The sequence below is a fragment of the Nicotiana sylvestris genome, chromosome 1 (genome assembly GCF_000393655.2).
Source record: "Nicotiana sylvestris chromosome 1, ASM39365v2, whole genome shotgun sequence".
Lineage (NCBI taxonomy): Eukaryota > Viridiplantae > Streptophyta > Magnoliopsida > Solanales > Solanaceae > Nicotiana > Nicotiana sylvestris.
This window is the reverse complement of record NC_091057.1, coordinates 182,273,220-182,345,308: the sequence shown is the minus strand read 5'-3', so window position 1 is coordinate 182,345,308 and position 72,089 is coordinate 182,273,220. Positions and strand designations below refer to the sequence as shown.

Genomic DNA, 72,089 nt, shown 5'->3' with positions numbered 1-72,089 from the left:
GGCCTGCGGACCCCTGCAGGTCTACTTTGGATCTCCGCGTGGACTGAAGGTAACCTCCACACTACGGTCCAAAAGCTGCTCCGGGATCTGCAAATAGTGCAGAGTGTAGTATCAGCACAATCGACCCCATGTGCTGGTAAGTGTCTAGCCTAACCTCGACGAAGTAGTGACGAGGCTAGGACCAGATTATCAAATAACATGTGCAGTTCAAATACATATACACCGGAAAGAAATACAGAACTAACCAGTCAATATGGGAGGGGAAGCATGCTGTGGGGGAGATAACAATTCCGAATAGAAAGACATCAAGTAATGAAAGAAACAATATAACTCGGATATCAACAAAGAATCAGAAATCAACAAATGCACACCATCACCCTTCGTGCTTTTACTTTCGTCCTCAACAAAGCAATCGTATAATAAAAATGTGCACGACATCACCCTTCGTGCTTTTACTCTCTTTCCTCACCATATAATCAATAAAATCAGCACGGAATGGTACATCGTGCGGCACGACATCACCATTCGTGCTTTACACTCTTTACTCACAATAATACACGACATCACCCTTCATGTTTTACACTCTTTCCTCACAAAACAAACAATTCACAACATCACCCTTTGTGCTTTAACTCTCTTCCTCACCCAAACAACAATCACAAACAACAAGGAAAGGAAATAAAGAAAATTTACAATAAGAATCCCGACAAGGGAGAAACAAGTCAATGATTAAATCCCGGCAAGGGAACAACATCAATAACATCCACATCCCGACCAGGGAGATAACAAATAAATCAACAATAGCCCGGCAAGGGTGACAACATAATGATCTCTTCTCTTTCTCACTTTTACTTCACAATTCACTTTACAACTCGAGCCAATGCGTTAGAGGTTCAATTATCACTTATGCCTTCACAATTCATTTCACAACTCGAGCCAATGCTCTAAAAGTTCAATTGTCACTTATACTTTCACAATTCGTTATACAACTTGAGCCAACGCTCCTCAATGTTCATAGGTCACAATTCTTTCACAAACTTTATACAACAATTAGAAACCATCACCAAGGCATGAAAGATACAAAAAAGTCATGATAATCATAATATAAAGACTCAGGGGCATGCTAGACACCAACGTATAGATACTCGTCACCATGCCTATACGTCGTACTCAACAATTACCACATAACAAGTAAGACTCAACTATTAATCCCTCAAGCTAAGGTTAGACCAAACACTTACCTCGATGCCACGAACACAATTCACGATTCAATTATAGCTTTACCCCTTGATTCCACCACCAATTCTCTCGTATCTAGTCACAAGTTACTTAATTACATCAATAAACGCTAAATGAATCAATTTGAATGCGTGAAAATAAATTTTCCAAAATTTACCCAAAAAGTCAAAAATCGCGCCCGGGCCCACATGGTCAAAACCCGAGGTTCGAACCAAAACCCGTTTACCCATTTCCCCACAAACTCAAATGTATAATTTGCTTTAAAATCGGACATCAAATCGAGGTCCAAATCACCAATTTTTGAAAAAAAAAACTAGGTTGTACCCAAAACACCCAATTTCCCCATGAAAATCATTGATTTTGAGTTGAAATCATGTTAAAAGATGTTAAGGAGGGAAGAACATGAGTTAGAAATCGCTTACCAACGTTTGGAGAAGAAAGGTTGTTTGAAAAATCGACTCTTATGTTTTTGGTGTTTTGAAAAATAAAAAATAATTGAAAATTCCGTCTAAATATACTTCTCTCAGACTCCCTGTGCGGATTGCACAAAATCAACTGCGGCCGCGCAGCCTCTCAGACTCATTGTGCGGACCGCCCAAAATCAATTGTGGTCGCACAGTCACCAGTGAACCTGTGCGGACCGCACAAGATCCACTGCGGCCGCACAACCACCAGTGCAGACAGCACAAAACCAGTGCAGATCGTACTAGCAGTTTCAGAGAGCTGCAGTTTTCTGAACCTCCAGTAGCCATGTTTAAGCCTAAGACACCCAGGAACCTACCCGAAACTCACCCGAGCCCTCGGGGCTCCAAACCAAATATACACACAACCTAAAAACATCCCACAGACTTATTCGTATGATCACATCATCAAAATAACATGTAAAATCATGAATTAAACTTTAAAACTCAACATTTTCATCAAGAACTCTCAAAGTTCATAACTCTCCAACCGGAAGTCCAACTCACGTCAAATAAACTCTGTTTTTTACCAAACTTTACAGTTATCTTTCCAATACTATAACAAGTTTGTACTGGGCTTTGGAACCAAAATACGGGTCTGATAACAATGGTTTCATACATTAATTCTTTTCTTTATTTCTTAGATAATTCAGTAAAATAATTTCTTTCAAAAATTAATTTCTAAGGCTTGGGACCTCGCAATTCATTTCCGGGCATACGCCCAAGTCCCATATTTTACTGCGGACCTTCTAGGATCGTCAGAACACAGATCCGTATCCATTTGCTCAAAATCAACCATAATCAAGTTTTTTTAACTTTAAAAATTTCTATTTCTCATATTTTCACATAAAAGGCTTTCCGGATATAGGTACGGACCACGCACATAAATCAAGGTGGGGTAAAATGAGATTTATTTAGGCCTCAAAATACTGAATTCACTTGCAATACAAGTAATGACCTGTTGGGTCATCACATTTATCGATATCTCTTACCCCAGAATTTGAATTCTTAATACCCTATATATACAAAAATATTGTTCTTTGAATCATTAAATGTTAAATTAGTCAATTATTATTATAAAATATTACGTATATTGTCTTAAAATTGTCAAGTAGTTTATTTTTCGACACTATACTTGGCTTAACCTTAATGCAAATTATTCAAATTGCATTCCAGTTCAAATTCGAATATCATATCAGTTTGTTATTAATAGTGATTTTTTAAAAATGACACATAATGTAAATTAAAAAATGTATTCGAAGATATCCTTATCTTATAATCTATGTATTTGAGTTGAAAAAAAATATATTTGAAATCGATGAGATTAACTTTCACAAATTTTATACTCAATAAAGATGAAACATAAGAAGAAATTTGTTGTCATCTTTTATTTCTTGTTTTTAGATCTTTCTAACATTTTTTTCAATATTTATTTTCTTTTATCTTATTTTTATGTCATTATTTCTTTTGTTACAAAAAATTAATTTATTTCTCTATAAAAGGATGAGTTTTAATAAAAATTATCTACATATGAACATTAATTATATTTTTAGTCTTTAGTTGAAATTATTTCATATTTTTCTTTTGGCTTTATCTAGTCAGCTTAAATAGGTACTCACCCGACCACTTAAATTAAAAAATTGAATAAAGTATAATTTATATATAATCCATATATAATTTGTGAATAATCGTGTGTTGTTAGTGTATCATCTATTTACATTAGCTATAAAAAGTAAACAATAAATATGATCGGATATTATGTAAATATTCCATAAGATTTCAATTTTTTGAGTTTATCCATGATATAACTTCTATTATAATAATTTTAAACCTCTCTACTAATGTTAAAAAATATCTTATCTTTTTATTATCTTTGAATTAAAAAAAGTAAAGAGTTTTTTCGAAATAATTTGTTTAATTTTAAAAAAAATATTTCACGTCATACCAATTTTTGCTTTACAAATAATCTTTGTGACACTTAAAAGTCGCTGTAGAAACTATCAATTAGAAACTAATTTATCCCTTGTTGAGTTTGACAAAAAAAATCTTTCACATAATCTAATGATTCAAAACTAATATTCTTCAACGAAAAAAATATTACACCTTGCAATATTGGCTTGACTACAGTTAAATGAAGGAGTTTCAGCTTATACCCTTCAATTCCTTGAATGTGCTAAATTGAAATTAATGATAGCAATTGTATAGCCAAAATTTTGTTATTTGCTTGATGTTCATTGATGCAAATTGACTCTTATGTTTACTTTATTATATATGCAAGTAAACTTTTATTTGGTTTTGTAAACTCTTTTTTGTTATTTAGATAAACATAGACGTGTACCCTATATATTACATTTATTTTAAAAGAATTTCGTTTTATTCAAATCTAGCTACAGTGTTTCAAAGAACTATACTTATAGGATTTTAAATGTGAAAGAGTTTTATAGTTATATGGAGTAGTTTTTTTTTTGCTAGAGGCGAAGTAGTATTTAAATAATTATAAAAAATAACAAAAGTTCCTAACATGATTGCATATGATCATTAACTGAATTAAGTACGATAACATGATAAAAAAAGATAAATTTTATTTTTAATTTAAATTCAAATTTTAGAACTTTATATTATATTATATTATATTATATTATATTATATTATATTATATTATATTATATTATATTATATTATATTATATTATATTATATTATATTATATTATATTATATTATATTATATTATATTATATTATATTATATTATATTATATTTAACTAAAATAGTCAAATATAGAATAAAATTATCATATACTATTGACATTTATTAGCTCGCCACTTGTTTTAACCATAATGTCAATTATATATGGTAACTTTCTTGCTTATATATATACCTGCGATGTTTCCAACAATGTAAAATGTAATTAGTTTTTAATGTTGAACTTATGGATTTTTACACAAATAGTCCTCATATTCATTGTTTTTTTTTTCTAGCCATATGCGTAATTTATACATTAATTATATATAATTATTCATATATAATACATAAATTATGCATATATTATACCTTCACCGACTATTTTTAATTTAGACATTTAGATGGTCGGCTATTTGGGTTAATTCTTCTAAAATTAAAATATATATTGCTTTGCTGTCATTAATATATATAAATGAATTTACAAACACATGTTTTGCTTCTTTGTATGTAATATAAATATCGAACGGAGATTAATATATTTGAGAGCGTGATGGAGACATCAAACGGTTACAACTTGTGGTTGATAAAGGTAAAGGAAATAAAAGACACCATTTCTTTCTTTCTTTTTTCACAAATAAACGACACATAATTCCCACTTTTAAATGGCCAAAATCATTGAGCTTGGACCCCATGTCTTTGATTTTTCATGACTTGATTTGCTTTAGTAATTCTCTCCTCAATATCAAAAGAATAAAAATCAGGGAAAGTATATATACTACAAATTTATTTTTGCCACTTTCTAAAATAGTTAATGGAATTAGGTAGCTCAATAATGTTATTTATTTATAAAGTTGCCATCCATGAAACTTGGATTAGGTTACATTTAAATGGCAACGACAATGTCATAGAAGCATTTGATTAGTCAAAAACTGCAGACAGTGGTGATTAAGATTAGTTATTAGTTAACGAAATAATCATGCCTAAGAAATTATACTTGGACCTTACAAAGTTTAGCTTGTAGAAGTTGTTCACAAAACTACACGGTATTTCCCTCGTTAAAGTAGAGTGGGCCAGTTCGATGAATAATTGGGCTTGAGGGCGTCTTAGAAGCCCGGATCTCTGGGCTCCATTTGCTTTTCTTTAGAATTGTTTTTCATAAAACACTATCTTTTAATGATAATTAGCTATCTATAAATACTATTTGCTATATTACGGATTGTAGATACGTTTTCTGTTGCTATAAGATGTATTATATGTATTTAAAGTTTATGTATTCATGAATACAATAGCAAATATATGCATAAATCAGGGAAGTCCAACTAATCAGTTGTTGTATTCGAGTGTATTCGACTGTATTCATGACGTGAAACATGAGATTACAGCTGAACAGATTATTGTATTCGACTGTATTCGACTGCGTAAAACAGGGGATTATACTATTTTTAAATGGAAAGTGAATCAATTAACATAATAAACTCCTAATATAACTCAACAAACTCAATTATAACACACAAATTTTGTATTTCCAATTATAAAAAAGATTCTCAACTGAAAAATACCCCAAAAACATAGCAATCTTCAGAGAAAGTATATAATACATCTGAATACATAAATTATATTAATTAAAAAAACATAGGCAAAATACATAAACGGTCCCTTTAAGTTGTCCTCAACGATCAGATGAACACCTCAATTATGTTACTGACCAGACAAACACCTCTTCTCAGCTAATGTGTGACTCGTGAATCCTTCACGATGACATGGCAAAATGTGTGCTTTTTATTCATGTCTGGGCGCATGAAACCCTCAAAATTAAGTTTTTATCTTTTTCTTTTTAAATTAAACTTATGTTAATGACCCCACTTGCCTTCGTCAGTTCGTCTTCATAGTTCTTCAAGTTTTCACCATTAATAAAAAACAAGACCAATTAAAAAGCTTCTATCAAATTACAGCAAATGGGAAAAACATAATAAGCACACAATTTTTTCCAATATATACTATCACAATTACTTATACAATCAATCACAAGCATTACCGTAATAATTAATTGGATAAATCAAATTTCTCACCATTAAAGTAGAAGAATCATATTTGAGATAGAAATTTACAATAATACTCAATAGAGTAAATTGAACCCTCTAAAACTGATGCTTTAACCAGATATTTTCCCAAATCCAATCACAAAAGAGAGCACAATTTTTTGCTAAACACTACTGCTAAACGTTATGGTTGAACTCAATTTGATTATTTTCTCTCAAATTCCCACTAACCTTATTTGGAATCACTTTTATGTGATTATTTCCTCTCAAATTTTCACACGAACCTTACATTTTGGTGTGTATTGGATTATCTCGATCGAAAGCTATGAAGTTCGGAAAAGCTTAAGCAATCAAACAGAAGAGACATAACTGGAATGGAGGGACAAGTTTTTTTCTTATAAGGCTTTGAAGAAAACGCTCAAGTTGATTGAGCCGAAGAAATCGGCGACGGCGGCTGATGAGGAATGTTAGGGTTTCTAAGAAGATGAAATTAGATGCTGGAGATTTTGACGCCTCAGGAGTTTTGCTTTGTGGGGGGGGGGGGGGGGGGGGGGGGGGTTGGTGTAGATCGAAACTAAGGGAAATGTTTTTTTTTTTTGTTAATTACACGTGTCATTCTTTAATTTCTGGCGAATTCGTCGTCGAACAATGGTAGCGGAATAAGGACTTTGTTAAAGCTTGAATCTTGTATTGAAGATGATGGAAGTTGAGAACCTCGAGTTTATCCAATATTAGGACTCTTCTTTTTCCAGAAGATGAACCTTGAGAAGATGACGTCGTCGAGCAATGGTGGCAGAATAAGGACTCTTCTTTCTCTAAATGACACCTACATTCAATCTAAGGAACACAAAAACATCCTTTTAAAACCTAACTCCCCTGTTGGAATCTCTTCAGTTCCTCTTCTATTGCTTAGTGACGACGTTCCGACACAAAAAACTTTATATAGATGTGTTTGCAGTTGCAGCAGTTCCTACGCATCCGATGACCCTAGTGCTATCTGTCCACATTGTGGAAACCATATGTCAACATATTTGACGTGGTAACATATATGCATGCTCCGATGAAATTGGAGAAATTGGGATCAGAAAGAACGTAGGTGATATGGGTGAGAAAAATTTTGAGATGGAACATCGTGTTTTCAGAGAATGGGGAAAGAGAATGACATGTATCAAAGTAGAGAGAGAAAGAAAATAGTGTAACTGAATAGTATTTAGTGGCTTAGGGTTTAGGAGGTAACCAAAATTAGATATTTTGCTATAAATATTAAAAGGTATCTATAGAATATAATTTTTTAAATGGTATTTATTTAAAATAAATAAGGTGTTAACCTTTGCTATATGAGGTAAAAATTCCTTTTCTTTACCAAAAAAATAGAAAATTGCATGGCGTGTCCTCCAATGAGTTTGGTTTTAGCTGAATGTCTTCATAATTAGCGTATTTAGCATGGCGTGTCCTCCGTTTTCTCCGTCTCTTCTTCTTCATCGAGAATACCATAATTTGGAAGCTTAAAATTCTTATCTGAAGTTAATTGTTAATTATTATGACAATCAGTATTAATTATTTGTACTTAAAGTTTTAACTTAAATATTACTTTAATAATTTGTTTTAAAATCTCAAAACTCTATTGCCGGGTAAGTGTTGAAGAAGATAAAATGGAGCTTCTTGATTTGGTGTTATTTGACTAAATTGGTGATTGAAGATCGTTTGTGTTAGTATATGGAGGCGTTGTTTCTAATTTGAGATCATTTAGAACAGATTTGGGGTGGTTTGATCGAAATTAGAATTGCAAATTAGAAGAATATTTTGTTGAGCAACACAAAAAAATTATCCCAATCAGGGAAACTTTAATGAACAATTTAACAAATAAGTCGATTGTAGATAGCACAAAGTTGCGCTAATTTGGCAAAATTTGATGAACAATTGAACAAGTATAAAATCCTGCTAACTTCTACCGATCCAGTAGAAAAATCCCTGAAGAGTTGCGCGTGTCTGGAGGTCATTTTTTAAATATATTTGAAAATCGAAACAATATTTAAAGACCAACCCCTTATAGGACCATTCATGTAAATCAACCGAAAAAAATACATTTCCTTTTTCACCAAAAGACTCCAGTTTCTTAATAATATATGTTATTTGCTTATCGTGGGATAGGCTTAAATGGTGTATTGTAGTCTGTAGTTGCACAAATATATATGTTGTTTTGGGAGTAAGTCATTTTTGAGAAAATTCCTAGTCTCAATATATGCTGTCAAAATAACAACGATTTGTGACTAGGATTAAATAGCTCATTGAAACTATACAAGCTGACTTGAAACAAATTAAAGGAACACTAATCATTTTCCTAATTTGCTACTACTTTGGATACCGACAAAAATAAAATCAATCAGGTGACTGCCCGAAGAATGAAGAGAAATGTATACTTTTAGTTCCTCCTCAAAAAGCCATTAAAATAACTATATTTTTGTATATCTGTCATGTAATATAATATTTTATATATTTTTTAGTAAAAATAATACGGTCTAGCCAGTTTTCGGACTGGTTATTCAAAAAAAGCCAGGGTTTACTAAGTCAATAAAAAATAGCCGCTATTTTGCTGTAACAAAGACTAGTCCAGCATAATATACTGGAGTTCGGTGTACCTGTGTAAAAACTTCCAGCATATTATGTTGGACCGGTATACTTTGCTGGCTCCAGTATAATATACTAGAGACTGGAGCACCGGTGCTCCAAACTCCAGTATATTATGTTGGACCGGTATACTATACTGGAACTTCAGATTTTAGACTGGAACTCCAGTATTTTGAACAATGTTTTTGTTCAGATTTATCTTTACATGAAAAGTGGCTAAATTTCGATTACTTTTGAAACTGAACTATTTTTGAACGACTACTTCTAATTCTGGCTATTTTTGAATTTCTCCCTATTTTTAAGCTAGCAAATACATTAAATTTTGATCGACGGACCAATTTTTGTATCTTGCCCAAAAATGAACAAATAGAGCCCAAATTATGCAAGTCCAAAAATCCAAATAGGTATTGGATTTCGGCTGATTTACGCAAATGTCCCATTTTTAGGCTACCATTTAGATTTGGTCACTACTTTTAAAAATTTACAAATATAACCCTTGAAAAATTATCTGTCAATACAACGTTAAACTTGAATTTAAATACTCATATATTGCTCCATCTTACGGATAATAAAATTAGACTTTCATCTGATATTTGCAATAACATTCATAATTTTAACATGTGATCTAATATTTTCTCGTAAGATTCATTTACGCAAATCCTTAAACCATAGTTGAAGAGGTCCATAAAATTACAAGACAAATAAAAATGAAGACACTTACTAAACAGCTGTCCCGAGAAGAGAAACTGGCGAAAATTTCTATGGTATTTCTTAAACCTTGTTTGCTTTGGATTTGGGATCAGCTATTATGAATATGGTGGAAGCCCTTAGTTTTTATTTTTTTAATAGTTTTTTTATATATGCACATTCAGAAGCAAATCCATCTATCTCTACTCGGTTTTTCTCTGCGCACTGTTTATTTACATAAATTAATTTGAGGTTGTATAGGTCAAAATCTGCCCCAAGCATGTTTAATGTAATACGACATTAAGGAAAGAGTCGGTCGAGATTGACCAGGAAGCAGCAAGATTCATGGTCGAGATGTCAACTATGACCGAGGTCGAGCATTGTGTAAAGAACTATAAGGGCTAATGTTGGAAATATGATATTAAGGAGAATATTCTATTCTGCACTTGTACTATTAGAGTTTGTTAGAGATATGTCTTGTATAAATAGAAAAAAAGATAAGGTGATAGGAGGGGTAATATTCATTTGATAAGAACACTTTTCAGTAGAAGATTCTTTCTTTCTTCCTAACAAAGATACAAATATTGCCTTTTCATTGACATTCTTACATATATTATTCCACACTTTTTTATTAGATCCAAGAACATTTCGAACATTCTAGGATTTGTTTGTCACGCATCATTGTCAGAAAAAATAATCATCTGGTTCATCCATTATTGGGTGATTCATTCCTTCTATTTACTTAAATGCCATTTATTATTATTTATTACTAGTTATTCCTTCATTATTGCTCATGCTTTGAGAATATTTAATGCGCAATATCATTAACTTCCCACTGAATCTACCATATATTGTCTGTATCTTATAGTTCTTCGTTGAGAAATATTATTGTTAACTAAATTTAACCCATCATTACATAAATATAAGGTTTAACAGAAAGTCTACACTTTTAGATCAAATAATTTGGTGCCGTCTGTGGGGATTTCTTAGTGAAAGTTATTAGTTTCCTCTAGATCTATAACCAACGCGAACCGCTAACGTAAAAAAAGAGAAATAAGAACAGGATCTCCTTTCTTTGTACGCACATATCTAACATGGCAGTTAACAATAAAGAAATAACAAGGATAATGGGCGATCTCACAACCAACCTCTTGAACACCGTCAATGAGATTTTGAAGCAGAGGACGAGGATAAAACGCCCAACACCTCCCCCAAGCGAGGCAGATCTCCCCCTCCCCATCGTAGCATCATAAAATATCTCAGTAAAGGAGCTTCCACGTCCGTGGTGGAAGAGACACCACCAATAGTAAAAAAATCTCCTCAAAGCTTGGCTAACTAACACGCTAACCAACATCCTCAATAAACCTGACGGTTACAGAGACCGCAAGGGCTTGCGTTGTACCACCAGCGGACGAGCAGCGCGACCAATTCCCTCCTCCAACAGCAAGTATTACTCACAACGTTGTTAACAGTGCAAGTGACGACACCCTTACAACTATCTTGAAAAGGATGGAGGAAATGGATAACGAGAATAAAGTGCTTCGGGACCAAATGAGAGAACACCAGGAAATGGTAGATAAGATACCAGGTGCCCCAAAGCTCTTGCCAAAGAGAGATGCTGGTCGGTTTGTCGAGCAGCAATACAGTGATGACGCCACCCCACATGCCATACCAAAGACCTTCAAGAAACTGCCCTACCTAAAATTATATGATGGTAGGACAGATCCCGAAGACCATGTAACTCACTATGTCACCACCGTAAAAGGCAATGATCTCACCAAGGAACAAGCATATTCCATTTTGTTGAAAAAATTCAGCGAAACCCTTAGGGGAGTGCGTTAACATGGTATTCACAACTGCCAATGCATTCTATTGAGACCTTCAAAGAGATGGCCGACAAGTTCGTAACGACCCATGTTGGGGCCGAAAAGGCCAAGAGTGAAAGACATAATTTCCATCAAACAGTCTCTTGGAGAGGGACTGAGGGACTTCCTTGCCCGTTTTAATCGAGTAAGGATGACCTTACCGAATGTATCGGAGGGGATGGCGGTTGCATCTTTCCATAACGGGTTGAGTAGAAATGGATCAAGGGAAAGTAGAAAATTATTAAGTCGGCTTATGAAGTAACCCCCCCCCCAACTGCTTGGGATGAAATACACAATGCATATTGTGCCGAGGTCCGAGCAGATGAGGACAACCTTAATAGCCCAACTCATCGATTGACCTCGGTACAAGTAGAGTCCAGAAAAGATCGAAGAAGTGATATCATGAGGTACATAGTAGCTCTACGACCCAATCGAGAATGACATGTACCGTATGTGAGAAGCGCCATTGTGCCTCCTTCCCACCACGAAGAGAGCCAGATAAAGGACAGGGACGTATCAGAACGAAAGAGGTATGTTCCCTTTGTTATCTGCTCACAATTTTTGTGTATCACCTACAGAAATAGTCTACGCCTTGGAGAATCTCGGACCTAAGGTGAAGTGGCCGCAAAAGATAAGGTCAGATCCGAATACGAGAAAATCAGATGCCCTATGCGAATTCCACCAAGAGCGAGGACACAAATACAAGGATTGCATCGCTCTAAGGCAGGAGATCGTAAACATGCTATAATAGGGACACCTCAAAGAGTTGCTAAGCGACCGAGGACGAACCAATTTCGCTAGAGGACGTGAACAACATCAAGGACCACCGAAACCGACCTTGCCAACTCACACCATCCACATGATCATTGGCGGCAGAGGCGATGCTTCTATCAACAGTATGATATTCACCATGGCCCACAAGCTCAAACGGTCAATCACCCATGATAGTACGACGAACTCGAAGAAAGTATCATCTTCGATAAGTCGGATACCAATGGTTTGGCTTTCCCTCACTATGATGCCCTTGTTATCACATCATGAATTTAGATACCGATGTGAGACGCATTATGGTAGACGATGGAAGTGGCCATGTGCATCATCCACCCTCGAGTACTTGCGCAAATGAAACTCGTAGATAAGATAATGTTGCTCTGCATCACGCTAACAGGTTTTAATAATCCAGTTGAGCGAACGTCCGGCGAGATCATGCTCCCCATCCTAGCTGAAGTGTCACTCTGGAAACCACATTCCATATCATGAACCAAGACACAACGTATAACGCCATAATAGGGCGACCATGGATACACACCATAAGAGCCATCTCCTCCAGCTTGTACCAAGTCATCAAATTGCCAACTCTATTGGGAATATTTAGTATATGGAGGGAACACTGCACATCCCAGGAATGCTACCGCATTGCTCTAGATGGTACGGTCACTCAACAAATGAGGGATAAAGAAAAGAAGGCATATCAATCAACTAGGTCGAGGTCTGACGAGGACGTCATCAAAGACCCCGATACGATCGAAGCTGCAGAATCGACCATAGAAGACCTCGACCCCGTTCAATTGGATGGTAACAGCCACAACAAGAAAGCTTACATCGGTTGCAAGCTTCAAGAACCAGATAAATTTCATCAATTCTTAACCACTAATGCAGACTTGTTTGCTTTCAGCCATGCAGATATGCCAAGTATCCGAAAGGAAATCGCCACGCACAAGCTGAACGTTGACATACTTCACCTTCGTAAGACATGTCCAGTGTAAGTTCAATTCCGCAATCAACGACGCAGTATGCGAAGAGGTCGGAAAATTATTAGAAAATGGCTCCATCAGAGAGTCAAAATAACCCCAATGGGTCGCCAATGTGGTCATGGTGAAAAAGAAAAATGGAAAGTGGCGAATGTGCATGGACTTTAACAAAGTTTGCCCCAAAGATTCATTTCCCTTGCCTTATATCAACCAGCTCATCGACGCAACAACAAGGCATGAAGAGCTGAGTTTTTTGGACGCCTACTCAGGCTATAATTAGATCCTTATGGAAGAGGAGGATTAAGAGAAAACCACTTTCATCACCCATAAAGGGACGTACTACTACAAAGTCACGCCCTTCGGACTGAAAAACATAGGAGGAACGTACCAAAGGTTAGTAATAAAGATGTTCCAAGACCAACTCGGTAAAATGATGGAAGTCTACATAGATGACACATTGGTCAAATCCAAAAGTAAAGAAGACCACATTGATCACTTGAGAGAAACCTTCGAAATACTCAGGCAATACAGAATGAAACTAAATCCTGAAAAGTGTGCATTCGATGTGGCTTCAGGAAAATTCTTGGGCTTTCTAGTGTCACAGCAAGGTATCAAGGTCAACCCCGACCAAATCAAAGCCATCTAAGGGATACCAGAGCGCTTGACCACCAAAAAATAGGTTCAGAGGTTGATTGGCCGTATCACCGCCCTTTCAAGGTTCATTTCACGATCATCTGATAGGTGCCACAAATTCTTCGGCGTACTCAAAAAGGTTAACGACATCCAATGGACCTCTAAGTGTGCCTTAGCCTTAAAGGAATTTAAAGCTTACTTGTCATCACCACTATTTCTTTCAAAACCAAAACCAGGGGAGAATCTCCTCGTCTACCTCGCCATATCCGAAGTAGATGTGAGCGCAGTCTTGGTCCGAGAAAATAAAGGTACGCAGTCTCCCATCTATTGCATTAGCAAAATACTAGTCGATGCTGAGACGGGGTACCCTCACCTCGAAAAATTGACCCTGGCCTTGGTCGTAGCTTCACAAAAGCTTAGACCCTACTTCCAATGCCACCCCATCTAGGTAGTCACAACTTTTCCCTTAAGAATTATTTTGCATAAATCCGAGCTATCAGGCAGGTTGGCCAAATGGGCCATAGAACTAAGCAAGCATAATATCACATATCAACCACAGACAGCGATAAAGTCACAAGTTCTTGCTAACTTCGTCGCCAACTTCAACACAAAAATAATGCTCGCAGTCGAAAATGAAGCCGCCCAAACTTCTCCCCTTCCCAAGTACAGGACCTCTAGGTCCTGTACACCGACGACACTTCTAATGCATCAAGATCTGGACCGGGACTCGTGCTCGAAGTTCCAACCGACAAAGTGATTCGCCAGCCCATAAGATGCCCGGACATGACTAATAGCGAGGCCGAGTATGAGGCTATATTTTCAGGGTTAAAGCTAGCACGCAAGTATGGGGCGAGACGGGTAAGACTATGCTGCGATTATCAACTCGTTGTCAACCAAGTCACAAGGACTTTCTAGATCAAAGAGAAAAGGTTACAAAAATACCAGACCAAGATCTGTAAGTTACTGCTCGAGTTTGATGAATATCAGCTCGAATAGATCCTCCGATCACAAAACGTCAAGGCGGACGACCTCGCCAAGTTAGCAGCAGCCACTAAAAACATTACAACCAGAGAAAGAAATATGGTCCACCTCCTCCACTCGTCGATAGATCAAATCAAAGTAAGAACCATAAACCTGACTTAAAACTGATGTATCCATATTGTTACATATTTGTAGGATAGCGTACTCTTAGATGATAAAAAAGAAGCCAAAAAACTTCGAATGTAAGCAGCCAGGTAAAACATCATTCATAACAACCTATACAAGAGGACGTATGGCGACCCCCTGTGAAATGCTTAGGCCCAAATCAGACATGGAACGTCCTTGAAGAAGTCCATGAAGGCCATTGCGGAGCTCATTCTGACAATCGAGCAGTGCCAAAAGTACGCCCCAATGATTCACCAAGCAGGCGAGCACCTCCACTCAGTCATTTCCCTTTGGTCGTTCATCAAATAGGGAATGGACATCGTAGGCCCCCTCTTGGGGGGGGGGGGCGAGGTAACAGGTAAGTTTTCTTTTGGTTTTAACTGGCTATTTTTCTAAATAGGTAGAAGCAAGAGTATTCGCCCAAATGCGCAAACAGGAAGTGATCTCCTTCAAATGGAAAAACATTGTATACTGTTTCGGCCTCCCCTAAGAGATTAGTTGCGACAACAGACCCCAATTTAGTGGAAAAAAGCTCGCCAATTTTTTTGAGAAACAGCATATCAAAAGAATACCCTCAACACTGTATCACCCCGCGGGTAACGAGCAAGTAGAGTCCTCCAACAAATTAATACTGAACATCATGAAGAAAAAACTCGAAGACGCCGTGGGACTATGGCTAGAATTACTACCAGAAGTACTTTGGGCCTACCGATTAACGTCGAAGACGGCCACATGAGAGATGCCTTACTCATTAGTCTATGGAACTGATACTGTAATACCAGTCGAAGTCGAAGAGCCCAGTTTTAGACACTCCCACGAGAGTGGTCCAAGGAACGATGAAAGTAGAAGGCAAGACCTCGACGAAGTCGAAGAACGAAAGGATATGGCCCACATAAGGATGACCTCCCAAAAATAACAAGCAAAACACTATTCCTTAAAAAGGCAAAATTCACACCACTCAAAGTCGGAGACTACATGCTCAAATCTAAAACACAAGCAAGCAAAGACCCACAGGAAGGTAAGCTTGGAGCAAATTGGGACGACCCATACAAAATCACGACAACAGCAAAAAAATGGTATTTCCAACTAGAAACAATGGAAGGAAAACTGCTACCAAACAACTAGAATATCACCTACCTCAAGTACTTCAGCTTTTAAGAAAAAGAATTCCTCCAAATTGTTCTCTTTTTTCCCTCACTTGAGTTTTGTCCCAATTGGGTTTTCATAAGGAGGTTTTTAACGAGGCGACGGAGGGGACACTTCAAGTTGAAATGCGAACATGAGGCATAGGAAGACCAGTTTATTGCTTGACCTCTCAATATACTTCTCCAGGTAGACCAATAAATGGACTAGATGAACTGGGACTAGAATGCCAACCAACACTAGGTAGATTGGAACTAGATTGCCAGCCCGAAAAATAGGTAAATTTCTCCAAGTGTATGAACAAAGCACCAATTCATGAAGTTTACCCATATTGTTGCCAAACATACAGCCAAAGCAATGTTGCCTCAATATCTTTTCGACCCTCGGCCATAACTAAATATAGGTTATATTCGAACACGCTCGAATTAACACCTATTTGGCTCTCGACCATAACTAAATATAGGTTATATTTGACCTCGTTCGAATTAACACCTATTCGGCCCTCGTCCATAACTAAACATAGGTTATATTCGACCTCGCTCGAATTAACACCTATTCGGCCCTCGACCATAACTAAATATAGGTTATATTCAACCTCGTTCGAATTAACACCTATTCGGGCCTGGCCATAACTAAAAATAGGTTATATTCTACCTCGTTCGAATTAACACCTATTTATAACTAAACATAGGCTATGCTCGACCTCGCTTGAATTAACACCTATTCGGCCCTCGGCCATAACTAAATACAGGTTGTATTCGACCTCATTTGAATTAACGCCTATTCGACCCTCGGCCATAAATAAACATGTAATATATTTGACCTCGTTTGAACCATCACCTACTAGCCCTCGGCCTTGATCAAACCTAGGTTTTGTTTCAACCTCGTTCAACCTACTTGAACTAAGTTTCTATGACTAAAGCAACCAAGCAACAAAAAAAAAAGAGGCATACAAACTCGAACAGAAGAAAATGAATCAGGTACAAGTAATAGAACTAGCATTTCATACATAGAATATTCTTTTTACAAAGGCTCGAAAAGACGCTCACAAAAAATATACACAAGTCTGCTTCTAAAAACAAAGGAAAAACTACTAATCACTGCCTAACCCAGATGTGCCATTAGCTTGATCGCCTAGGCCATCCCCATCTGCCTCTTCACTACCGCCATCACCATTGGGATATTCATCCTCATACCATGCGTCTTGTTCAATCTGATCCACGCCCGCATCCTCCTCCTCATCATCGACCTCCGGTGTAGCAGGATCATAGCCACAAGCAACCGGAGCTCTACATGCCTTAACACGAGCATCCTCGAATTCGGCCTCCGAAACAACTCCTTCCCCATCAGATCTCTAAATATATCCAATTGGGCCTCAGCGTGAATCCATTTCTCGTACAAATCCCGCGAAACATCAGGAAAAGCAAAAGTACGGAAAGAAGACGACTAAGCCAATAACTAAGCCTTCTTGGCCTCGAGAGCAGCAACTCGGTCACCAAGGCCTGAAGCATCTTCTTCCATCTCCCCTATCCGCTTATCAACCCGCTTAGAATGAAAAATGCGAATCATGACCTCAAAAGCCTCTACTTTCCTTGCAGCCACCAATCGGGCTAACTCTGCCTTCTCTAATTCCGTTTCCTTCTCAGCAACCTCACCACTCATAGCGTCCGCTTTGATTTGACACTCCTCGAGCTCGACACGCAACGAGACCACTTGGGCTTGAAGATCGGCACATTGGGCCTCGACCCCCTTGCTCACCTCAAGCTCTTCTTCCTTATCCCTTAACATCCCCTCAAAGACGCTGCATTTTTCGATGAACCTTTCCAACTCGCCATCCTTCTCCTTCAGTTCATCTTGGAGAGCCTGAAAATTGCCACTCGCACCGAACCGTCTGCAGATCTCGTGGTGCTTGTTGCGGTACTCACGATATTTTCGCTCCTTCTTTTGTAAAATAGCCTTGCGCCTTTCCTCTTGTCGGGCGCTCTCAATTTCCAAAATTATAGTCTACAAAAAAACAACAAAAATATAAAGTAAGAACGAATCACAAAGCATAAAACTTGAGAAGTAAAAGTCGAAAAGCTTACATTGAGGGCGAGGCCGGCTATGCTCCTTGATAGGGTAGCATCATCCAGTTTTTCAAGAGTTTTACCCTCCATGTCGGAGCAGAGGGGACCCAAGGAAGGTACCACGTTCTCCGTGTTCACCAGTAAATCTCGATCCATGAGGATCGCAATGGTCCCCGTGGACCCCTCCAATCTCACTTCAAGCCAGGTAAACCCCTTCCCCATCATCCTCATCTCGTCGGCATCAACATCGGAGCCCATTTCATAACCATACTCAACGACGCCCTTACCTTTCCCATCGGCCGATGAAGAAGGAACATTAGCCGGTCGCTAGGATGATGGCTCATCTCGGTGTAAAGTATCCGAAATTCTCACAGACAACCCTCCAGCTCTAGTCTCGGCATCATAAAGGGATACACCCTCCGTGACCTCAGTTGATGGCGAGATCTCAAATGGAAACTCAACGTCATCTTCGAGCACAACAGTCATTGTTTCTTGATCACCCCTTACTGAATGCACGGCCCGGACGGTCCCATCACCGGCGTCCACCGATCTCCTTTTGCGGGAAATCAAACCCTCGTCACTCGGCGATGACTTATTTTCTTCGTCTACTAGATGATGCATGGGAGAAGTCGGGAGCTTTGTTGCAGATGCAGTCAACGACCAAGATGACCTAGCCGCAACAAAAGAAGGAATAGATGCAGAAAACCGGGCAGGTCTGGCCGCAATCACAACACGAACAGACTCTGAAAAAGTAGCCTTACTCTTGCAAAATGCAGGAGGGGGAGCCCTCGGCCTTCTCGAAGATTCGCGACTAAAAAAGGATAATTAAAATTTGTCACTTCCTACATAAAACTATAACGAGCAGGCGACCGTGAGGTCAAAACACTGTAGATAAAGATAGATGAACTCACCGGTCACGGGAGACGCAGGCCCGAACTTCTTGAGAAAGGCCGACCATAAATCCCCATTGTGTGAGGTAGAATCTGGCTAACCCAGTCATGAATGTTCCCTACCAAAGGAAGAGGCACATTCTCGGATGCACGAAGAAGGAACAGAATGTCAAACCACGACTAAAACTAACATAACAAATGCTTGACAAAAAAGAGATACTTACGAGTGTAATTCCAAGCCTCAGGGAATCTGCTCGCGTTGGCCACCACGTCCTCAGTTTTGACGAAAAAGTAGTTGAGCCAAAACTGATGATTTGCCTTATCGTCCATCTTCACCACCAGACATTTACTTCCTCGGTGGCGAAGGTGCAACATCATCCCCTATAGAAACTAGGGGAGAAGAGATGCATCAGGTGGCTAAGTGAGACCCCAACCCCGGCCAACTTCGCATATTTCATAAATATGCGGATAAGCTTGTAGATATACAGAGAAATTTGGGCCGGGAAAATGTCGTAATAGTGGCAAAATTCCTCCGCCAATGGGAGGAGAGGAAAGAAGTAGCCAACATAGAAAGGGCATGTGTAGAACGCGCAATACCCGGGGTGGTGTATTTGTACCGCATCGCGCTCTCCGATGCAGGAATATTGAACTTTGCCCTAAGGTCAGCAAGATCGACCTTTTTCATTGTTGACTCCGAAACCTCAGGGTCGTCCTCAGGCGCCTTCAAAAAGTCGGACCTAACTTTTTCACTACAAGGGATTATTTCCTCCACCGTAGGAAAGTTCTCGTCTTCAATAGCAACAGAAATACTATAACCATGAGGAGGCATATACACCACCAAAGGGACCGGGTCAGTTGCCATACCAGAACCAGAGGGTAAGTTAACCATGTTTTTAAAGAGAAGATATTTTTAAATGCAAAACCTTCGGAAGCAACTGGAATTACCAAAATCAATGGAATAGGTCACACTAATGAAGTAAAAAGAAGACAAAAATCCAATGTTAGGAATAGAGAAGAAGACACAAAGATTCAATATTAAGAATATGCAAAGTACAAACAAATGGTCTCATGTCCCTATTTATAAGAGTTCAAGCGTCAGGACCAAAAAATAGGCCATCATTGCCCAGCGCAGGAATCGAAACAACAAAGGAACGGGAAACGATGTAAAGCATCGAGAAAATGCACCATAAGGACACATGATGTCATGACGCCATTATGAAATGGTACGACCCCAAGGGTCGCGGCTCATGAAAAGTCATGTTGTCACCTCGTTTGAAGCACCACTGCTCGACTTGCTCTCCTAATCTTGTCATCCACGATAAACAAAGTCCACTTATCAAGGCCGTCCGGGGTCGGCCTTAATAAGCGGAGGGACTAACTGTATAGGTCAAAATCAACCCCAAGGATGTTTAGCTTAATACGACATTAAGGAAAGAGTTGGTCGAGGTCGACCAGGAAGCAGCAAGATTCATAGCCGAGATGTCAACCATGACCGAGGTCGAGCATTGTGTAAAGAAGTATAACGGCTAATGTCGAAAATAGGATATTAAGGAGAATATTCTATTGCATATTCTCCGCACTTGTACTATTAGGGATATGTTTTGTATAAGTAGAAAAAGAGATAAGGTGATAGGAGGGGTAATATTCATTTGATAAGAATACTTTTCAGTAGAAAATTCTTCCTCTCTTCCAAACAAAGATACAAATATTGCCTTTTCATTGACATTCCTACATATAGTATTCCAAATTTTTTCGTCAGATCCAAGGATATTTCGAACATTCTAGGATTTGTCTGTCACGTATCATTGTCAGAAGGAACAATCATCTAGTTCATCCATTATTAGGTGATTCATTCCTTTTATTTACTTAAATGCCACTTATTGTTATTTATTACTAGTTATTTCTCCATAATTGCTCATGCTTTGAGAAATTTAATACGCAATATCATTAACTTCCCACTGAATCTATCCCATATTGTCCATATTTTATAGATCTATGTTAAGGAATATTATTGTTAACTATATTTAACCCATCATTACATAATTATAAAGTTTTACCGAAAGTCTATGCTTTTTGGTAAAACAGAGGTTTCTATCTTTTCTTCCATGACTTAATTCTCATTTTTCTCTTTCCTTTTTGCTCCTTAGAAGAGAATCACTTGATCAGGTAGATTGATGGGTAAGTAGCATCGAATTAAAAGTCCATATTCCTTGTCTAGCCCTGAAGGTATGGGAATTAATTTTAGTTAACCACTCATATATGGTTTTGGTTTCATATATGGTTTTGGATGTATTTTAACATGATCCCCGGAAACCCAATAACTAGATTTAACCTTCTATATAATGTATTCGGATTAGAAAAATTAAGTGCTAAGTAGCAGGAGTAATTTTCTTTGTTCTGATTTGCATGTCTCAAAAGTGCAATCCTTGCTGCTAAGAAATTACTTATATAAATTATTAATTTCAGACCAGAACTATAAGTAGTAACTGCGCCAAAGTCAAGAGACTAGTTGGGCGTGATGAGGAGAATAACAAGTCATGCCAACTTTCAGATGAAATTATTATTCACATAATGAGCTACTTGGCACTTTCGTCTTTGTCAAATTTAAAAGTGTTTGCAAGCTTTGGAATGCCCTATTTATGCACGCTCATCTCTCCGTATTTCATTATCGACATTTCAGTTGTTAGGTGTTTGTCCAAATTTTTTTATCATAATTGATTTTCCTATTTCTTTAAGGAAAGTGCAATATGTTTACCATAATTGGGTTTTCCTTCTTGTAGAAGTACATTATAAATTTTTCATATTTGCCTAGTCCTTTTTCTGATAGGAAAAGATTGAGACTTCTATAAATTGAGGATCCTTCTTTCTCATTCACTAGCATCCATAATGTAGCCATATGGGGTTTGAAAGTCGTATTTAGGAAGAGAACTTTACGGGGCAAGTGTTAGGTTGTTCTCTCGATATTTTGTATTCTCTTTTTATTATTATGGATTTCTCATCTCCGCTGTGGATGTAGGTCTGTTGACCGAACCACTTTAAATATTTGTGTCTCTTTTGGTATATTTCTCTTTTGTTGTTTGATTTATCATCGTTCAAGGTTTGTTTTACTAGCTTCCGCATGACACCTGATTTTTTCGGTCAGAACAAGTGGTATTAGAGCGAGGTTCAAGACAGGTTCAGTTCTAGCCGCAACATATTTGACAATAATCGTGATTTTTGTCGGAGAAGTGTGCTATGCACGTTGTCACACCCCTTTTTCTACCCCCAAAAGATATGTGTATGTGATGTATAGTTGTGGGTCGAAGAGTTTTTCCAATTAAAGTGACAATTTTAAAATAAAGATTATTTTGTTTACAGAGTCGCCACTTGGAATTGATTTTTAGGTGTTCCAAGTCACCTTTTATTTGAATCCCTATTCAAAGGAAGATTTGACTCTTTTATATCGGTCCGCAAAAATAAAGTTCGGATAAGGAATTATGTTGACCGGGGAGAAGGTGTGAGACATTCTCCGAGTCCCGTGGTTCTAGCATGGTTGCTTTATTGACTTAAAACTTGGCTTGAATTAATTTTGGACAAACTATAATTTATATGATTTTCATGTTTTACCTATCAACTTTTATTTCTTGATTATTAGAATTACTAAACAAAATAATTTAGATAATATTACGTTGTCATAACCACGCTACATAAGCGAATGCGTGATCGAATAAAAAAAGTTAATTAACTTGTCATAATTGCGCCTCGCAAGCGAATCCAAAATTATGACAATTAATTATTTGTAATACTTTTAAAAAATTACTACATTTGAGAAAATTAGCTCTTGAAAATTTATAAGTCAACTATCGCGCTACGCAAGAGAATCCGTAATTTTAGCAAAGGATTAACTAAATTAAAATTTAATTAAAAACTAATGGGTATGGTATGAGATTATTAAATTAAATTATTGAATGTTAAACATCACGCTACGCAAGCGATTTCGTGAGTTAAATCGCGCCTACTAATTGCCTAGCATTTAAATTAATTGAAAAGAATTAAGCTATCAAGAAGAAAAGAGAAAAAAAAAATATTAAAAGAGACATACACTTTTATTGGATCTATAGAAGAAACTCTGTTTTTAATTATTTGGGCTAACTCATGGTTATCTTAGGAGAAACGGGCCAACATTTTACTTATATTTTTTTTATAAAGAAGAAAGGAGGCGCCATCTAGCTTAATTTCCATTGGGCTCGGAGAAATTGAGTTTCTTGGCCCACATAGTTATTAAAAAAGATATGGGCCATGTAGCATGCTTCAGTGCTTCAGACCTAGACCTAATTTATTGGGCCCAATTACCTTATCTCTTACATGATACATCATGGCCTATTAGTTCCAAAAGACTACTACTAATTTATTTACTACTAATAGATAAATACTATAATCCAGTTAGCTTGAAAGTAACCCGGCAAGCAAATAACAGTGATAAAACTCTTAGCTTATTAGTAATACAAATACGAGTCAGGAGACGAAATGGGCGCATGAAAAAAAATAACCAATCTACCAAACTAAAACCCCTAGATCTACTTAACTTTTAGCTTACAAGAAACTTTTCTTACTTCAAAATTAATCCTTTCACCATTTATCAAAAAAGTCACAAGACACTAAAAATGTCATCTAAATTATCATCCAACTCAAAGTACATAACAAACAATTGTGATGACGGTCATCACTTGTTTTAGAAATAAATTTTATGTTCCGAAGTCTTAAAACCTCTTTCTATCTCATCTCGATTTGCGTACAGTCCGGGCGCATAGCCGGAAAGCCATTATGTGAAAAATTTATGAAAAATAATAAATTTTGTCTTTAAAATGAATTTAAGTTGACTTCGGTCAATATTTTCGGTAAACGGATCCGAACTCGTGATTTGACGGTTTTGGAGGGTCCGTAGGAAAATATGGGACTTGGGCGTATGCCCGAAATCGAATTCCGAGGTTACAAGCCCGAGAAATAAATTTTTAAGTAAAATTATTTTTTGGAATATATATGAGTTTTTGGAAATGGAAAATATTTGGAATTTGATGGTATCAGGCCCGTATTTTGGTTCTGGAGCCCGATACAGGTCTTATATATGATTTAAGTCGAGCCTGTAAAATTTGGTAAGAAACAGAGGTCATATGACATGATTCGGAACCTTAGTTGTAAAATTTGAAACTTTGAAAGTTCTTGAGACTTTCTTTGATTTTGATGGTAAATTCATAGTTATTGATGTTATTTTGATGATTTGATTACACGGGCAAGTCCATATGATATTTTTGGACATGCGTGCATGTTTGGTTTGGAGCCCCGAGGGCTCGGGTGAGTTTTGGATAGGCCACGAGGTGTTTTGAACTTAGGAAGTTTCAGATTTTCAACTGATGTGTGTTGCAGGTCTGCAGGAACCAAACATGCAATTGCGAGGCCGCATTTGCGCACCTGACTTCGCAAATGCGATATATGCACCTGTGCAAATTTTAACTTAGCCGAAAATCTCCTATTTTTCAAACCCTTTCAAAACCAAAACACTCTTGAGCGATTTTTCAAAGATAAGTACTATTCAAAATCGATTGTAAGTCATTTCTAACTCGTTTTTATTAATCTTTAACATCTTTTCTCATGATTACAACTCAAAATCAAAGGTTTTCATGGGGGAAATTGGGTGTTTTGGGTAAAACCTAAGTTTTTTAAATTTTGGGGATTTGGACCTTGATTTGAGGTCCTATTTCAAAACGAATTGTATAATTGGGTTCGTGGGGGAATGGTTAATCGAGTTTTGACCATGTGGGCCCGGGGGCAATTTTTGACTTTTTGGGAAAAACTTTAGAAAACTTATTTTCATGCATTAAAATTGATTCATTTAGCATTTATTGATATAGTTAAGTAACTTGTGGCTAGATACGAGCGAATTGATGGTTGAATCAAGAGGTGAAGCGATAGGTTGAAGCTTGAATTGTGTTCGTGGCATCGAGGTAAATATTTGGTCTAACCTTAGTTTGAGGGATTAGGAGTCGAGTCTTAATTGCTACGTGTTAACTGTGGAGTACGACGTATAGGAATGTTGATAAGTATCTATACGTCGGTGTCAAGCATGCCCGTGAGTCTTGTATTGTAATTTTATGACTCCGTTGTGGTTTATTCGTGCTTCATATGAGAATTATGTTATTGTACCCTTGCCGGATGTTGTTGTGATATTATTGTTTCCTTGCTGGGATGTTGTTGTAATATTATTGTTCCCTTGCCGGGATGTTATTGTTACATTATTGTTCTCTTGCCGGGATGTTATTGTTACATTATTGTTCCCTTGCTGAGATGTTGTTATTATACTATTATTCCCTTGCCGAGATTCTTTTATGATTGGTGTTGATAAATGAAATGGGAGCGGGTTGCACGCCTACAATGGTAAGATATGAAATGGGAGCAGGTTGCACGCCTGCAACGGTAATATATCTAATGGGAGCGGGTTGAATGCCTACAACGGTAAGATATGAAATGGGAGCGGGTTGCACGCCTGCAACGTTAATATATGAAATGGGAGCGGGTTGCACGCCAACAATGGTAACATGTGAAATGGGAGCGGGTTGCACGCCTACAACGGTAATATATGAAATGAGAGTGGGTTGCACGCCTACAATGGTACTATATGAAATGGGATCGGTTTGCACGCCTACAACGGTATTATATGTGTACTTTTTTCCCCTTATTTCCTTATCTTTTATTGGTAATTGATTTATGGCGTTCCTTACATTTTTCTACTCTTATTATGTCGTTATCTGTTACTCCCCGCAACATGTCTCCCCCGCCCAACTTTAGCTATAATTATATGCTTTTTTTCCCGTTGTATATGATTTAACTGCATAAGTTTATTTGGTAGTCTGGTCCTAGCCCCGTCACTACTTCGCCGAGATTAGGCTAGTCACGTACCAGTACATGGGATCAGTTGTGCTGATATTATACTCTGCACTATGTGCAGATACTGATACCAGGGCGTTTGGACCGCAATGAGGGTGCTGTCTTCAGTCCATTCAGGCGACTTGAGGTAGTCCTGCAGGCGTCCGCGGGCCTTGGCGTCTCCTCCTATCTTTTCTCTTTCTGTTTTTACTTATTCAGAGACAGACTTATGTATTTCATTCTGATCTTATTTGTAGTATTCTTAGATAGTCCGTGACTTGTGACACCAAATTCTGGGTAGTGTTGTACTTCAAATTATGTAGTAGTGTTTGGGTTGAATTATTAAGTTTTTATCTTCTGCATTTTTGGTTATTTAATTTATTTCGTGGTTTAATCACTTATTATTTTAAATTATTGAACATGTTTAATAAAAAGGGTAATGATTTTATAATATTCGGCTTGCCTAGCTTCCACGAGTAGAAATCATCACGACTCCCGAGGGTGAAAAATCCGGATCGTGAAAAATTGGTATCAGAGCTCTAGGTTATATAGGTCTCACAATTCACAGACAAGCTTAGTAGAGCCTGAGGGATCGATACGGAAAAGTCTGTATTTATCCCCAGAGGCTACAGAGTTAGAAAAAGTTTCACTTCTATTCTTCTCTATTATGCGATTTTGTTCTCTCACTACTAAATTGAAACCTCTACTCTTGTCCTTTCACGAATGGCGAAGTCACGTACCGCTTCTTCAGCCAAGCAGCAGCACAGGCCGGTGATAGATCAACTACGTCTTCGGAGTCTTTGTGGAGGTTGGATAGGTTTCACCAAGCTCTTCACTACCACTTACAACGGTGCATCTTCTGAGGACCCCCAGGATTTTTAAGACGGATTTCATGAGGTTCTCAGGAACATGGGGATAGTGGAGATTAATGAGGTCAACTTTGCTACTTTTTGTTTATCTGGATCCGCCAAGACTTCGTAGAGGGATTATTGTTTGGCTAGGCCAGTTGGGTCACAAGCTTTGACTTGGGATCAATTTTCTCAGCTATTTTTGGAGAAGTTTCTTCCTGTCATTCAGAGGGAGATCTTTCGGAGGCAGTTTGAGCGTCTCCAGCAGGGTTCTATGACTATTAATCAATACGAGACCAGGTTTATTGATTTGGCCTGTCATGCTCTTCTTATACTTCCCACTGAGAGGGAGAGGGAGAGAGAGAGAGAGAGAGAGAGAGAGAGTGAGGAGGTTCATTGAGGGACTCATTTAGCCTATTCGACTTCAGATGGCTAAGGAGACGAGGAGTGAGATTTCTTTTCAGGAGGCGGCCAATGTGGCCAGTGTCGCGCCCCCTTTTTACTCGCGAAATTGGGTTCATGAAATTTGGAGGGACAACTCATTCCTTTTGGGAATTGGGTTTGATTTGAAGAGTCGCCACCTAATGATTAGGGTGCATTAGGACACCAAGAGGGTTTGATTTGAGTAACCAAAGATTAGGTAAGGGCTTGGAATTATTCCAAGGGAAAGGTGTTAGGCACCCCTCAGAATCTACTAGTGTGGTTCCCAGTCAGACAATTATTGTGAGTTTAGGGTACAATTAACATGTAGACAAATAAAGCTTAAATAGGAGGGGATTTCACATATAAATGTTTGAAAATAGACAAAGTTTAAAAGGGCAATTTGAGGAAGCGGATTCTAGAATGAAAATGTTAAAGAAATAAGAATAAAGGAAAGGGGGTCCTACGTTTACTAAAAATATGGATCACCCCACACAACGTCCGGTAATCACTCCTCAATGAGGGGCTACACGTGACGTTATTGCGTGGTCATCATATCCATATCTACCTTTCCCACCCTGTTAAGGTATTTAAAGCACGGATTGGTCTCGTTTACTTATTGCATGCTATTACCCGTCTCAATCCTATCAGTCCCGGAGGCATTTAGGACTACTAATCCTAAAAGGGAGGGATATTAGGCTTGTTTGTAGTTTCAAAGGTAAAAACTCTAAGGCGACATATAAAACACGTATTGCAAGTTGGGGGAAAGCACATAACAAGTAGAGGCTCGGATATACCTCATTGAACAAAGAAGCACGTAATCAACATGACTTACACATACTGTTTAGGTCTGATTATTATAGATGAAGAAGGACGGTTACTGAGGCAGTTTTAGTTTATTACATAACTCAGATAAGAAGTCCAAATCAAGCATGTCTGCTGGTTTTAATAATTAACAGAAACAGATTCAGCTTATAATTTTACCCTAAGGCTTGCCTAAGCGTTGGACAAGGATCCTATAGGCATAATATCTACTGGATTCAGAAAAGAAAGGAAATAGTATGGTCTGAAACATACTGGTTAAACTCACTACATAAGGGTAATCAGATTGTTAAAAGAGAGGCAAGTCTTGATGAATTGGTTACAAGTTCTACAACTAATAGTACCCGTTATTACCAATTTTAGGTTTATACGTGAATGAAGCGGCTCAGATTCTATTAGGAGTTCCTATAGGCATGCTTTCTACACGTTGTTGATTTTGAACCTTGTAAACATGGTGTAAAAATGCAGGAAACCTTATTGGCATAGTTTTTAAATGCATAAGACTGGGTTTAATCCTACAAACATGGTATCTAGTTTGTAGAATTTTGCTTAAGGCCTATGCGCATGGTATCTAGGTGTAATTGAATACGCAGAATTGAACAATCCTATAGGCATGACTTCTATATGTATTTGAATATGCAGAATTCAAAATACCTATAGACATATGAGAATTGGATATGCAGAATTCAGAACGACCTATAGGCATGATGTCTATATGCATTTGAGTATGCAGAATTCAAAATACCTATAGACATGGTATCTATGTGAGAATTGGATATGCAGAATTCAGAACGACCTATAGGCATGATTTCTTTATGCATTTGAATATGCAGAATTTAAAATACCTATAGACATGGTATATACCCTTTGCATACATAGTTACCCACCCTTTTCACTAAAAATCCCCAAGAGTTTATTACAAATTATTACGGCCCGGAATAAAATAAGAATACATCATAAAAATATAAATAAAAGTACAACTAGAGGAAGCCTAATTCTGACTTCCTCACCGAGTTATGAGGAAAACCAACTCCAAGAGATCATGATCCAAAGCCTTTCTCCCATTTGAGTGTGTCAAAGTTCCCTAAGAGCCTCAATGGGACTCCAGGCAATACTCACACCCAAATGTATTTTAGAACAGGGATAAGTGCAGTATGAAAGGGCCAGCCCTCAAGTGTCCAAGTTCAAAGGGAGCTCAAAGGGTCCCAAGGCAAGGCTCACAAGAAGGGGGCAGAACTTAAAGACTAAGAAAGTGTGCAAGTGAAGAATAGAATGCTAAAAGGGGGAAAGGAGAGGGAAACAACCACAAATAAGTACCCACAAGGGGCCCAGGGGAATAGGGAAATTGTGAAGAGCTATTGCTTAGGCAAGGGCAGGCTTTAGGCATGCTCAGCAATGGGAAATGCTAGTATACCTATAAGCCTGCTAGAACACAAATTATTTGAGGCTAGGATCCCAGGTGATCAAGTTTGATTCATGGACAATAATTTGCAGTATTGCCGTGCCTCAAACCATAGCATGAACACATAGGGGTAGGGGTTTGGGATTCATAATAGAACAGGCAGAAAGAAATTTCAGCATGCTAGAGTAAGTGTTGAACTATACAGAAGCAGTAGGCAGACATGCATACAAAGGTAGTAAATAAACACATTGTTGTGGTGCTGAAAACCTTAAATCAGGACATACCAGTTTCAAAGAAGCAAATAGAGAAAAGAAGGCAGCAGGACTTGCAAACAGGCCACAGTACAAGTAACAAGAGAAAATACTTTTGAGTATGGGTATAAATTCAGAAAGACTATAAGTGTTGGTGTGTGTATCAATGAAAGAGTCAGGTATTTATAGTGTGAAAACAGGCAGAAAGAAGGTAAGAAAATAATTAAGGAACTGGGTATCAATTTAAATTAATTAGTACGAGACTTCCTTTAATTAAGGAGTTTAAACTAAAATGGTAATGAACAAAATTATTTAAGGTAAGGGATCAAGTAAGCATCTTGTGCAAAGTAGGCAATTAGGGGTAGATACATAGGAGTTTACTCAAGGGAAGAATTTTGAAATACACGATTAAATAAATAAGGTAAAAAATCAATTAGTACATAGTAAATCAAGGAGTCAGAGATTTGTAATTACTGGTCCATGAATAAACCAAGTCAGAAAGGCTGAGGAAAGTTTTCGACCAAGTAACAGGGAAATCAGCAAACAAAGAAAGAAAGAAATCAGGCTTACACAAAGGAAGTCTGAAATTAATCAAAAATTAAAAGCCATTTTAGAGGGAAGTTCAACACATATAAAGAGCACACAAGTATGTGAAACTGAATTTAGGACAAAGAAAATCGTCATGCAATTGCAAAATCAGTAAGTAGTAGACTATAGGAACATGGTAGTCACATAGGTCAGTCTTAGTAACTCAGCAATGTAGAAGAGAGAGAGTATCAAATAACATACAAAGGGTCCGGTAGAAAGACCTTAGAAGAGTTTAACAGGGAATCAAAACCATATAAAGAAACAAAGGTCGAAACAAAGCTTTGGAAGCCTAATCGATTAGTAGATGAGATAACTTTAGAAACTCGAAATAGGTTCAAAGAAGTTAGGGCTTTTTTTATTTTGAAATCAAACAAGTTCAGAGATGAAAAACAAACAAATCACATAGCCAATGGTCTCAAAACTCTTATGAATCCCCAAATTCTAGGGTTCTTGCCATCAATCGAGTGTAGAGATGAAAGGACAAGTAATCAAGGAAAAGATACTAACGAAACAAGTTTAGATATTTCAGAAAGGAACTGAGACCTTTAACATGCATCTTTCAGTAGAAGAAACTCATGAGAAACATAGTAAAAGAGCAATATGCGAAACACAGTAGAAGAACTCATAAGAACATAATAGAAGAAACACATAGGAAGACACAGTAGAAGAACTCGTAAGAACACACTAGGAGAGACACATAAAAATCACAGTAGAAGAAACTAATAAGAAACATCGTAGAAGAAACACACAAGAAAAAAAGAAAATCAGAGAAGCATCTAAATAACTTAACAACAACCCTAAATCGGAAAGATAAAGGTTTTGAAAGCATAGTTTGTTAAAACAAATCTCGAGAAACCGTTTAAAAGTTTAGCGAAAACACGAATCTAGAATAGATCTAAAGAAATCAGAAGAACCTCAAAAGTTAGGGTTTCAGAAGAAACCAGATGGTGAGAAAGGCTTGGAGAGTCGTTGATCTGAGTAGGAGAAGTCAAGATTAGGCTCGAATAGCCATGGCTTGCCGGAGCAAGGCCGGAGGTGGCCATAAAACTCGAATCAAACAAGCTCTAGGCCAAGCTTCTTCGTGGTCAGGCCTTGAAACTTCAGTAACCAAATGTGTAGGAGTTATATGAGGCCGGTATAGGACTTCCTTGGCCTTGGAAGCCATGGATTCTGGTGGTTTTAGGGTGGAAGTAGAGGGAGACGGCTAGGGTTTCTGAGAGAGAATTTGGGAGAGGGAGAATCCAAGGGCGGTTACCGGTGAGAAATGATTAGGGTTTTGGGGGTTATTGGGAAATTAAAAAGGAAAAGGTGAGTATGAGCCGTTGATCTAAATGATCAACGACTAGGATTGAAAGGGGGATTCGGGCGGGTTATTAAGAGGGTCGTGGGTTGGGTAAATTTAGGATTTGGGTCGGTTAATGGGACCTGAAATTGGGTTCAATTAGGGGTGCCCAATCTAGCCAAAATTGAAATACAAATGGGCTAACATTTAAATAGCTATTTTCCCTTATTTATTTTATAAAAATTAGTAAAATATTTTTTGGAAATAATTTAAAGGTAATAAAATGATTAATAATATATAACTATAAAAATTAAAATAATGGAGTCAATTTTATAATTATAAATAAAATTAAATCTTAAAATAGGCTAATAATGCAATTGTATGCAATTTAGCTTTTAAAAATACTAAATAAATTTGTAAAATTATGCAAAAATTATTTTAGCTATATTTTAGTATGAATATGAGAATCTAATAAGTGAATTTCCAAAATGACAATTTTAGGAATAATTATTGGGGTTTTCTTGATAAAATAGGGCAATAAATTGATCTAAAAATCTTTAAAAATTAATGAAAAATAAGAAAATCCTTGGACATACTTATATATGCATACATATGCTACTTGAAAGGTAATTTTCATATAAAAAATATATAGGGAAAAATTGGGTATCAATAGCTGCCCCTCTTTACCCGCGAAGGATGAAAGAGTTGGGGTAAAGATATGATTGCCAATTTTGACCGAATGAAATGGTTTGAAGAGATTTGGTCGTCCTATGGCTTCTGAGCTACCTACATATCCCTGGTTTTATAGGAATCCAGCCAGATGTAGTTCAGGATCCGTCGACGGAGCATGCCGATGGGGGCTTTCGAGAACGAACACGGTATTTAGGTCGGGGTGAATGGTTAAAGTCTGATAGGGCTACGGGAACTGGAGCGGGATCACTCCTACTGAGATGGCTGTTGCTCGTTGGTTTACCTGCAAATGAGCAATACGAGCATATATTGTGCGTAAATTTAAACATGATGCAAGTTCCCGTCGGACCATGAATGCTGTCTTTGGACGGTTAGGATGACGTCCTCTGACCATGATGTCCTGGGCCATGAAGCGTATAATAAAAGATTCGCAGGCCATGAATTTATGCTCTCAGGCTATGAGAATGATGCCTCCGAACTATGATGCCTTTGAATAATGATATGCAAAAGATTAAAAGGGGTCCTCAGGCCATGACATGGCGTTCTCGGGCTATGAAAATGGTGCCTCCGAACAGTGACGCCTTTGGACAATTTGGCGATCTTTCAGCCCATGAGATGCAGTGTTTAGCAATCTTTCAGCCTATGCAAATGCAGGAGGTGGCGATCTTTCAGCCGTGCTAATGTAAATAAGGTGGCGATCTTTTAGCCGTGCAAATGAGGTGGCGATCTTTCAGCCATGCAAGTGTAAATAAAGCGGCGGTCTTTCAACCATGCAAGTGGAAATAAAGCGGCGATCTTTCAGCCATGCAAGTGTAAATGAGGCGGCGATCTTTCAGCCACGCAAGGGAAAATAAAGCGGCGATCTTTCATCCATGTAAGTGGAAATAAAGCGGCAATCTTTCAGCCATGCCAGTGGAAATAAAGCGGCGATCTTTCAGCCATGCAAGTGTAAATGAGGTGGCGATCTTTCAGCCATGCAAGTGGAAATAAAGCGGCGATCTTTCAGCCATGCCAGTGTAAATGAGGTGGCGATCTTTCAGCCATGCAAGTTGAGGTAGAGCTTAACCTCGGAAGGCAGAATAGTAGCCTTATGCAATGCAGAAAAACGCAGATGGAGGTAGAGCTTAACCTCGGAAGGCAGAATAGTAGCCTTATGCAATGCAGAAAAATGCAGATGGAGGTAGAGCTTAACCTCGGAAGGCAGAATAGTAGCCTTATGTAATGCAGAAAAATGCAAATGGAGGTAGAGCTTAACCTCGGAAGGCAGAACGGTAGCCTTATGCAAGAAATAAAAGGCAGGTGGTAGTAGAGTTTTCTTAGCTGATAGCTGATTGAGATATTGTGGCTGCTGGGGACATTGTGCCTACTGGGGACACTGCGTGCGGATAGCAACTGTGAGTAGGTGCAACGGTTTGGAAAGTTGTATTTCTGAATAATGTGAGTCTCGTGAGTGTATAGCATATTTGATAATTTTGCAACTCAAGTGCCTGCATCCAAAGAAAAATCGTGAGTTTTGTAGAGGGGAAGGTTAGTTCATAACCCCGCTGGCTTTGCTCGATCTGCTCGATTCTGATCCGGTGATACTGCATGTATCATTGGGGTAGCGTTGCTAAACAAAACGACTTCAGAAATAGACATGCATGATTTAGTAAAATATAATATAAATACATGATTAACAGTATTTTCTTTAGATGAACCGACGACTGCGACGTGGTTCAGGACATTGCAACCCTTCTTGCTATGGAATTTGAGGGTCCTCCTCAAAATTCTGCTCCAGTTTACTATGTTGATGCTTTTGACTGTTGTTTGCGACGATTGGCTGAAATTACTTCGGAATTTTGAGGGTCCTTCTCAAAATTCTGCCCCAGTTTCCAAGGAGGGAAATGAAATTTTTATTGCATTGTGACCGAACACATAGGGCTACCTACGTATCCCCTCTTAAACAGGAATCAGGTCAGCCATAGTTCAAATTACATCATATAGGAAAGCATAAAGATTACACATAGTAACGCTTGACTGCATCTAAATTAATTAGCTTTGGCCAGACTTCTCCGTCCATTTCTGCAAGTATGAGGGCTCCTCCTGTCAGAACCCGGTGAACTATGTATGGACCCTGCCAGTTGAGAGAGAATTTCCCTTTGGCTTTATTTTGATGTGGAAAGATTTTCTTTAACACCAGCTGTCCCGGTGTGAACTGTCTTGGCTTGACTTTTTTGTTGAAGGCTCTGGACATTCTGTTCTGATAAAGTTGACCATGGAAAACTGTATTCATCCTCTTTCCGTCTATGAGGGCTAGCTGCTCATAACGATTGTTCATCCACTCTGCGTCGTCGAGCTCAGCTTCCTGTATGATCATTAGGGAGGGAATTTCTACCTTGGCGGGAATGACTACTTCTGTACCATAAACCAGCATATAGGGGGTTGCCCTAGTTGATGTGCGGACTGTGGTGCGGTACCCTAGAAGAGAAAATGATAACTTCTCGTGCCATTATTTATGCTTCACTATCATTTTCCTCAATATCTTATTGATATTCTTATTGGCGGCTTCTACTGCTCCATTCATCTGGGGTCTGTAGGCTATAGAATTCTTGTGTCTGATTCTGAAAGTGTCACACATGGCTTTCATCAAGTCAGTGTTGAGGTTGGAGCCGTTGTCGGTAATGATTGACTCTAGAATCCCGAATCGACAAACAATGCGGTCGCGGACAAAGTCTGCCACGACCTTCTTGGTTACTGCTCTATAAGATGCTGCTTCAACCTATTTGGTAAAATAGTCAATTACTACCAAGATAAACATCTCCCCGTTTGATGCGGCAGGTTCGATTGGTCCAATAACATCCATTCCCCAGGCGGTGAACGACCATGGTGAGCTTATTGTATTAAGCTCGTTTGGAGGTACCTTTATCATGTCTGCGTGTATCTGACAGCGGTGGCATTTTCGGACATACTAGATGCAATCCGTTTCCATAATCATCCAAAAGTAACCAGCACGGAGTATCTTCTTTGCTAAGACGAAACCGTTCATATGTGGACCGCAGGTCCCCGCATGAATCTCCTCTAATAGCTTGGATGCTTCTTTTGCATTGACACACCTTAGCAATCCCAAATCAGGAGTCCTCCTATACAAGATTCCTCCGCTGTGAAAGAAATTGTTGGACAACCTCCAAAGTGTGCGCTTCTGAGTAGGATTTGCGAGCTCCGGGTATTCTCCTCTCGTCAAATACTCCTTGATATCATGAAACCAAGGTTTTCTGTCTGCTTCTTCCTCAACATGAGCACAATAAGTTGGATGATCATGGATCTTTGTCGGAATGGGGTCAATGAAATTCTTGTCTGGATGTTGTATCATGGATGATAGGGTAGGCAATACATCGGCGAACTCATTCTAGATTCTGGGAACATGTTGGAATTCTATCTTTGTAAACCTCTTTCTTAATTCTTGTACATGATGCAGATACGGGAGTATCTTGGAGTTTTTTGTTGCCCATTCTTCTCGGACCTGATGTATAAGTAGGTCCGAATCTCCGATCACTAACAACTCTTGAATGTTCATGTCAATAGCCATCTTGAGTCCTAAGATGTATTCTTCATACTCGGCCATATTGCTGGTGCACGGGAACCTGAGTTTGGCAGACACCAGATAATGCTGACCAGTCATTGATACTAGGACTGCTCCTATGCCAACTCCTTTAAAATTTGCTGCTCCATCGAAAAACATTCTCCAACCATCATAGGATTCTGCAATGTCCTCTCCTATGAACGATACCTCTTCGTCAGGAAAATATGTTTTCAGGGGTTCGTACTCTCCATCCACGGGATTTTCAGCAAGGTGATCTTCCAATGCTTGTCCCTTGATCACTTTCTGAGTTACGTAAATAATGTCGAACTCACTTAACAGGATTTGCCACTTGGCTAGCTTGCCGGTGGGCATGGGCTTATGAAAGATGTATTTCAAGGGATCCATCCTCGATATGAGGTATGTAGTATAGGCATAGAAGTAGTGCCTTATCTTCTGAGCTACCCAAGTCAAAGCACATCAGGTGCGCTTTAACAAAGAATACAAGCCTCGTATGGGGTGAACTTCTTACTGAGGTAATAAATGTCCTGCTCCTTCCTCCCCGTTTCATCATGCTACCCCAGAACACAACCGAATTATCCATCCAATATTGCAATGTAGAGTAATAAGCGTCTACCTGGCTCAGGTGGAACTAAGACTGGTGGTGTTGACAGGTATTCCTTGATTCTGTCGAAAGCTCTTTGGCAATCATCAATCCATTTAGTAGCGGCATCCTTCTTCAACATCTTAAAGATTGGCTTACAGATAACTGTAGATTATGCTATGAACTGGCTGATGTAGTTAAGTCTTCCCAAGAAACTCATCACATCCTTCTTGTTCTTTGGCGGTGGAAATTCTTGAATAGCTTTGACCTTTGATGGATCCAGTTCTTTTCCTCGGCAGCTCATAATAAACCCAAGCAGTTTTCCGGCAGGAACCCCAAATGCACACTTCGCAGGATTCAGTTTCAGGTTGTATCTCCGTAATCTGTTGAAGAACTTCCTCAAATCTTCCATGTGGTCAGTGGCTTTCTTGGACTTGATAATAATATCATCTACGTACACCTTTATCTCCTTGTGTATCATATTGTGGAAGATGGTAGTCATGGCCCTCATGTAGGTGTCCCCTAGATTCTTTAGGCCAAACGGGATCATTTTGTAACAGTACATTCCCCATGGCGTAATGAAAGCCATTTTATCAGCATCTTCTTCATCCATCTAGATCTGATGATACCTAGCGAAACAATCCACAAATGACTGCAATTCATGCTGGGCACAATTGTCGATCAGGATGTGTATGTTTGGCAAAGGGAAATCGTCTTTCGAACTGGCCCGGTTGAGATCCCGGTAGTCAACACAGACTCTGACCTTCCCGTCCTTCTTTGGTACTGGCACAATGTTGGCTAACCATGTTGGGTATTCTACTACCATGAGAACCTTGACTTTGACTTGCTTAGTGACTTCTTCCTTGATTTTCAGGCCCATGTCAGGCTTAAACTTTCTAAGCTTTTGCTTTACCGGCAGACATGTTCGATCAGTTGGCAGTTTGTGAGCCACAATAGATGTACTCAGACCAGTCATGTCATCATACAACCAAGCGAATATGTCTTCATATTCCCTTAGAAATTCTGTTTATTCCTCCTTTTCTGATGGCGATAAGTGGACACTGATTCTCGTTTCTTTGACGTTCTTTGAATCTCCCAGGTTAACAATCTCCGTCTTGTCCAGGTTGGACTTAGGTCTGTTCTCAAAATTCTCAACTTCCTTAACAACATCTTCTGGTATTTCATCTTCCTCTGAATCTATGTATGTTTGTTGCGTTGTCTCGTTGCGTGTCACAGTCATCGGTTCATCAAGATAAGTAATAGTAATACCCGAGGCTTGTTGGGCTCTGGTTGTCCTGATAGTCCAGTTATTGAGGCGGGTCCCTCTGCTTACGGCCTGTATGGAAGGGCCTTCCTCCCCTCCTCCTCGAGAACAATATAACAGTCCATGTCATTGTCTTCTATGAACAAATTCCTCACCGCTGCAAGTGCTTCTTCTTCTTCTAACCCATAGATAACACCGGCCGATTGGAAAGTCCGCTCCAAGTGTGGTATTTGCTGCTCCAGCGGATATTAAGGACTGCACCATGGTGGCGACCAGTGGTTGAGTTCCTTCCAGGTGTACTCATATCCCAGACCGAAGGTGGTGCCATGTTTCTTGAGTTTTATGGGCTTAGCGATTCCTTGGAGGTTTTTACCGAGCCCTCTGCCAGGTTCGTACCCACACTAATTCAGTATACTCTCGATGTTGTTATCCCACCATTTGTCTTTGTCAACAACATTCACCCTTTCGATGTGATGGTAAGTTTCTCCTTCTAGCTTCCTTCTTCCTTCGATTGACGGAATAGTCTGACGATTGTATATAGGATTGCTTTTGTCGCCGTGAATGATTACCTCTTGATGGTTCCATTCGAATTTCACTGCCTGATGCAGTGTCGATGCCACAGCCCCAGCAGCATGAATCCATGGTTGTCCCAGCAGCAGATTGTAAGATGCTGGTACGTCTATCACTCGGAAGTCAACATCGAACCAAGTTGGCCCCATTTGCAAACACAGACTAATCTCCCCAATGGTGGATCTTTGGGAGCCGTCGAAGGCTTTCACGTTGATAGCTCCGTCCTTTATCTTGTGCAATCCTTTGCCCAATTTCTTGAGTGTTATCAGTGGACAAATGTTGAGGCTGGAACCCCCATCAATCAGGATCCTAGTGATAAAGTAGTCTTCGCATTACACAGTGATATGCAGAGCTTTGTGTGAGCACGTGATTTTTGCCCAATATTAATTACTCCCATAAATTCAAAACAAAACAATTTCTTGTAGTGTTTACAATTTTGTAAATTTTGTGGCATTTTTGCTAATTGTTTGCATTTGTCTGTGCATGTTTATTTTATTTAACCAACAAAAAATACAAAAAATACTTGGCATTTGCATTTAGGGTTTAATTTTATATTTTAGGATTAATTAGAAAATTAATTGTTTCATAAAATGGAAAAATCACAAAAAATTGGTTTAATTTTAGCTTTGATTCTGAGTAGTTTTTCTGTTAATTTGTTTTTAATTAATTGTGTTAATTATCATTTTAGGTTTAATTAGTTTTTTTAGTTCTAGGAATTAATTTTGATTTTAATTAAATTTTGAAAAAAAAAGAGAGAAAAGAAAAAAAAAGAAGGAATTTTGAATTAAGTTTGTTTTGAAATAAAAATGAAAGAGGATTTCATATTTTTGGGCCAGCCTTCAAATTAAACCCCCAGGCCCAAATTTTTCACCTCTAACCCGCAGCCCAGTCACCCTAAACCCGGTTCGGTCCCCTGTAATAACCAAACGACCCCGTTTTGCCTATAACAAATCCCAGCCGTCGAGGTTCCTTGATCGAACAACTGGGAAGTTGGGGTGATTTAATATATAACTGTCCTAATGACCCTACCCCCAAGACCGTCTCTCTCACCCCACCCCTCAGAGAACCCCCACCATCTCCGCCGTGCGCTGCCTGCCGGAAATAGCCTCCGCCGGCGGCGTTGCTCCAATCAATCCCAAAACTACACCCTAGCTTCTTCTCTTTCCCCTCCTTCCAAATCCGCACCCCTTTTCCCTCAAATCCCAACCAAAATTCTCGAATCTTGAATTGAAGAGGAACGACCAAAATCCCAAATCGTCCAAACTGCCCCAAAATCACACCCCACAATCTCCTCATCCCCATTATCCTAAATCCACATTCAATTCCCTTCAAATACCTCCAAAATTTCTCGAATGTCAAATATAGGGTTCTAGAGTGTTAAACACTAAATCGGTGCATAAGAGTTTGTCTCAGGCATGGGGTTGTTTTTTAAGGTCTCTTCCCTCAATAATGCTACTTACTTGCTCTTACAAAGAACAAGTGGGTGACATTATTGAGGACGAAACCAATAGTTTGATGTCCGTCTCAATTCTGTCCAAATAGGTAAGCATTCTTCACTTCTTTTAAGTTTTCTTTAAAGCTCGACTCATCTTCTTCCTCGCCTCTGTCCTTTACATGTTCAGATTTTAGACTTGAATTAATTTTTGTGCCTGTTTTCTCCCGTTAGATCTCGACCCTTCTGTTCTATTTTAATGGTTAATAAGCTAAGTGTTCTATGTTGTTTAATTTAGTTTAAATCATTGTTTAGCTTAGTATTGATAAGTTTTATGACTGAATGTTCTTGTTTAAATGTTGGTGTGAATGCTTGAAGATTTGATTCATGTTTTAATTTGTTTTCAGTAGATTTTCGGCATTTTCTTTAAGAACTGATTCATAGTTTGATCCGTTGGATGCCCTCTGTGTTTAGTCAGCCCTGTTTGTCACTCTTTTTAAAACCTAAGAGGGGGTAAGTGAATAGTTAGCAACTTCAGGGGGGCTCAAAAGGAAGGGCAAGATTAGTAATAATTGATTGGGCTAAGGGTAATTCAGGGATTCTAGGTCGGGAAGGAATCAATTCTGTTAAGAGGAAAGGCTCTAGAAGATAGGATAAACGTGAGTTTATTAGGGGGCATGAGTTTTCAGATCCTTAGAGGGGTAAGAGGGTAAAAACAATTGGGTTTGAGTGGGTTAAAATGGGAAATAGCTAGCTAAAATAGGGCTGCATTATATGGGCCTATATAAGGACCTCTTTCTCCTCATTTGGGGTAGCTGACACATTCTGAAAAAATCTGAGAGAGATTAGAGAAAAAAAATACAAAAAAAGCTGCAGAACTTTACTGTTTCATAGGCTTCAAGAGAGAAAAATCAAAAAAGAAAAAGAGAGAGAGAGAATTCTACTGTTCCATTGGAAATTTCAGTGATCTATTCTATTTCTGAAGAACAAGATTCCAATCCTAATATTCAAAATGAGTTGATTGTTGAAAGTTTTGACACAAGCTGGTGGAGGGTTAACTTCTCATTGGTTTTGAGTTAATTTTCTGGGTGTTAATCTCTGAAATTGATGTTGCTGGGTTGCTGTTATTTGAGCTTTCTTAACCTCAGATTTTCTTTGTTCATTTGCTGTACCAGGTATCTTTCTCCTAAACTCTACACAATGTAAGGCAAGTTTGAAGCATGAAATGGACAAAGTTGAAATGATAAGACTCGATGATCTGTTTACATAGCTGATTGTTGTAGTAATATGATTCACCATGTAGGCTTAGTTTGTCTTTATATTAAACAACTGAAATCTCTGAAGGCTACTTAGTTTGGGACTTTTGAAATGTTTTGTAAAGGACTCAGTCACAATAGTATGCCATAGATGTGTTTTAGCTATTGGTTCGAATCAGTATTTGTGTTTGATAATGCTTGCATGTTTGATTGTTATTAAAGAGGTTCGAAAAATGTGATATTTAGTGTTTGTTTATGCTTTTAGCAATTTCTATAAGGTACATGGCATCCAGTGATTTTGTTGACTCTGGAAATAAAAATTGGTCTATAGCCATAGTGCTAAGAAAATTGAGATTTGATTGATAGTTGTCACACCTCCTTTTTCCGCACCCGAGAGGGGGTGAAGGAGTTTTTCAAATTAAAGGACAATCGAAACGGGATTTGTTTATTTATTTCAGAGTCGCCACTTGGGAGATTTAGGGTGTCCCAAGTCACCAATTTAATCCCGAATCGAGGAAAAGAATGACTCTGTTTAACAGTCCGCGAACCAGAAATCCGGATAAGGAATTCTGTTAACCCGGGAGAAGGAGTTAGGCATTCCCGAGTTCCGTGGTTCTAGCACGGTCGCTCAACTATTGCATTTAGCTATTATCTGATTTTTACATGAATAACTTATGTGTTGATTCTACTTTTTATTGCTTTTACATATACATATTTATTCGAGAGAGTGAACGCCGTTTAAAGTATGTTTTCAGATTGCGCCGCATCAAATGAACCCGCAATCTTAGGCACACCCTTTTCAACGTCTTAGGATTTGGATTCGGGCCGCATAAAATGCCCACCCACATTTAGGAATGTAATTTACTAAAGCCGCGCCTAAAGATTCTAGCACGTTATTATCTTTTCGGAGGGCCGTGAAATTCGCTAAACGGCCCTTCCCGACTTCTAAAAAAATCTTAAACCTTTACTGTGGGTCCTGCAATTTTTTTTTTGTTTTTATTTGACGAAGCTCGTCTCATAACTGGCAGACTACTAACACTAAACTTTTTAAATCTTTTAACACCAAAAAAAAATACCCCTGAGAATCCCCTATTATTATTGCCTTGCCCTCACTCTTAGCAATCTGTATTTAAACCTCTCTAATTTACAACTACACCAAATCACTACACAGCTACAACCAATCCTTAAGTCAAATTCACACAAAATGATTCAAGCATCAAAACATACCAACGAAGTGATTCATGTTGTATTCGTCCAAACAAAGCAGTCATAAACTAACTATTCGACGAAGTTGTTCAAATCGAATGTAGCTTATAACGCACACTCAAACAAACAGAAGAAAAATCTTGACCAAATAAAAAGGTCTTGAAGAAGAAGGAGAACTAATGAACAAAACAAGATTACAAAATAACACTTTAAACAAAGAATCAATAATCCGAAAAATAGAATAATAAAAAAACAAGATTAGGAACAACATTTAAAACCAAAGCCATAACAGAAAATAAATAAAAATGAACTAAATAATCTTGAAAGAAAATCCTAAAACTTGAACGAACCCAAGTCGAGCTCGGAGTTGAACTATTGGAGGTTGAACGGACTGTTTTGTGGACGTTGAAAAAGGACGAAGCAGCAGCTGGACGTTTGGATTATGGCAGATTAGCATGGCGGGACGAGGGTGTCGTGGTATCGAGGAGTAGCAGTGGCAGCACTGGACTCGCTGCTGCCATGGTCGACGGGGAGCAGCAGCGACAAGTGGGTGTTGGGCAGTGGAGGTGGTCGACGACGCAGGAGTTGGTGGTTTGACTGTGTGAGACGACGAGGGAGTTGGGCTGGTTATGGCGTTTGGACGTGGGGTCGACGATGCAGCAGTGGTTGTTGCTGCTCAAAAGAACGAGGGGTCGTGGGTTATGGAGGTGCTCGCCGGAAGGGTCGCTTGGTGGTGGCGTTTAGACGTGAGGGAGTGGGGGCTGGGGGCAGTGACGACGAAGGCGAAGCAGCAGTGTTTGTCTGATTTAATGGAGGATCGCCGGACTGGCTTGATGGAGCTAGGAGGAGTGGTCGTGTGGGCAGTGACGACGCTGCTGCTGGTTCGTGAGGGATGGTGGGTTTTTGGTGGTGGTTTTGGGGTAGGGCTGCTCCTAGGGTTTTTTAGGGTCTTCGTTCCTTCAAAAGAAGGAAGAAGATGAATAGTCCCCACTCCTTTTGTTTTCAAAATCTGTTTTTAAAATCCCCCCCTTGTCCGTGTGTTTGTAGCCTTTGCCAAGAAGAATGGACCCCACGTGTGTAGGGGTCCAAGATTTGTGTCCCCCATGCGCGGTGGGGTTCCCCGTGTGTCGTGTTCCGTCCGTGTTCTCCACGCGTGTCCCCCATGTGTGGTGGACTCAGATTATTATGGGCTAAGTCCAAAAATTAGGCCTAAAAACGGGTAGTTTGAACCCGAATATTATTCTTTTGCCCGGACCCGAGAATAAGAACACGACGTTGCTCAACTAATCCTATGTAAGCAAAATAACTACCAAAATAAGACTAATATTTAAGACAAAACTATATCTTTTTAAATATTTTTTCAAGGTTAAAATAGCTACAAAATATTAATAAAACTATTTTTTTTGTAATTTTCGTTTTTATATAAAGATAAAATATAAAGTAATATTTTTGTATTTTTTCAAAATTAAAATGACTACAAAACATTAATAGAACTATATTTTTTGGTAATTTTCGAAATTTTATAAAGTACAAAATAAGGTGCAATTTTTGTATTTTTTCAAGTTTATGAGAAATACATAAACTAAAATTTAAATATATATTTTTTGTAATTTTTTTTTTGCGTCGAAATAGACTAAAATAGTCAAAATAGCTATATTATACCTAGATTAAATATTTACGCTAAAAATGTGAAAATTCTCTGGGAGGGTCAAAAATCACGCGTCTACAGCTGCCCCTCTTTGCCCGAAAACACGAAGGGTTTTCGTGCAAAGATAAAGTGAGCGATTTTTGCCCATCCGAGTACTCCACGTGAAGCATTTTTTAAAGATTTGACCGAACCTTTGCTCCAGAGGTTTCCTACATATCCTGGGCTAAACAGGAATCAGGTCAATGTAGTTCGGGAAGTCTTAGTAGCTGGGACTACCGGGGAACCGTGGTTCTGCTGTTACTGCTGTTGTATATTGTTACCACTTCCTTACTGATCTCCTTATTACATAGTATCCAAAAAGAAAACAAGAAAATCAGAAGCTAGGCTAGCCTATGGATCACAAGATCTTATCTATTTTCAACTTGTCTTTGCTGCCTTGCTTTCTTGTCGGATTGTGTTTCTTCCGGTGCCTTTCTTCCGTGAATTTCTGGCCCTTTGCTTTTCTGAATACCAATTTTCATCATTTTGCTCGGTCCGCTGGGGATATGGCTTCCTTCATTAAGCTTTTCGGCGGTTCCTCTGGGGATGCGGCTCTCTTCATCAGATCTGTTATGCTGGGCATAATTTTAATGTTCACAGGACGCTTCTTTCAAGACGTGTCTTTTCTTCCTTTTGACTCATGCGCGTGAACTTGTGCTGGGACCTCTTGTTGCAACCTTCCGCTTTCTGGTGCTAGGGATTTTTATTGTTTCCTGCTGGGGATTCCTGTTGTAACCTTCTACCTTCCGGTGGGTTGCTGATTTCAAGATCTGCAGTATAAGACTCAAAAGTATTCCTCTTGTTATACAGGTGGGCGCCTGAATGCAAAAATATGAAATGTATACTCGCATTATACTGGTGGGCGACCTAGAACAGAAATGAAAAGACAGAAATGTATTCCCGCATTATACTAGTGGGCGACCTAGAACAGAAATGAAAAGACAGAAAATGTATTCCCGCATTATACTGGTGGGCGACCTAGAACAAAAATGTATTCCCGCATTATACTGGTGGGCGACCTAGAACAAAAATGAAAAGACAGAAATGTATTCCCGCATTATACTGGTGGGCGACCTAGAACAGAAATGTATTCCCGCATTATACTGGTGGGCGACCTAGAATAGAAATGAAAAAGACAGAAATGTATTCCCGCATTATACTGGTGGGCGACCTAGAATAGAAATGAAAAGACAGAAATGTATTCCCGCATTATACTGGTGGGAGACCTAGAATAGAAATGAAAAGACAAATGTATTCCCGCATTATACTGGTGGGCGACCTAGAACAGAAATGTATTCCCGCATTATACTGGTGGACGACCTAGAATAGAAATGAAAAGACAGAAATGTATATGAATTTGTTTCCTCGTTCCTCCAAGAAAATTTTTAACAACGACAGAAAATTTTCTGCCCCGGTTTTGGTGACCTTCTTTGTGGCGTGTTTTTTCTGCCATCATCAACCTTTGTTTTCCTGTAAAAATCAAAGAAAACTTTGTTAGTTTTAACATGGTGAGTGATGATATCACTCCTGCCGGGGGATGGTTTTTACTTTCCCTTTCCCTTGCTCTGTGCTCCCAAAACTGGTTGGGGATAAAGTTGCTTGCTAGGGATGATATTCCTGCTGGGGATGGTACTTCACTTATCTCTTCCCCGCTTTTGTTTCAAAACATGTTGGGGGAGTTCTCTTCAACTCCAAAACTACTCCCTTAAAAGTTTATTTTCTCCCAGCACTGCAAGGCATAAAATGTTATCATCTGAGGATAACGTTATTGAGGATAAGACTGTTAGGGTTATCTTGTTGCGGATTAATTCTCTCTCCCTCTTTCCCCCTTTCTGTTTTCTCTGACCCCCTTGGACCTTGGTCAGTGATCTATCGAAGTTCTGCCGAGGATCGTTTTGGAACTTGGTTCATAAGTCTTTAAACCTCTGATTCCCGCTTTTCTTCATGTTCCCCTTAACTTTCCAGGATAGTTTGTCATTTGGTTTTGCAACAAACGCCTTTTGTCTTATTGTCTTGACTTTGGCCTGCCCCCTTCATATTTTGCTTTGTACCCTTTCGGCCCCTGGTAGTAAACTCTGAAAAATCCTTTTCGAAACAAATTTCTGGAAAAAATCTTCTTAGACAAAGAAAATGAAAAGATAGAAAAAAAAGAAAAAATCTTCCTGAGCAAACGCTGGGGGAGAAGAAAAGGAAAGAACTTATCTGGACGGTATGACTGGTCTCAACAATCATGTCATGCATTACGGATTAATCAACCCAGTCTATTTGTATCAATCAATCTGATGGCCTCACTTGCTGGGGATAAATAGGTGCTCACCTCTTCGCAAATCCAAACCCTTTTTGCCAATCTATCTTGTTGCCTTATATTACCCTTCGAGGGGTTTTCACTAATAAGACTCTCTCCTTTCCCTCAGCTCTCGTCGCCTTATGGTGCCTGTGAAGGTTTTCACAGATAAGACTCTCTCGTTTCATTTCTCTCATCTTTCGTCGCCTTATGGTGCCTGTAAAGGTTTTAACCGATAAGTCTCTCTCATTTTATTTTATTTTTCAGCGGGGAATTGGAGTGTTGCCGATATGACTCTCTCTTCTGGAGATTCTTTTCGGCTATCAATTCATTTCCAGTTTATGATCCTCTTCTTGCTGGGGATCAGTGCATTATTCTCGGCTTTTATTTGCCTGACTTGCCACCTCTCGGATATTGATCGGGAGGTCTTTTTGGACAACGATGTTGGTTTCGGTGTGGGGCTAAAAGAAAGGCTATCCAAAATTCAATATAACTTTGATGGGTGAACTACTACAACTCTTGGAAATCAAACCCTTTTTGAAACTTTAAAACCTAACTTCTGCCCCATTTTTTTTTTGCTTGGGGGATTTCATTTTTGTTACACTATGTTGAACTTTGCACACTATGACCGAGCCGTGAGGCGCCTACGTATCCTCTTTGAGGAATCAGGTCAAACGTAGTTCCCACTGCTTTTGTTTTTTTCTTGTGATCTTTATCTTTCTCTCTCTTTTTTTCATTTTTCTTGTAATTTCTTTTTTCTTCTTCTTCTTTTTCATATCTTTTCCATTAGTGATTCCACAAGAGGGGTATGAAAGAATAACTTAAGGCTCAAAAGGGGGAAGCAAGGGTTAAAAGTGTTTGGGTAGAAGAAAGAATTGCCTCCGACATTTCATTATCCAATAAATACCAAATACAAACAAACGAATCAATAACTACCATAATCAAAGAAATTACGCATAATATCTTTTGACTGCATCAGAATTGATAGCCATGTCGACACATCTTCCCTTGATATCTGTTAGACACAAAGCACTGTTGGACAACACTCTGGTCACGATATAAGGCCCTTGCCAATTTGGGGCGAACTTGCCTTTTGCTTCGACCTGATGCGGGAGGATCCGTTTCAATACTTGCTGCCCTACTTCAAATTTTCTGGGGCGCACCTTCTTATTGTATGCTCTTGCCATTCTTTTCTGATACAACTGACCATAACACACTGCTGCCAATCTTTTTTCATCTATCAAGCTCAACTGCTCCAGTCGAGCTTTGACCCATTCATCATCATCAATCTCGGCTTCAGCGACAATCCGGAGGGACGAAATTTCGACCTCCGTTGGTATTACTGCCTCAGTCCCGTATACCAACAAATAAGGAGTTGCACCTATTGAAGTACGAACAGTAGTACGGTATCCCAACAATGCAAATGGTAGCTTTTCATGCCATTGTCTGGATCCTTCAACCATTTTCCTCAATATCTTCTTTATGTTTTTGTTGGCTGCCTCAACCGCTCCATTCGCCTTGGGCCGATACGGGGTGGAATTACGGTGTGTAATATTAAACTGTTCACATACTTCTCTCATCAAGTTGCTGTTAAGATTAGCACCATTGTCCATGATTATTACTTTCGGGATCCCAAATCGACAAATGATATGGGAATGGACAAAATCCACCACTGCCTTCTTGGTTACTGACTTGAAAGTTTTGGCTTCAACCCACCTAGTGAAATAATCGATGGTTACCAGAATGAATCTGTGACCGTTCGAAGCTGCCGGCTCAATAGGCCCAATGACATCCATGCCCCATGCCACAAATGGCCATGGTGCTGACATTGTGTGCAATTCCGTTGGTGGAGAATGAATCAGATCTCCGTGTATCTGACACTGATGGCATTTTCGTACGAAACTGATACAATCATGCTCCATAGTGAGCCAATAATATCCCGCTCGCAGAATCTTCTTTGCCAACACATATCCGCTCATATGGGGCCCACAGACTCCAGCATGTACCTCTGTCATCACTATCGTGGCTTGACCTGCATCAATACATCTCAGCAATCCCAGATCTGGGGTTCTTTTGTACAACATTCCTCCACTGAGGAAAAATCCATTTGCCAGTCGTCGAATGACTCTCTTTTGATCTCCGGTTACCTGCTCTGGATATATCCCCATCCTGAGGTATTCCTTGACATCATAAAACCATGGCTTGCCATCCACTTCTTCCTCTATCATGTTGCAATAAGCATGTTGATCACGAACCTGAATATGCAACGGGTCAACATGGATCTTATCTGGATGGTGCAACATCGATGCTAAAGTGGCCAAGGCATCAGCAACCTCATTGTGAACTCTCGGGATGTGTCTGAACTCCACTGATCGAAATTGCTTGTTCAGATCGTGCAAACATTATCGATATGGTATAAGTTTTAAATCCCGTGTTCCCCATTCACCCTGGATCTGATGTACTAGGAGGTCCGAGTCTCCCAAGACCAAGACGTCCTGAACATCCATGTCTGCAGCCAATCATAGTCCCAAAATGCATGCCTCATATTCAGCCATGTTGTTGGTACAATAGAAACGTAGCTGAGCTGTAACAGGATAGTGATGTCCTGTTTCCGAAATAAGTACTGCTCCTATTCCAACTCCTTTTGCATTTGCAGCCCCATCGAAGAAAAGCTTCCACCCTGGTTCCTCTTTCAGTTCTAACTCCTCTATATGCATCACTTCTTCATCTGGAAAATATGTCCTCAAAGGCTCGTATTCTTCATCAATAGGATTCTCAGCCAAGTGATCGGCCAATGCTTGGGCTTTCATGGCCGTCCTCGTCACATAGACAATATCGAACTCTGTGAGTAATATCTGCCATTTTGCCAATCTTCCCGTGGGCATAGGCTTCTGGAAAATATACTTCAAAGGATCCAAGCGTGAAATAAGGTAAGTAGTATGTGACGACAGATAATGCTTAAACTTCTGTGCTACCCAAGTTAGAGCACAACATGTCTTCTCAAGTTGAGTATACTTATTCTCATAGACTGTAAACTTCTTGCTGAGATAATAGATGGCTCGCTCTTTCCTTCCTGTGATGTCGTGTTGCCCCAACACGCAACCAAACAAATTCTCCAGGACTGTCAGATAAAGAATTAACGGCCTCTCTGGCTCAGGTGGAACCAACACAGTTGGATTGGACAGATACCCTTTAATCTGGTCGAAAGCCTCTTGACACTCCGCCGTCCAGTCTACCGCAGCGTCTTTCTTCAACAGCCGAAATATGGGTTCACAAGTCGTCGTGAGTTGAGCGATGAACCTGCTGATGTAATTTAGTCTCCCCAACAGACTCATTACCTCTGTTTTGTTCTTTGGCGGTGGTAAATCTTGGATGGATTTGATCTTGGATGGATCCAATTCAATACCCCGTCGACTGACGATGAATCCTAACAGCTTTCCTGATGGAACCCCAAAGGCGCATTTGGCCGGGTTGAGCTTAATATCATACCTTCGAAGTCTTTGAAAAAATCTCCTTAGGTCTGCTACATGGTCTTCCTGACGCTAAGACTTTATGATCACATCATCTACGTACACTTCAATTTCTTTGTGTATTATGTCGTGAAACACAGTATTCATTGCTCGCATGTACGTTGCCCCAGCATTCTTCAGTCCGAACGGCATGACCCGGTAGCAGTAAGTCCCCCATGGTGTGATGAAAGCTGTCTTTTCCGCATCTTCTTCGTCCATTAAGATCTGATGATATCCTGCATAGCAGTCCACAAAGGATCCAATCTCGCGCCCAGCGCAATTATCGATCAGGATATGGATGTTGGGCAATGGAAAATTATCCTTAGGACTTGCTTTGTTGAGATTGCGGTAGTCGACGCATACCCTGATTTTCCCATCCTTCTTCGGCACTGGTACCACATTGTCCAACCACTCGGGATATCGAGTGACCCGAATGACCTTCGCCTACAGCTGCTTAACCACCTCTTCTTTGATCTTCACACTCATCTCTGTTTTAAATTTCCTTAGTTTTTGCTTGACCGGAAGGTATGCCGGGTCAGTGGGCAATTTGTGAACCACTAGATTGGTGCTCAATCCTGGCATATTATCATATGACCATGCGAAAACATCTTTGAATTCCACGAGGGTTTTGATCAATTCCTCCCTGACATTTGGCTCAATGTGGATGCTGATTTTGGTTTCTCTGATATTATCTGCGTCCCCTAGATTCACAGCCTCAGTGTCATTTAGATTAGGCTTGGGTTTCTCTTCAAATTGGAATAGTTCTCGGTTTAGTTCTTCGAAGGCTTTATCCTCGTCATATTCAGACTTATTGTCACGATCGACCTCTTGTATCATTAAGTCGGAGTCGGATTGATTTATTAGACTAGGTCGAAGATCCGCTGTGCATGCCATGTCATTAGAACCAGTAAAAAGAGAACTGTTCAGAAAGAAAAAAAAACAAAACAGAAATCAAAATGAGGCAAAAGAAGAATTTTATTAAAATTTGGGATAACAGGGTTCACACTTTTACAAAAAAAATAAAAATAAAAAATAAAATTTGGATTACACCCTCGAATAATCCGAAACAAGAAAACAAAAAATCAAAGCCTACTACCAGGATTCCCCCCGGATAGGAAGAGGAGTAACCGTCCAATTGTTGGTTTTGGCCTCAGGCCCCACAAACTGTATGTCTGCTCCGCTGGAACTCTCTCCAACTTCTACCATATTGACATCAGCGAATAGCCTCTCAAAACTCTGATTCATGTCCCCGTCCATCCCAATCAATGGCCCGAGAATTTTTGGGACCGGTGACCCCTTGGCATTTGCTCTAACAAAAGATCTTGAGAGACGTGGCACAGGTTTGGGAAGAAACCAAACTTTCTTCTTCATTTTCCGCGCTCGCTTTACATCTGCCGCAGTCGGTTTGAACCCCAACCCAAAGGTCTCTAAATTCTTGGGCAGGGAAACAGGTTGGACAATCCCCTGAAGCTCAACCCCCAGGCCTTTTCCCGGCACAAACCCATTACCCAGCATTTCCGAAACCATCATGACCGTTGCGGAAGCTACCCTAGGGTGCTGAATGATCTCACCCTCGGAAATCTTGTTTGCCGACACTGCATCGAAAACCTGGTAAACCCTGGGACCTTTGTCATCATTGGTCTCTATGAAGAGCACAATGGCGCTTCCTATGGTGCACGCAGTGTCCTCGCCGTGCAGTACGACCACTTGTCTATCCCACTCGAACTTGACCATCTGATGTAGGGTGGAAGGTACTGCTTTAGCTGCATGGATCCACGGTCTCCCCAACAGAAGGTTATAAGATACCGCGGCATCTAATACCTGGAACTCCATGGTAAACTGGACTGGACCGATGGTCAATTCAAGTACAATATCCCCCACGGTGGCTGTTCCATTTCCGTCAAATCCTCGGACGCAAATGCTATTCTTGTGGATTCTTCCATGGTCGATCTTTAACTGGTTCAGGGTGGATAATGGACAAATATTGGCACTTGAGCCGTTATCCACCAATGCCCGAGTAACTGCCGAATCTTCACATTTGACAGTTAGGTAAAGAGCTTTATTATGCTCCGTGCCCTCCACTGGCAAATCATCATCTAAAAATGTTACCCTGTTCACCTCGAAAATTGTGTTGGCAATCGTTTCCAGGTGATTTACAGAAATCTCGTTGGGCACATGAGCTTTATTCAGTATCTTCATCAGGGCCCGACGATGTTCATCCGAATGGATTAGTAATGATAGCAGCGAGATCTGGGCCGGTGTTTTCTTCAACTGTTCGACCACGGAGTAATCCTGCACTTTCATCTTCTTTAAGAATTCCTCCGCTTCTTCTTCTGACACAGGCTTCTTTGTTGCAGCTGGGTTGGGTCTTCTCAACTCCGCCGGAGCAAAACACCGTCTTGATCTAGTCAGTCCCTGCGCCTCACAACTATCCTCCTCCACTTGTTGTCCCTTGTACATCACCACTGCCTTCTCGTACTTCCAAGGCACGACCTTGCTATCAATCACTGGTGTTTGGACTACTGGTTTTATGATGACCGGTTCCCTGCAGACCCCTTTCACAACAACCACGGGTGCAGATGATGCTCCCGTTATTACCAACTTGGCTGGTTCTGGTTTCCTTGTAGCGGCAGATGGATTCTTCCCCAATATCACCACTGGCTTGACATCTTCCCCCTTCAACTGTACCCCTGCTTCCTCATCGATCGATTTTTCTTTCGGAGTGGCACGGATCATCATCACTGTCTGTGAGGGTTTCTTCGTCTCCCCTCCTTCGTGCACAAGCTCGATCATGTAGGCTTCGGGGTGCTTTGGCAATGGGTTCTGGTTAATGTTGGGTGCCTCCGGTGCCTGTATCTCGATCTTGTTGGTATCAATAAGATCTTGTATCGCATGTTTCAGCCTTCAACATTTCTCGGTATCATGTCCGGGAGCTCCCGAACAATATTCATATCTTACCGAGTGATCCATATTTTGAGGTAAGGGATTTGGCAATCTAGGCTCAATAGGATTTAATAAACCCAACTGCCTCAATTTGTGGAACAATGCAGTATAAGTTTCCCCTAACTTAGTAAAAGTTCTTTGCCTCTGTAGTCTTTCATTTCTGGAAGCCGGATTTCCCCTGAAACCAATCCCTGGAGGGTTCCTGTAGGCTCTTGGCGGTGAATAGGTGTTTTGTGGTGGTGGGTAGGTGTTATGTGGTGGTGGGTATGTATTGTGGGGAGCCGGCGCGCGCCATTGTGGGCGAACCGGAGGCTGGGTATATGTCTGGGCTTGATGGACGGTAAAATATTGTTCTTGAGGTGGATAGTAGTGCTGTGGTGGGCTGTATGGGTAGTTTGGCTTGTGGGGTCTGGGTTGTTTGTAGTATGGTTTGCCGGACCTGGACCAACTGCTTGCCTCAATCGTGGCAATTTCTTCTTTCTTCCTCCTTCCCAGCGCACCTCCCGTGCCGCTCTGAATAGCCTGGGTCGTTGCCTTGAGCGCCGAGTAATTCAGGATTTTGTCAGACCTCAGACCCTCCTCTATCATGACCCCTATCTTTACTACTTCATTGAAGGATTTTCCAACCGTCGTCACCAAATGACCAAAGTAAGTTGGATCCAGTGTTTGCAAGAAGTAGTCCACCATTTTTCCTTCTCTCATGGGTGGATCAACTCTGGCTGCTTGTTCTCTCCAGCGGAAACCAAACTCATGAAAGCTTTCACCAGGCTTCTTTCCGGTCCTCAGCAATGTGAGACGGTCAGGGACTATCTCGAGATTGTATTGAAAGTGACCCGCGAAAGCCTGCACCAGATCATCCCAAGTGTACCATCTGCTGGAGTCCTGCCTAGTATACCATTCCTGTGCCGATCCACTTAAGCTTTGACCGAAATAAGCTATCAGTAGCTCGTCTTTACCGCCTGCCCCTCTCATCTTGCTACAAAAGCCCCGCAAATGTGCCATGGGATCACCGTGCCCTTCATATAAATCAAACTTAGGCATCTTGAACCCAACCGGGAGTTGGACGTCCGGGAAATGGCATAGATCCTTGTAGGCTACGCTGACCTGGTTGCCCAATCCGTGCAAGTTCCTGAAGGACTGCTCCAGGATTTTGAACTTCCTCATTACCTCATCTTGTTCTGGGACCTTAACCGGCTTTTCAATCTCTGCCGGTACCTCCAAGTGCGGATTGTAGGTATGGGGTTCTGGTGCATGAAATGTGGGCTCAGGGGGATAGTATTGCGTATCGTGAGCCTGAAACAACGGCTCGCTGGTTGATCTTTGCAGGGTGGCTGATGTGGGTCCCATAAAAGTGGGAACATTTGGTGTTGGGAGAGGTTGATGGGGTGGTGGAGCTTGGGAATCATGGGGGCTTCTCTCCTGAAGATAACGGTGATTCGGGAGGCTTGTTGAAGGGCCAGAGTGAGGGTATTCCGGCATATGCCCCAGTGGTTCAGGGCTCTTTTGTGCTTTGGCCAAAGCTAACTGCATTGCATTCATCTCTAGTCTCATCCTTTCTATTTTCTCCATCGTTTCTTTTAACAACTGGCTCAACGGCCTTTCTTCCCCGGTACTATTTTCTGAAGTAGTCATGCTCGTTGTCACCGGTCCTTTGGATCTTGTTTGGTAAGGGTGTGTTGCCAGAATGCTTTAACAACTAACTGTCTGGCATTTGTGGAAAACAACAAACTTGTTAGCGTTAGAGTTTAACAGATTTGATGATAGCACATTGGGGATGCAATGCTCCTAGGCAGTTAACCATTTCTAACATGCTTTTTGCTCTGACCGCATGCATCATTCCAGCTTATTTTATAGATTGCCTACGTATCGTGACCCCGCACGAATCAGACCAAGCGTAGTTCATGCATCCGTAAGATAAATACCCAATTTTCTATTACTCAAATATGTTATTACAAACTGTGATTTGAAAGAAAACAAACGAAATACAGACTCTACATTATTAACAATATTTGAAGAGAACGTAGGGGTAAACAACAGACTCTGAAAAACAGACAAGTGCAAACTTGAACTAGGGACACATTAAAGATTTCAACTTAGGTACTCGCGAGGCATCATTCGGCCTTTTTGCGGGTTTTGGTGTAAGACCCCTCTGCAAGATCTTCAACTCATTCATGATCCGGTGGACGTAGCCCATGATAGAGGCAAGAAGGGTATCATGAGGTATTTGCTCACATGTTAGGCATCTCATGTAGATGTAGTGCCCAATATCATCAATCCTTCCCCGGATGTTATCCCTTTCTCTGAACAGTTGTTCTATTTGCTGGTTCTTTAGCCCCAGCATTTGAGCATTGTCAGCGAGTTGATCCTGAAACCTCTCCATTAGTTTTTCCATTATGGCAATCAAATCATAACAGCGCCTTCTGTCTGCCCGGGCATCTCGGGCTTGTTTAAAGACCTGCTCCTGAAGAGTGGAGTTTGTCTCTCTTAATAGTCCCATGCTTATTTCAGAATCCCCTATGACTTGTTGTAGATGCTTCCTTCGTGCCATTGTACCTTTTTCCCACCTGACCCGCATTCTTTCTATGCAAGCCTCGGATCTCTTCAAGTCCTCTCGGCTTTTGCCGACTTGATTTCTCAGCTTTGTTATCAACCTTTCATCAGAGCGACGTTTCTGTCGGTTGTTGTTACTCTTACTGACTTGGCGAATTCGGGCTTTTAGTGCCTGGTTTTCTTTGGTTAATTTATTCTTTTCACCCTGTTCCGAGGCGACTTGCACGTGGTTCTCAAATATAAGCCTTTCAACTTGTTGCTTCAGCTTCCCGATTTCAACCCGGTAACCTTCTTCTCTTGCCAACCAACCCCACTGCTCTTGCGAATCATCCGTAAACTGTTGTACATGAGCTCTCTTAGCAGGTCTCGGATGAATCTGGAACCTTTTACCGAACCAAGCATTGTATTTTGGGTCTACCTCACCCTTAGCCAATTCTCGAACCATAGTCTTGGGCTCCAGGAATCTACATTCGTGCCACAACTTTCTAATTTTTTCTTCGAGGAATACGACTCCTGGGCTTAATTCAATGACGTGATTGCTTAGATCTTCATCAGTGGGAATTACCTGAAATCTTCCTAGCTGGCGCAATACCCGATTAGGAGCATATGGTTGGATACTACGCACTCCTATAATGTGACATTCCTCGGCCGACATGTATATCACCTCAGTATCGGGCAACCACCCAAATGCCCATTCAATTTGGTCGGCCGTCATTGAACTTAATCGTGCAAGTCATGCTTCGACACCTTTGGGGAATACAACACCTATCATCCGTTTCTCACAACCACTGATACAGTTTTTTCCGGTCAACCCGTGATTCATGTATCCTGCTCGGTGACAGAGGTGCTTTTGCATCCACAGCTGGAGTAACAAATTGCATCCCTGGAAGAAATCGCCTCCTTCTCGGCATATAGTCAAGGCTCGGTAGATTTCGGACAAAACCAAAGGGACCACAGTACTGTTAATTTTTTTGATTGCAACATCAGCCATCCCTACAAGGCCTATCTCTATTTTCTTATCTTTGCGGGGACAAACATGATTCCCAAGAAGGCTGTGATGAATGCCAAAGTACGTCTTGCCTCCCACTTGTTTCTGTCCCCACCATGAGTTAGTCTGAGGTTTGGTTCTTCGAAACCCTAAGGAGTACCATACCGCTGATATAAGAATTGAAGAGCACAATAACCTTTTGACAAATCGTCATCTTGCACCTTCCGACTAATGTGTAGCAAATTCAAAAACCCATGTGGAGACACTGGTCTAGGAGAAAGCAAATATTGCCCCCTCAATTTTCCATCCAAACCTGCATAACCCGCAATTTCCTCTAATGTAGGTGTAAGCTCAAAGTCTGCAAAGCGGAATACATTACGGGTTGGATCCCAGAATGGTATCAAAGCTTCAATGACGTACGTCCTTGGCTTGATATCTAACAGACTGACGAGGCCTCCCAAAATTCTTTCCACTATTTTCTTACTATCATTTCCCAAATCATTCCACCACATGTGGAGCTGCAGAGGGACCTTGCTAAAGACTGAGAACGGTTCGTTTTGATTTGTGCTCATCCTGCACATTTATTAAGGTGATTAAGAAAGAAAAAAAACTTTTATTCGACTCAAAAATAAAACTATTTATATGTTGTTTTGTGTGTTTTCAAATTGAAAAAAAAAAACTTGATTTTCAAACGCGGCCTTTCAGCACTTCGGAAGCGAAGATTTTTAAGGCTGTGTGGGTCAACTAGACCAAATCTTAAAAAGAATGACCCAAGAGGTGGCTGTTTATGCAAAGTCAGTCTTTCGGCGTCCCTTTCGGGAACATTCGGCTATGTTTTGACAAAACAGCGTCACCCGACTTCTTTATGACAGAATTAAAATTTTGAATGTTTTTTATTATTATTATTATTTATTTGTTTATGGCTATTTTAGCAAAAGGTGGGGTTGGACCTGATGAGGGTTGCCTACGTATCTCACATCCGATAAGAATCAAACCAGCGTAGTTCGGGCGAATTAACCGCACTATTTTAAAATAGGACTCTTTTTCGTTTTTCATTTTTGACATTTCATAAGCAAAAAATAAAAAAAACATTACTTTTAAAACAAGACCCCTTTTTTCTCTTTTTTTTTTTAACAGACAACCTATTTTTCAAAAAATCTTCTTTTTTTTAACAAACAATATAACAGCCTATTTTTCGAACAAAAAACAACCCTTTTTTTTGCTCTTTTTTTTCTTTTTCTTTTTTAGTAAAACAAATAAAAAATAAAACTTTTTTTTATTTTCCAGAGTTCCGACAGTACTTGGGCATTGTTTTTTTTTTTCAAAACCATTAGTTAACTCTCCAACTGCTATTTTTCTCTTTTTCTTAATTTTCTAACATTCCCGAAATTCAAAAAAAACGGTCAACATCCAGGACAGAGCAAATAAATGCACAGAAAACAATTAGGATGCATCAGGATGGTCTTTCCGTTTCAGGTTGCTAGCCCTAGACGGACCCAACCCCTGTGTTGAGTCCCCTAAGTCAAAATGCACATGAAGCAAACAAGCGTTCCTACTAGGGATCTGGCATAAGGCTGAGTTATTCTAGGTTCAAAACCTGGGTGTTTGTTCTAGACCTGGCTTACCCGAGCGGACAACTCGAGCCGAGGAGGAGGCGGCAGTCCGGGAATACAGAAGCTTCACCGACTTTGCGACTTATCCAAACCTCGTTCTTAATTGGGACTTGACACTAGACAGAAAAGAAGTCGTACACCGTACACCCTTCTTCACAATTCAGAAGACTCAAAGAGGAGATGAGTTTCAGCACAGTTTATATACAATTCACAAAATATCAAAGCAGTAAAAGCAGTTAGTTAACACAGTATGCACAGATCATGTAACAAAATCTAATAAAGCTGAATACAACAATTATTCCAAGCTCGAATTCTGAACCCTGAACCAGAGATTCTGGGTTCCCTGGTCTCCAGCAGAGTCGCCAGAGCTGTCACACCTCCTTTTTCCGCACCCGAGAGGGGGTGAAGGAGTTTTTCCAATTAAAGGACAATCGAAACGGGATTTGTTTATTTATTTCAGAGTCGCCACTTGGGAGATTTAGGGTGTCCTAAGTCACCAATTTAATCCCAAATCGAGGAAAAGAATGACTCTGTTTAACAGTCCGCGAACCAGAAATCCGGATAAGAAATTCTGTTAACCTGGGAGAAGGTGTTAGGCATTTCCGAGTTTCGTGGTTCTAGCACGGTCGCTCAACTGTTGCATTTAGCTATTATCTGATTTTTACATAAATAACTTATGTGCTGATTCTACTTTTTATTGCTTTTACATATACATATTTATTCGAGAGAGTAAACGCCGTTTAAAGTATGTTTTCAGATTGCGCCGCATCAAATGAACCCGCAATCTTAGGCACACCCTTTTCAACGTCTTAGGATTTGGATTCGGGCCGCATAAAATGCCCACCCACATTTAGGAATGTAATTTACTAAAGCCGCGCCTAAAGATTCTAGCGCGTTATTATCTTTTGGGAGGGCCGTGAAATTCGCTAAACGGCCCTTCCCGACTTCTAAAAAAATCTTAAACCTTTACTGTGGGTCCTGCAATTTTTTTTTATTATTTTTTTTTGTTTTTATTTGATGAAGCTCGTCTCATTTATTTATTTATTTATTTATTTTAAAAAAGGAAAGTAACTACATTTCTATTTTTTTATTTTTGTCCCTAAATAAAGAAAAATCCTGTTAAATACATGCTAAAAAAATACCATAACTTATTTAATTAATAGATTACAACAGATGCTAACGAAAATTGTACTTGAACTTAAAAAAATGGAAAATTGTTTCGCGCCTTATTCCATAAGGTAATATTACTAAAAATGGAATTATGTATATATAAAAAAACGTACAAGATTGACTAACGTTACTATAATTAATCATTTTTAACTGTGGTGAGGTTAACTAAAACTAACTAAAGATATGCTACTTATCATGATTTACTCCATTAATCTAACAAAATTGAAAGGTTCATGTTATATCAGCGCATGACCATTTATACGATTCCTTCTTTTTTCAGTTCAATTATACAAACAAAAAAAAATTAAAACAGTTCACAAAAAAAACAAAATAGACCAGATTGTCTACTATCTACTTTATTGAAGCGGTTGGATTTTATTGTTGCATTTTAACTTCAAAGTTTTATCACTACAAGATTCGAATGTGTACCTGGAATTCGAATTACAAATAGAGAGAAAAGAGGTCAGGAGTAACAATGTACAGCAGTAGCACAACAACAGAATCCCACAGCAAATAACAGCAACAAAAACCAGCAATAACCAGTGTAACAATGGTCAGAACCAAACTGGAAAACCCCGAAAAGCCTGACTGAAAATTAGTAACACTAAACGCAATCCACAGAGGCAGTAACAAAGTTCTGATTTCAGTAATAAAGAAAAGGATCTCACTTTCAATTTTTAGCTCTCAAAGACTGACTTTTAATTCTGAAAAATTAGCCTATTTCTCACTTTGAAGTTTCTGAAAAAAAATTCTTCTCTAAATTTCCAGTCCCTATCTCTATATCAACTCCTCCTATTTATAGGCTAGAACTAAACATTATTTATTCAAAGTTTTTCACTTTCAGCCTGTATATTCCCTCCCATGTGCATCTATACACTTTTATCATTAATCTCATGCTTACTTTCTGATTTTCCACCCTTAAAGACACCAGACAAGGTGTATTCTGCACTACTAATTCCCTTTCCATTAAACAATTCATTAATTTAATTATACACTGAATATTAACTGGCAGACTACTAACACTAAACTTTTTAAATCTTTTAACACCAAAAAAAAATACCCCTGAGAATCCCCTATTATTATTGCCTTGCCCTCACTCTTAGCAATCTGTATTTAAACCTCTCTAATTTACAACTACACCAAATCACTACACAGCTACAACCAATCCTTAAGTCAAATTCACACAAAATGATTCAAGCATCAAAACATACCAACGAAGTGATTCATGTTGTATTCGTCCAAACAAAGCAGTCATAAACTAACTATTCGACGAAGTTGTTCAAATCGAATGTAGCTTATAACGCACACTCAAACAAACAGAAGAAAAATCTTGACCAAATAAAAAGGTCTTGAAGAAGAAGGAGAACTAATGAACAAAACAAGATTACAAAATAACACTTTAAACAAAGAATCAATAATCCGAAAAATAGAATAATAAAAAAAACAAGATTAGGAACAACATTTAAAATCAAAGCCATAACAGAAAATAAAATAAAAATGAACTAAATAATCTTGAAAGAAAATCCTAAAACTTGAACGAACCCAAGTCGAGCTCGGAGTTGAACTATTGGAGGTTGAACGGACTGTTTTGTGGACGTTGAAAAAGGACGAAGCAGCAGCTGGACGTTTGGACTATGGCGGATTAGCATGGAGGGACGAGGGTGTCGTGGCGTCGAGGAGTAGCAGTGGCAGCACTGGACTCGCTGCTGCCATGGTCGACGGGGAGCAGCAGCGACAAGTGGGTGTTGGACAGTGGAGGTGGTCGACGACGCAGGAGTTGGTGGTTTGACTGTGTGAGACGACGAGGGAGTTGGGCTGGTTATGGCGTTTGGACGTGGGGTCGACGATGCAGCAGTGGTTGTTGCTGCTCAAAAGAACGAGGGGTCGTGGGTTATGGAGGTGCTCGCCGGAAGGGTCGCTTGGTGGTGGCGTTTGGACGTGAGGGAGTGGGGGCTGGGGGCAGTGACGACGGGAAGTGACGACGAAGGCGAAGCAGCAGTGTTCGTCGGATTTAATGGAGGATCGCCGGACTGGTTTGATGGAGCTAGGAGGAGTGGTCGTGTGGGCAGTGACGACGCTGCTGCTGGTTTGTAAGGGATGGTGGGTTGTTGGTGGTGGTTTTGGGGTAGGGCTGTTCCTAGGGTTTTTTAAGGTCTTCGTTCCTTCAAAAGAAGGAAGAAGATGAATAGTCCCCACTCCTTTTGTTTTCAAAATCTGTTTTTAAAATCCCCCCCTTGTCCGTGTGTTTGTAGCCTTTGCCAAGAAGAATGGACCCCACGTGTGTAGGTGTCCAAGATTTGTGTCCCCCATGCGCGGTGGGGTTCCCTGTGTGTCGTGTTCCGTCCGTGTTCCCCACGCGTGTCCCCCATGTGTGGTGGACTCGGATTATTATGGGCTAAGTCCGAAAATTAGGCCTAAAAACGGGTAGTTTGAACCCGAATATTATTCTTTTGCCCGGACCCGAGAATAAGAACACGACGTTGCTCAACTAATCCTATGTAAGCAAAATAACTACCAAAATAAGACTAATATTTAAGACAAAACTATATCTTTTTAAATATTTTTTCAAGGTTAAAATAGCTACAAAATATTAATAAAACTATTTTTTTTGTAATTTTCGTTTTTATATAAAGATAAAATATAAAGTAATATTTTTGTATTTTTTCAAAATTAAAATGACTACAAAACATTAATAGAACTATATTTTTTGGTAATTTTCGAAATTTTATAAAGTACAAAATAAGGTGCAATTTTTGTATTTTTTCAAGTTTATGAGAAATACATAAACTAAAATTTATATATATATTTTTTGTAATTTTTTTTTTGCGTCGAAATAGAGTAAAATAGTCAAAATAGCTATATTATACCTAGATTAAATATTTACGCTAAAAATGTGAAAATTCTCGGGGAGGGTCAAAAATCACGCGTCTACAATAGTCATACCCTGTATCTTCTATATCTATTTTGGACCAGTTGTGCGGTATCTGGGTTTTGTAGGGGTTGTGGTTGGTTTTTGAGATTCAATGGTTAATTGTCTGGGTATTGTGAATACTGAAAATGGACGAATTAGTTCTAATTTGTAGTTTGTTTACTCACTGCCTACAACAGATAATTCACAAGGATCGAGTGATTGTTTGTTTAAAGAGCATATGTAATCGTCCTTTGTTTTGTCTTCAAAAGTTATTAAAGTCAGAAGTTGGGAAAAAATAAATTTTGTAGATGCAACACTTCAACGTTTGAATTCCATTTGCGTGTTGGCAAACTTTGATTTTATGGAGTGTCGATTTAACCTGATGCCAGTTGTTGATGAATTTCGAGCTACCAGTACTGATTCTAACCCAATATGTTTGATCTTGAGGTATAATGGCCTATGTGGAGCTGTTTAATTCTCATTTGGGCTCCTTCTTGGGCCCAACGTTGAATGGTATGCATCCGTGATTCTCAGGCCTCACGTTGGGCCAGAAGCTCAACTCCAATCCGTTAAACCCTTTCTTTATTCAACATAAGCTGTTAGCCCGAACCATGGTAGAATTCTTGCCCATTAATGTATAATTGATTAATTTTCTCCAATTAGGGGAGGCGAGCCATAATGGATTACAAATAGTTTATTGCCCTTCAAATGTAATTAATTTTCTCTTTTTAAATTAGAGTAGATTGAGGTGCGCCACGCCACACAAAAAATAACAATTGCATGCCCCTCGCTTTATTTAATCTTGAATTGATCCTTAGATTCCGAGGCGTGCTGTTTAGCTAAATTCCATGGCCCTCACAAATTGCAAATGCGAAATTGGTTTAGGCACGTTAGTTTAATAATATTACTTTCCTAAACTTGGGTGCGCATTTATGTGACCTAAATCCAAATCTCAACGGTGTTAAAATATGTCAAAAACCGCGGGTGCATTTATGTGACGTGGTTCGAGATGTATTTTAATAACGTTGCAATCTTCTTTAATTAATTAAATAAAAGCGGTTAAAGTTGAAATTTGCACATAGGTTCATAATTGATTAAAATCAGATAATTAAGCCGAATGTAATAGTTGAGTGACCGTGCTAGAACCACGGAACTCGGGAGTGCCTAACACCTTCTCCCGGGTTAATAGAATTCCTTACCCGGATTTCTGTATTCGCGGACTGCTAAACAGAGTCAATCTTTTCCTCGATTCGAAATTTGAAACCGGTGACTTGGGACACCATAAATATCCCAAGTGGCGACTCTGAATCTTTAATTGCAATAATCCCGTTTCGATTGTCCTTTAATTGGAAAAACTCCTTTATACACCCTTCCGGGAGTGTAGGTAAAAAGGAGGTGTGACAGCTCTGGCGACTTTGCTGGGGATCGAACCCAGAATCTCTGGTTCAGGGTTCAGAATTCGAGCTTAGATGAATTGTTATATTTGGTTTTATCTGTTATCTGATTTTATCACATGTTTGGGCCTAATGTGCTAAGTGCTGCTTTTTACCGCTTTGATATTATCTGAACTGTATATAAAATGCTACGAAACCCTTCTCTTCTCATCTTCGGGGATGTGCTCGTTGGTCGAGACTCCCTATTCTTTTAATGTCATACCTTGAAATAAGAAAGAGGCTCGGACAAGTTACTAAGACGGATGGCCTTTTGGTTCCCGGTACGTAGCCCCCTCATCGGCTCGAGTTATCCGCTTGAGTACACAGTCTAGAACAAATACCCAAGTTTTGAACCTAGAATAACTCAGCCTCATGCCGGATCCCTAGTAGGAACGTTTGTTTGCATCATGTGTATTTTGACTTTGGAGACTCAACACAGGGGTTGGGTCTGTCTAGGACAGGTGTACCCGAAATGTAAAGACCATTATGATGCATCTTACTTGCTACGTGTGCATTCATTTGCTTCGGATTTGCATGTTGACCGGCTTATAAGGAAAAATCAGAAGGGTTAATGGGATGGTTGAGAGGGATAAATGTCTATTTTGAAAAACCAATGTCCCAAAACATACCGAAACTCTGCCGAAATTTTGAAAAAAAAGAAGAGAATTTTGCAGTTTTCAAAGAAAAGAAAAAAAGGGGGGGGGGAACCTTTGTGTTTTAGAAAGGAGAAATAGTTGGTTTTATTTTGATAAATTTGCCCGAACTACGCCAGTTTGATTCCCACCGGATGTGGGATACGTAGGCAACCCCCACCGGGTCCAACTTCCTTTTTGCAAAAATAGCCCAAAAGAACAAAAATTTTACCTTTATTTGAAATAGTTAGGGTGATGTCATTCTTGTCAGAAATAGTCGAATGTCCCTAAAAGGGCGCCGAAAGGTTGTTTTTGCAAGAACAGCCACCTGTGGTCATTGTTTTTTCAAGGTTTTCACCGGTTAGCCAATACAGCCTTAAAATCTTCGACTCCGAGGTGCTAAAAGGCCGTATTTGCAAAACCGGATTTTATTTTTAAATGAAAAAAATGTGTCAATTGAGTCGTGAATTTTGATTAACCACCCTAATAAATGTGCAGAATGAGCACAAGTCGGAATTTGCCAATAACAGTCGTGAACAAGATCCCTTTGGAGTTGCATATGTGGTGGGATGATTTGGGTAAATCGGGACAAGACACGGTCAATCAATACTTGGGAGGCCTCACTAGATTGTTGAAGATTAATCCTAGGAGGGACATCATAAAGGCGTTGGTTACATTTTGGGACCCGGGCCACAACGTATTTCATTTCCCAAATTTTGAACTTACCCCAACATTGGAAGAAATAGCCGGATATATTGGAAATCCCAAAGTTCCCCTGAGACACCAGTACCTGATTGCTCCAAGGGCCGTAGCCGTACACAAGTTCTTAGACCTTTTGAAAATAAGTAGGGGGTCCATAACCCAAACTTGGCAGCTAGTTTTTGTACTTTGCAGTTTATATACAATAGATATGGTCATGTAGGAGGGTTCAATAAGCCGGAAAATAAAATTTGCAGCAAAGGAAACTGCCTTAAGTGGGAAGAACACAGGTGTTTCGCATTTATGGTGGTCTTTTTGGGACTTTTGGTGTTTCCTAGAAAAGGTGGGAATATTGACATACGGGTAGCCGGAGTTGTCAGCACTTTGCTTACTCAGGCCAACAGTACCCTCGCACCCATGATAGTAGCTGAAATCTTCCGCGCTCTCACAACCTGCAAAGTTGGAGGAGACTTTTTCGAGGGGTACAACGTGTTGTTGCAGATGTGGATGATCGAACACTTATGTCATCGTCCTCAATTTATGAACTATGGGTCGACAGAGAAGACATGTGTAGAAGAATTCTACACAAGGGTTAACGAGATCAGCCTGCCGGAGGGGGTCACAGAGTGGGAAGCGCGCCTCCGTTCCATCACTGCAAGCCAAATAGAGTGGACATTTGGATGGCTGTCTGTGGATGAGGTCATATACTTGCCAGCCACCAGGCCTTATTTCCTTTTGATGGGACTCAGGAGTATCCAGCCTTATGCTCCATATCGGGTTTTGAGGCAGTTGGGGAGATGCCAGATAGTTCCGAGAGATGAAGATCTTAGTGCCCAAGTAGTTGAGATCGGACCTAACGGTCAATTTCATGAAGCAGCAGTCCGCCAAATCTAGAACGAATGTCAATACATAACAGCCAATACCTGTGTGCGTGATCGATCCAAAGGTGAGGTTTCACCAGGGTACCTTGCTTGGTATAGGAGAGAAATTGAGTTTGGGAGGCCGGCTAAAAGACCCCATCTTCAGGAATTCGTCGAGGCATCACAGGAACAATGGGACTGGTTGGCCAAAGAAAGTGAGTATAGGGCTACCATAAGCAAATTGGAAAAATAATTCAGGGACCTTCAGTTTGAAAATAGCTTGCAAGCCGCGGCGAACAAAGGAGAAAAGAAAAAGCTAGCCATAGAAAATGAGGCCCTTCGTGCCCAGATTCAGAAAATGAAAATAGCGACAGAAAACCCAGCCCGAAGTGCCGAAGATGATAAACTCATAGCTAACTTGAGGCAGAAAGTGAGTGATTATAGTTTTGATTTGAACAAAGCAGAAAGTGAACTAGCCAAGGCTCGAAAATAGTTGGCTAAAAATGCAGATGAACGAGCACGCCTGGTTAAGCAGTTGAAAGAAAAGTACGATGATGAGGTCGCGGGATTAAAGAAAAGGGCCATCGCCACAGAAAACAAAATGATCAAGCAGGCGAAAGACTTCAAGGCTGAAAGAGAACATTGTTATACGGCATCGGCACAATTAGAAATAGATTTGCAACAACTTTAGGAGCAAAATCAAGTGGCCGAGCAAACTTTGGGGGCCAGGGCCCAGCAGATTGGGCGTTTGTTACAAGAAAAAGGTGTCATAAGAGAGAGAATTAGAAACATCGCCGATTACATCGTTATGAAGTGCCAAATCTGTGAGGATATGACTCGCACTACCTTCTTCGCGGCAGTGATGCCATTTGTTAAGCAGATAATGAGTGACTTGGACTGACTTCAAAGGGATCTTGCATATAGGCCCGCGGCGAGACCTAATGATGTCCCGCGGGCACCAGGAGCATTGATGTATTCATGATTTTTCATTTGAGTCTGTATTTCCTTTTTTGTTGGAGTCTGTCAGTTGTGTTGAGTCTGTATTTTCTTTCTGCTGGAGTCTGGCATTCGTTGTCGAGTCTGCATTTTCTTCTATCGGAGCATGATAGTTTATTTTTGGTCTGTATTTCATCGTTTCATCAGCGTCTATTAGATTTTCTTGGAGTCTGTCAGTGTTGAGTCTTTGTAATCAAAGCATTTATTTTTATGAAATTGAAAATCCCAAAAATTATTTTATTATTTACTTTGGTACTTATCGCCCAGAAGTACGCTCGGTCTGATTCATGCGGGGTCATGATACGTAGGCAATCTCTATAGGATTCGACCATAACCAAAAGAGAAAAAAGAAGAGAAAAAAAGAGAGAGATGAAAAAACAAGAAAAAGAAAAGAGAGAAAATAAGAGAAAAAGCAATGGCAAAACAAGATTGAAATGAGAGGATAAAAACAAAGAAAAACAAAGGCCATGATGGAAAAAGAGAAGAAAGAGAATGAAGTTGCAAATGGAAAAGCCGAGATGACGCAAGCAGCCAATCAAATGCATAATAGAAACGGTTAACTGCTTAGGTGCATTCATTCCCCAAAATGTGGTTACCAATTTGTTAAAGCCCTAACCACTAACAAGGTTGTTGTTGATGTATTGAGTTCAGGCAGGTGGTTAGTTGATTGGCATTCTGGCAACTCACTCATACATCACCCGATCAAAAGACATGCTGAATATGGACAACCAAGAACCGGAGACAAGTAGTGTCGACCCGTCAAAAGAGGTGGAAGAACTGGATGTTAATGCAATGAAGGAAGAGATGTATAAGTTAAAGCAGTAGATGGCTGAAATGTACCAAGCCTGGGCAAAGGGGCATCCACCACCGGTTTATCCCACCAACCCTGCTTATATCCCACCATCGGCCCAACCTCAGGAGCCTCCCACTGTGAACTCATCTCCAGCCTTTCCCCTCTACCAACAATGCTATGACACCACTTCCCATACTTCTCAAGCTCCACCACCCAAACAAGTCTCATGCCCTCCTCCACCAATCACTCCTGTTTTTGTGGCACCCCCACCCGCTGCATTACACCGATCTTCCAGTGAACCTCTGTTCCAGATTCATGACAACCAGTATTATCCCCCTAAACCCACCTTCAAAATCTCGGAGCCATGTTCTTACACCCCTCATCTTGATCTCTCGACAGAGACCGAGAAGCCACCCAAAAATCCCGAGCATGAAGAGATGATCAGAAAGGTCAAAAGCTTAGAATAATCGTTTAGAGATATGAGGGGGTTGGGAGGTCAAGTAAGTATGTCCTATAAAGATTTATGTCTGTTCCCAGATGTTCAGTTACCAGCAGGATTCAAAATGCCCAAGTTTGATCTGTACGACGGGCATGGTGACCCAGTAGCACACTTAAGAGGATTTTGTAGCAAGATGAGAGGAGCAGGAAGAAGAGATGAATTGCTAATGGAATATTTCAGCCAAAGTTTGAGTGGATCGGCATTAGAATGGTATACCAGACAAGATCACAGCAGGTGGTACACATGGGACGATTTGGCCCAAGCCCTTGCCTGCCATTTTTAGTACAATCTTGAAATTATCCCAGACCGTCTGTCATTAACAAAGATTGAGAAGAAGCCCGGTGAGAGTTTCAGGGAATGTGGATTCCGTTGGAGGGAACAAGCAGCGAGGGTTGACCCTCCAATGAAAGAAAGTGAGATGGTTGATTATTTCTTGCAGGCTTTGGAACCCACTTATTTTGGTCACTTGGTGTCAGTAGTGGGTAAGTCCTTTAATGAGGTTGTAAAAATGGGAGGCATGGTTGAGGAGGGACTCAAGTCCAACAAGATCATGAGTTATTCAGCAATCAAAGCGACCACCCAGGCTATTCAAAACGGTACTGGAGGCGTACTCGGGAAGAAGAAAAAAGAGGATGTTGCGACAATCGAGTCGGGAGCTTAGGTCGGGTCCAGGGACCCTTCACGTTACTACAACCAGCCTTGACCCTATCATCAAACTTACCCCCACATTCCATATAGCCCAACATAACACTACTACCCACCGCCTGATCCCCATTTTTCCGTCCATCACACACAAACCTATACCCAACCCCCTGCTCATGCACAATGGCGTGCGCCAGCTCTACAAAATCCATACCCAGCTTCACAAAATGCTCATCCACCCCCAAGAGCCTACAGAAATCCCCCTGGAATAGGTTTTCGGCCCAATCAAGCCTTTAAGAATGAGAGGTTGCAGAAATAGAAGACTTTCACTCCTTTGGGAGAATCATATACTAGCCTATTCCACAGATTAAGACAGTTGGGTAGTTGAATCTGATCGAGGCTAAATTGCCAAATCCCCCTCCCAGAAATCTTGACCGCTCGGTGAGTTGTGAGTATTGTTCAGGGACCCCGGGTCATGACACAGAGAAATGCTGGAAATTGAAAACAGTTATTCAAGAGCTCATTAATACTAATCGGATTGAGGTCCAAGCCCTAGAGGCACCCAACATCAACCAGAACCCGTTACTGGCCCATCATGAAAAAAAATGATTGAGATTGTGCATAAGGGAGGGGATCCTAAAAAGCCTTCGCAAACCGTCATGATGATTCGGGCTAGTGAAGCCAAGCCGGTTGAAAAGTCAACAAGTGAGAAGTCTATGATCAAGTTGAACGGGGCAAATAATGAACCATCCGTGGAGGTCAAGAAGGGGTCCTCAAGTGACGTTGCAGGAAAACATGAAAGAGCAAAAGTGGTTGTGCCAGGAGTGACGAACAAGCCTGTGGTAATTGTGAAGGGTGGCTGCACAGATCCTGTCATTATCAAACCGGTAACTCAATTACCCTTAGTCAACAGCAAGGCAGTCCCATGAAATTATGAACGAGTGACAGTGACTTACAAGGGGAAAGAGGTTAAAGAAGAAGTGTGTGAGACCCATGGTTTGACTCGATTGGGGAGATGCTTTGCCCCCGATGAGTTGAGAAAAGCTAAGACCTCAAAAGATAACCCAGTGTTGGTGAAGAAAGCTGTGACCGAGGAAGAAGCAGAAGAATTTCTGAGAAAGATGAAAGTACAGGACTATTCCATTGTGGAGCAGTTAAGGAAGACACCGGCTCAAATCTCGCTCTTGTCATTATTGATCCATTCAGATGAGCAGCGTCGGGCTTTGATGAAGATCTTGAACGAAGCCCACGTTCCTGACAAAATCTTGGTAAACCACTTGGAAAAGATAGCTAACAAGATAATTGAGGTAAACAGAGTCACTTTTTCTGATGATGAGTTGCCCGTGGAGGGTACTGAGCACAATAGAGTCCTCTATCTGACGGTGAAATGTGAAGATTCTGTGGTTATTCGGGTACTAGTTGACAATGGTTCCAGTGCAAATATTTGCCCTCTTTCCACTCTAAACAAGTTGAAGGTGGATGATGAAATAATTCACAAGAATTGTATCTGCGTTCGGGGATTCAATGGTGGAGGGAAAGATTCAGTCGGGGACATAGTGCTTGAGCTTACAATAGGGCCAGTTGAATTTACTATTGAATTCCAGGTGCTCGATGTGGATGTTTCTTACAATCTGCTGTTAGGACGACCCTAGATTCATGCTGCCAAAGCGGTCCCGCCCACTCTGCATCAAATGGTTAAGTTTGAATGGGATAGACAGGAAATTGTTGTGCATGACGAAGATAATTTGTGTGTTCCCAGTAATGCCATTGTTCCGTTCATAGAGTTTGAAGACGACAAGGGGCCATGGGTTTATCAGTTTTTTGACACGGTATCGATAGAGAAAATTCCTGAAGGGAAGTGCATGCCAACTCCAAGGGTAGCTGCTGCATCAGTCATGGTAGCCGTTGAAATGTTGAAAATAGTTTTGTACCGGACAAAGGTTTGGGTGCATCTCTGCAAGGTATCGTACAACTGATTTCTCTTCCTAAAAACTTGGATACATTTGGTCTGGGGTTTAAGCCCACAGTCGCAGACATGAGATGAGCCAGAAAAATGAAACAGAGAGCATGGGCCCTTCCAAAGCCAGTCCCGCGTCTTTCCAGATCATTTGTCAGGCCTGGTACTAAAAAGCGCCCAGTGACGACGGTTCCCAGTTCTGTGGTTGATATGGATGGATATTTGATGGAAAGGTTCGAGAGGATATTCGCCAAAGTGAACGTGTTGGAAGCTGGAGAGAGTTCTAGCAAGGCGGATGTGCAATTCGTTGGGCCCAGTGCAAAGATTATTGGGAAGCTACTCCTCTCCCCACTAGGAGGGAGTTTTGGTAGTTTGCTTTGATTTTCTTTCAATTTATCTGGATTATTCCAGGTTTGTAATTCAGATTCTATGTTCCGTCTATTTGGATGTATAAACCCCGTTATCTTTAATTTCAATGAAATGCAATTTCTCTTTTCCTCTTTTCCTGATAGTTTTATTTTATTTTCCTTTCTTCCTTGTACAATTCATTTTATGATGGCTTCAATGATATGACATGCATGCGGAATCTCCGGCTCAGTCTTAAAAGCCAATCTAATTCTGAAATAGTAATTCAAGAAATAGAGTGTGATGTTGAATCAGAATATGACGAAGATGAAGCCTTTGAAGAGATTAGTAAAGAATTAAGCCATTTTGAAGAAAAACCCAAGCCTAACCTGAGTGATACAAAATCAATCAATTTAGGGGACCAAGATAATGTCCGGAAAACTAAAATAAGTGTCCATCTTGAACCACAACTCAGAGAGGAGATAATTAAAGCACTGTTTGAATTCAAAGATATTTTGCATGGTCCTATGACGATATGTCGGGTCTAAGCATTGACTTGGTGGTTCACAAATTGCCCACTGACCCGACATTTCCTCCTGTCAAGCAGAAGCTGAGGAAATTTAAAACTGATATGAGTGTGAAGATTAAAGAAGAAGTCACCAAGCAATTTGAGGCCAAAGTCATTCGGGTCACCCAGTATCCCACTTGGTCAGCCAATGTAGTGCTTGCGCCGAAGAAGGATGGCAAGATCAGGGTGTGTGTTGATTACCGAGGCCTCAACAAGGCGAGTCCTAAGGATAACTTCCCACTACCGAACATCTATATATTGATCGATAATTGTGCCAAACATGAGATTGGTTCTTTTGTGGATTGTTATGAGGGCTACCACTAGATTTTAATGGATGAAGAAGACGCAGAAAAGACAACATTCATCACGCCATGGGGAACGTACTGCTATTGGGTCATGCTATTTGGTTTGAAAAATACTGGGGCAACCTACATGAGGGCAATGACGACCATATTCCACAACATGATACACAAGGAGATCGAGGTTTATGTGGATAATGTGATTGTAAAGTCTAGAAAGCAGTCTGACCATGTCAGAGATTTGAGAAAGTTCTTCCAAAGGCTTCGCAGGTACAATCTCAAGCTCAATCCTGCAAAATACGTGTTCGGTGTTCCGTCTAGAAAGTTGTTGGGATTCATAGTCAGCCGACGAGGTATTGAATTAGACCCGTCAAAAATCCCAGGAATTA

The 72,089-nt window shown here is 40.0% G+C and overlaps 1 protein-coding gene across 1 annotated transcript; it reads right to left on the bottom strand.

The window, feature by feature from the left end:
* Window positions 1-36,586: 36,586 nt before the first annotated feature.
* LOC138877719 (uncharacterized mitochondrial protein AtMg00860-like) lies at window positions 36,587-37,207 on the bottom strand. The gene is made up of 3 exons (XM_070157350.1): window positions 37,158-37,207; window positions 36,818-36,977; window positions 36,587-36,736 (listed from the first exon to the last, which is right to left on the bottom strand). Exons 1-3 carry the CDS (start codon window positions 37,205-37,207, stop codon window positions 36,587-36,589), a joined length of 360 nt encoding a protein of 119 aa, XP_070013451.1.
* Between the last annotated feature and the right edge of the window lie 34,882 nt (window positions 37,208-72,089).

Coding starts and splice junctions, on each gene's coding strand:
- LOC138877719 (XM_070157350.1), bottom strand. CDS start 37,207: ATGGATGAAGAAGATGCTGATAAAATGGCTTTCATTACGCCATGGGGA. Junction 36,978..37,157: donor TTCATTACGCCATGGGGAAT/GTACTGTTACAA, acceptor GTTCTTCAACAG/ATTACGGAGATACAACCTGA. Junction 36,737..36,817: donor CGCCAAAGAACAAGAAGGAT/GTGATGAGTTTC, acceptor CCAATCTTTAAG/ATGTTGAAGAAGGATGCCGC.